Consider the following 59420-nt stretch of genomic DNA (forward strand, 5'->3'; position numbering starts at 1 on the left):
ATAGATCATGCTGCCACAATTCGGGTCCCTAGCTCTGTCAGCGAAATACTTGCTGCTGCTAAGGAACTCTCACTCAAGGAGTCGATGCCTTCCAAGAAGCCAAGCCAATCATCGGTTAAACCAACTGGTGATGTGGGCACCAAGACTATCCAGCTACAAGAGGGAGATGACTACAAAACAGCAATCATCGAAGCAGGACTGGTTACATCTGTGACTATGATTAGCCATTATCTGAGTTTTTTTTCAGGACACCTCTCATCTGGGTACATCTGTGACTATAATATCTGCTCATGCACAAACACACACTAACTCTATACACAACACACCACACTCACTCCACGCATACACGAACAAACCTACAACTACACTCAGATCAAAAGATCACAACCTTGGAGAGATTACTGGGACAATCTATTGTGGCTTCACAAGTGAGAGGCAACAAAATTTATTCAAGGATAAACCCGGGTGAGAGGCGCGAGTCAGATGATGCAGTTGGATTCCCCAAAACTGCAGAAGGGCATAGAAAAATTTCGATACGGGAAGGGCAAGACCACGTTCCAAGAAGTCATGGAATACAACGGTCTCAAGGGTACCTTCCATGGGGTAATCTTCTCCATCCCCTGCACGCCATTGGATCACACCTTGAGTCTGGAGGAGACCCAAATTTTCCAATTCCTGGACTGCTGCTTCAGACATTTTGCTCTTATGCCGACCGGTTGACATATTGGCGACGGCTTCCTCTTCAACCTTGAATTTGTTCTTCTTGGGAGCCATCTCAAAGTCACGAGTTTTGACTCGGAGGCTACAAGAGGAGCTACAGATCTCACTGAGAAGGGACAAGTGTGAATTTGAGTTTGACGGCGGCTAGGAGTTCAAGGGGTAAAACCCTCAGAAGTTTTCAGGCGGCTTTATACAGATTCTGGTGGCAATTTTGTGAATATTTGGGATGTCAATGGATTCTTTCCTTTTCAGAGAAGTTTTCATTTTGCCATGAGCTTACTTTGATTCTTAAATCTAAATGGAGATATTTAAATTCAAGACTCGGGGGCTACGAGATATACGTATCTGAGATTTATTTTTCAATTTTTTTGGAAAATAAGGAAGAAAAAGAATAAAGTGACCCGCAACCTGATTCTACGATTCAACCTAAGGCTTGGGGGCTACTCCATATGGAGCGCGAGTACATCGCGCACCATATATAATCAAAATTTCGGGGCTTGAGCACCTCACAGCCTCGAAGCAGCCAGAAGTACTTGGAGGACTACTCGACGTATCTGAAGGAAGGCCCAGAAGCAACCAGAAGGAAGTTCTGACTACATGAAGTACTCGAAGATGCCCAGCCAAGTACTTGACGCCTGTAGGACTCGGCTACGAAGAGCTCGGGGGCTTGTCAGATCCGGGATAGCGGGACTGCTTATAGGCATTGAATGTTCTAGAGTAAGGGATAGCTCATGGATGTACCTTACCTCTCTTATAAACTATCCGAATAGGCATAGAACTAGCTGCAGTACAAAGGAAACTACAAGATCGTACTGTAGTAGAACTCCAACTGTACTCGGCTAGGACTTTCCATATAACCCTGTCCCCCCAGATATATAAGGGCAGACAGGGACCCCCTCGAAACACATCAACACCTAAGGCAATACAAACCACCACACAGGACGTAGGGTATTACGCAATACGCGGCCCGAACCTGTCTAAATCTTTGTGTTCCTTGTACCATCGAGTTCCAGAGCCGTCGATCCTTACCTACAAACCCTACTGCTAAGGGTATCCCTGAGCAGGCTTGACGGTAAACACCGACACAGACCGGTCTGACCGGTCAGCCTCTGGGCCTGCCAAATTTGGCTGTCAACATATGCCCCCCTGCTTTTTGGTGAGTTTCACAAGCCAAAAAGCAAAGAACTAACCCGATATGCATGTTTTACACAGAACATACCAGCCTAAAAATAAAGCTAAGGGCGATATCCACGGCCATCTTCGTCTTCACGCACTTTGCGATATGCTGGGGTATTACCTCTTCAAGTGTCTCCCATTGATAGCTCTAGGTTGACGCTCACATTGCACCGTCTCCATCATATATGAATTCCTGGAGATAACTTTGATAATCTTGTATGGCCATTCCCAACTTGGCGACCATTTGCCAAACTTGTTGCTTTTTATCCCAAGAGGCAAAATTGTCTTCCAAACCAGATCTCCAACCTAAAAAGATTTAAATTTTACCTTCTTATTGTAAACTTTGGCCACCCGAAGCTTGTGTTTCTCAATTTCCTTTAAAGCCTTCAAACGCTTGTCGGTTATTTCATCAATGTTATCCATCATTAAGTCATGGTAATCAACAACGGAGAGTTCATTTTGTTTTGCTAATCTATAAGCGTCCAGATTCACCTCAACGGGTAAAACGGCCTCTTGACCATACACAAGCTCAAAAGGAGTAACTTTAGTAGCACCATGTCGAGATATGCGATGAGCCCATAATACTTCGGATAACACTTCATGCCACCTCCTAGGATTTTGTTCTATCTTTTTCTTGACAAATTTGATCAAAATCTTATTACTAGACTCGGTTTGTCCATTGGTCTGAGCATAGTATGGAGATGAATTGAGCAACTTAATCTTGTAAGATTCGGCAAAGGCACGCACCTCCTTTGATATGAATGAAGAACCTTTATCCGATGTCAAAGTTTGTGGAATGCCGAATCTATGAATAATATGCTCAGTAATAAACTCAATTGCCTCCTTATGTGTCATATTCTTCAAAGAAACTGCTTCGATCCACTTAGTGAAATAATCCGTAGCAACCAACACGAAGCGATGCACCTTTGAAGATGGAGGATTAATTTGTCCAATGAAGTCTAACCCCCAACCTCAGAATGGCCATTGTTTAATAATAGGATGCATCAACGCAGCAGGCACCAATTGCAAATCACCAAACCGTTGACATTCTTCACACCCTTTACAATACTTGAAACAATCGGACATCATGGTAGGCCAATAGAAATCGGCTTGTCTAAGCAACCACTTCATCTTGGGAGCCGATTGATGAGTACCACAAATGCCTTCATGAACTTCACCCATAGTGACTTTGGCCTAATCCGAGCCCAAACACTTGAGAAGCAAATCTTCGGCAGTTCGACGATAAAGCTCATCGTCAACTAAAACATATTTAAAATCCAAACGCCGAATATTTCTTTCTGCACCACGACCAGGATCTCTCAAATATGATATAAGAGGAATCCTCCAATCCTGACCTTCGGCCGCGACGATCAAATCATCCCTTCTGGCCGAATTGGAATCAACAGCAGCATCATCGGTCAGACCGGTCTCTGGACCGGTCTGGGCGGTCAGACCAGTGTCACTGACCGGTGCCTCCAGAACCAAGAACTCGGCTTTCATTTGCATCGGCTTGCGAATGTTAAAATATTTTTTAGTAACATTATAGCCAGATGCTTGCTGAGCTAGAGTATTTGCCTTTCTATTCTCTTCCCTCGGAATATGTTTTATAATCAATTCATCGAAGGAAGAAATAATATCAAGATATTTATCAAGATATGTATTTAGAGAACCATTATAGCAATGGCATACCTTAGATACTTGCTGCACCACCAGAAGAGAATCTCCAAAGACTTCAACATGCTTCACGCCCATGGATTGCAAGAATTCCAAGCCAAATAGAAGTGCTTCATATTCAACTTGGTTATTTGTGCACTCTTCTTCCAATCGGTTTGAAAACTCAAAAACGACACCATTCGGAGAAATAAGAACAACACCAATTCCTTGACCATCATCACAAACCGATCCATTAAAGTACAACTTCCACGGTGTGCAAGTAATATAGCCGACTTCTAGATCATGCTTGTCATTAATCCGATGATCAACAATAAAATCCGCTACAATTTGGCCTCTCATTGATTTCAAAGGTTCACAAGCCAAATCATATTCAACCAAAGCATAAGCCCACTTGCCGATTCGACCACTCAAAATCGACTTTTGCAACATATGTTTGATCACATCCGTTTGACACACCACTATGCAAGTACTAGATAGTAGATAATACCTCAATTTGGTACAAGCATAATAGAGAGACAAACATAACTTTTAAATGAAGGTATACCTTGTCTCCGCATCAATAAGTCTTTGTGAGAGGATCTGAAGATGCCTAGAGGGGTGGGGGTGAATAGGCTAAATCTAAAATTAAGACACTTAAAAATTAGATTAGTAACAGTGAACCCGGATACTCCGGGTTTGGGTCCGGATACTCCGGAATATCCGGGTGAAAACCCGGACTCTCCGGGTCATAGTGCAACGTGCTCAAGAACTAGGTAAAAGTGTATGATATTCAGATCGAGTAATTTTGGAGTTACCAGGTGGTGCTTCTAAGACTATTCAACCAGATAAGCTTGAGAGAAACCTTGTATTCAAGTAGATCAACCTCAAACCCTAACAAAGTTGACTTGCACACAAATATCAAGTAAAACAAGTAAAGCAACAACAAGTGACACAGGATTTGTTTCCCGAAGTTCACACCCGAAGGTGCTACGTCTCCGTTGAGGAAGAGTTCAAGAGATGGTGCTCAAGAACCCCTATGCCCCTCACCCAAGGGCGAGACCAACGCTCAAGCCCAAGGTCATTTACTATGGATTCCTCGGAGAGGAATGAAGCTTACAAACTTCCCGTGGAGTTCACAATGTAGCTTGAGCACTCACGAGCACGCCTAGCCGTCTAGGAGCTCAAAGCTCCAAGAGTAATAGACTTGAATCTGCAGGCTCGACGAAGAACTAGTGCTCAAGGGTTGGAATGGATGCTCACTAGCTCAAATCTCTTCTCTTGCAAGTCTCTCACTTGAATCCCTCAAGAAATCTCTCAAGAATCAAAGGGGAGGGAGTGAGAGTGCTTGTTCTAGGATTTGGACCTGGTCAGGTTCGAAATTGAGCAAGAGAGAGATGACTGAAGGGGTAAGAGGGGTATTTATACTCCTCACACTGGAAAATAGCCGTTGGGCAAAGGTTACCCGGATACTCCGGGCCCCCAGACACTCCGGGCTGAAGTCCGGACTATCCGGACTTAGCTCACACTCTCTCTCAAGGCTGCTTCTTTGTGGAATTTGTGTGACACGGATCTCTCGTTGGTTTTGTTTGTGTTCCTTGAGCACTAGAACCTAGTCACAACCTTTAGATCAACGTCCCCCTTGATAGTACGATGTTCCTAAACTCAATTCATAAACCAAAAATCTAATTCTTGAATTCATATCCATCACCGCTTTTCATTTTCTTTTTTGAGGGGCATACTTCATCATTCTTATTCACTTTATCCAACCGTAGGTCCGTAGCTCCTGCACACATGCTTAGACAACACATGAAACGTACATGGCTTTGTCGTCAAACACCAAAACCCACTTAGGGGCCAAGATACCTTTTAATCTCCCCCTTTTTGGAGATTGATGACAACCCCATGTACTTCATTTGATAATCAAAAATGAATGTGACTCACTAGTATATAAAGAGCTACTCCTAAAAGTATGCCATGAATTTGAATATCAAATTTGACTTCTCAAATGTCAAATAATGGCAAAACAATACAATTCCAAGTCGCTCTTTATATAATATACAGTGGGGTGAGTGTGTGTGCACTAAAATTCAAGTGTGAATGCATATGACATGTTATGCACATAAAAAGATGTGTTTGCATCCAAAAACCCGGAGACTCCGAGTTGGAGCCCGAAAACTCCGGACGTGAGTTCCAGAGTATCCGGCTTGAACCCTGGAGTATCCGGACCTGGCAGATCAAAACACAAAAGAAAAACAACCATCACTTCAATCTGAGAATCATACTATCACAAATTTCCTTAAAACATAATAAATAGACAATCTAAACCACATAGTAGCACATATTACATAAATTCTCAAGCCACAAAGTCCTTACACGAATAGATAGATAAGGATAAAGTTCTCAAGTTCACAAACCATACTAACCAAACTAAAGTACTAAGAGTGCCACACGCGATAGATAAGTCATACAAGCCCGATACAAGCGCGAAGTGCTAAATGAGTACATGATCTTTTCACTCCCCCTTTGTCAACAAGAGCCAAAAAAGGAATGAAAAACAAGTGAAATGTCACTCATCGACATCGGGAACATCATCGGAGGTCTCCTCATCCTCATCCGAGTCGCGGTGCTCCTTGTAGCCTTGGGGCTCTTCTTCTTCGGTCTCCTCGTCCTCATCAAATATCTCTTGACCGGCAGGAGGACGATGGGGAGCATGAGTGGTGCGGCTGGTCGGGTAGCGACGCTGGCGAGGTAGAGGAACAAAGGATGGCTTGGGAGCACCATCGGCGGCGTCCCACTCGGCGAAGGGGTCGTCAAACGCCGGAAGCTCATCATGAGCATCCAAGGGTAGGCACATGTGAGCCTTGATAGCTTGAATGTCCCGATGATTGTCATTTACTTCAGAAGCAATGTTCTTGCACATACAGAAGATGCTACGGAGGGCTCTCTTGATGAATGAATCATTGCGATCACGACGAGGGATGCCCGAGTAGCTAAGAGCAGTAGAAGAGGATGGTGCTGAGTCTGGCCTAGAGATCCTGGTGGCTCAAGCATGCCTAAGAGGAGGTGGAGGCACATCTCCTGAGCGAAGACGAAGGTGTAAAGGTGCATGCTTGTGATCCTTTGGAAATGTGACCTTGGTCACCTTCTCTATCATATACATGATATATGGAGCTGATGGAAGATGCTTGTTGGGACCAACCATCACTCTACGGAGCTCATTCTGCATGTAGTCCATGATGCACAACGGTCTACCACCAGGCAAAGTGTGTGCCAAGAGATTGACTACAAAGTGGCGAAGGGCTGTGTCATCTCCTTTCTTGGCATCAATGGTGCTCCTGAAGAACCTGTTCAGACCATAGTAGCAAGGCTGAAGAGTACTAGTGTTGCCTTCATTTGCAAGCGTAGGATTAAAGAATAATTGTGGCACTTGGTCGCCCCGAAGCGGCTACTCAACGTGAATTGGGTCACGTTCCTCATCTTTTGAACCAAGGCCAAGAATCCTCGAGAATGTCATATAATCAATGACATACTTCTCTCCCTCAGTAGTCCAATAGAAGGTGACTTAGTATTCATCATAATACAAAGAGGAGAGAAACTGAGCAAGGATCTCAGTGTTCCAGTCATACCTAAAACCCATGAGCTCATAGAGTCCAAACTCTTTGCAAATCTCAATGGTGGCATTGTAGTGTGGATCATTGAGTTCCTCAAAGTAATCTCAATCCACATACTTACAAGGAACAATTGGTGCCTCAGAAGCTTTGAGCACAACATAAGTGTAGAAGTCTTGGTGAAGTTGAGACCAAAAACGCCTCTCGAGACCCTCAGACTTCTGAAGTCTATAAACATCCTCTTTCCTTACCTCTCGGAGTGCCACTTCCTGCCCACTGTAGTTTCTAGCCATCTCAATAGCAAATCCCTCAACAAACTGTGGATGTGTGAGTCTAGGAAACCTCGGGTATCTCCTCTGTCCAGGAGCGAACTCTATCAGCAGATGAGGCGGAGTCTGAGGACAAATATCATAAGCAATACCTCGCCTCTGTGGGTTAACTCTGGCTGGAGGAGGATTGGGCCTGCCTTGCATCATATATGGAGCACGTCGAGGCTAGCATGATGCACGTGCTGGAGGAGCCTGACTACTGCTGCCCGCGGGTTCCTTGCCGGGGCGATGGCGAGGACACAACTCGCGCAGTGGAGGGCTAGGAGGTGACTCATCCTCCTCCCTCTGAGAACTAGGATCATGGCGCTGTTTCACCCGGCACTCTCTAGCCATGACCTGAACAAAAGAGTAGATTTGGAATGAATATGAAATCTAAGAAGGATTAAAAGTTGAAGCCTTCAAGCAACAATGTCCGGATAGTCCGGGTTTTGAGCCTGGATACTCCGGGGGGGGTCCGGAGTATTCGGGGTACAAACCTGGAGTATCCGGGCATGAAGCCCGAAACCCTAACTTTCTCAAAATGAATGATTTCTCCATGGGATTTGAACGAAACTATATCTGGGGGTTCCTAGTGATGGTAGAAGACTATGCCCTAAAGGAACCCCTAGAAGAAGCCCATCCACATTGACAGATCGGGAGAGTTGAAGTTCATATTACCTTGAGACCTTAAAGAACACGCGGGAACTTCAAATCCAAGTCCTCCCCGGAGTTTTCGGAGTGGAGGAGATCCTTCCCTCAAGATTTGACGAGACTTTGACGATGGAAAGAATGAAATAGCCCCTAGGGCGAGATTTGGCTTGAAAAAGAGAAGGGAGGCAGCGTGGGGGTAAAAAGAATGAAGGTAACGGTTAAAAGCCTGACGCCCACGGTATATATACAAAAGTATTACTATCCGGAGTCTCCGGGGTAAACATCCGGATACTCCGGGTAGCCTGGAGTCTCCGGGTGGAAACCCGGAGTCTCCGGCTCCCCCTCAAGGTTTGCAGAGAGGCTGAAAAGAAATGATTTGAGATAGATATAGGATAGTGATCTAGTGGCCCGAGATAAATTACTTACTTGAGATCAGCCATCAATCAATCAAGGAGAACAATGACCTCAAATAAGCACCAAATAAACCCAAATCTTTTCGAAATTCAAACTTTTCATGGTTTGTTTTGAAATGTCATTTTTCTTATCAAAGCCCTATACTATGATCACACAAGTATGTACACGAGTTCAAGCTAGGTTACGAGGATTCAAAATATTTAGCTCACTCCTCAAAGCACAAAACATTTGCTCATCTACAGGCTTAGTAAAGATATCGGCAAGTTGCCCGTCGGTGCTCACATGTCGTAGAGCAATATCTCCCTTAGCCTCATAATCCCGTAAGAAGTGATGTCTTATATCTATGTGCTTTGTTCGGGAGTGTTGCACCGGGTTGTTAGCTAGTTCGATTGCACTCTCGTTATCACACAAGAGAGGAATCGCACTAAAATGACAACCAAAGTCACTCAAAGTTTGCTTCATCCACACGAGTTGTGCACAACACGCACCTGCGGCGACATACTCGGCCTCCGCCGTGGACAAGGCGACCGAATTTTGCTTCTTAGAGCTCCATGCTACCAAGGACCGGCCAAGGAATTGATAAGTCCCCGTAGTACTCTTTCGATCTACTTTGCAACCGGCATAATCCGAATCGGAATAGCCAAGTCGAATGATGAGCCTTTGGGATACCACAAGCCAACATTAGGAGTGAAAACTAAATATCTTAAAATTCTTTTAACCGCCATCAAATGACATCCTTTCGGATTAGCTTGAAACCTTGCACACATCCACACACTAAGCATAATATTGGGCCTAGATACACAAAGGTAAAGAAGAGATCCAATCATAGAGCGATATACCTTTTTGATCCACGGCCTTTCCATCTTCATTGAGATCAAGATGCCCTTGAGTTGACATTGGAGTTTTGATGGGCTTGGCATCTTCCATGTTAAACTTCTTTAGCATATCTTTGGTGTACTTTGTTTGACTAATGAAAGTGTCATCCTTGAGTTGCTTGATTTGAAATCCAAGGAAAAAGGTCAACTCGCCCATCATGGACATCTCGAATCTCTTTGTCATAATTCTACTAAATTCCTCGCACCATGTTTGATTAGTAGAGCCAAATATAATGTCATCGACATATATTTGGCATACAAAGTTATCTTTATCAACTTTGCGCATGAAGAGAGTAGGATCGGCTTTGCCTATCTCAAAGCCTTTCCTTAAGAGAATATCCTTATGGATCTTGTTGACGTGGTTTGGAAACTTGGGGTCCTCAAAGCCCGGTGGTTGCTCAACATTTACCAATTCGGAAATTGGTCCATTTAGAAGCGCGCTTTTCACATCCATTTGATATAGCTTGAAATCATGGTGAGTAGCATAGGAAGTAAAATATGAATTGACTCAAGCCTAGCTACGGGAGCATAAGTCTCACCAAAATCCAAACCTTCAATTTGTGTGAATCCTTGAGCAACCAGCATTGCCTTGTTTCTTGTTACCACGCCATTTCCATCTTGCTTATTTCGAAAGACCCACTTGGTTCCAATGGCATTTTGCTTGGGTCTTTCTACTAAGGACCAGACTTCATTCCGTGTGAAGTTGTTCAACTCCTCTTGTATGGCCATCACCCAATCCGGATCATCCAAGGCTTCATCTACCTTTAGTGGCTCCAAGGAAGAGACAAATGAGTGATGTTCACAAAAAGTAGCCAAACGAGAACGAGTGGTTACCCCTTTAGTTATGCTTCCAAGGATGTTGTCCATCGGATGATCTTTTTGAATACTTTGATGTACTCTTGGATGAGGAACTTGAGTTTGTTGTTAAACTTATTGTGCCTCTTCTTCAACTTGAAGTTGATCTTGATGAGGAGATAATGGTTCTTGATCCATATCTCAGATACTCTAGTCCTCTATCCGGGTAGTCCGAACTTGAGACCCGGAGTCTCCGGCTTGACTTCCAGAGTTTCTGGAATGCGCTACGGAATGTGTTCTTGATGGACTTGTGTAGCGAAAATGGCCTCTCATGCCATATTTCAATATAATGTTTTGGCGATTGATGACACACACAACACTTGGACTAATATGATTGTTAAGATGAACATTTCCAGGCTTTTAGGTTCAAGTGATGACAAAGAGAGAATAGGCGTAGCAAGGCCCGAAGGGCCGCCCCTACGGGTCGAGGGTCTCAGGGCAGCGCCCTGAAACCTCTTCGGTCCAAGGGACAAGAATTGAAGAGACTGTGAAGAAATTCAGATCAAAACAGATACAATTTGCTATCACCGGTTAAACTGACGTTAGGCACCGGTTAAACCGACGTTGGGCAAATTGTACTCATCGGTGCAATGGACCCAGAAAGCTGAGACTAGGGTTTTGCGCCGGATGAACCGACGATGCCTGAAGACAACTCGTCGGTGCAATGACTTGAAGTGAAGACAGACTCAGAGACACAGGTTAAACCGACGATAAAGAAAAAGTGAGCGTCGGTGCAGTTGTCCAGAGACTCCATTTTTCGGGGGTTCTGAACTTTGCACTCACCGGTTAAACCGACGTTAGTTTTGAGAGCGTCGGTCGATTGATCATATAACCGTTGGAAGATTGTAACGGCTAGTTGCTGGGAAAATACACTCACCGGTTAAACCGGTGATGACAAGAACTGAGCGTTGGTTTAACCGGCGTTAAGGGATTTCGTCAGCCTTTTTCCAATGGCTAGTTTGGGGTGTGTGGGCTATATATATGCCACCCCACGGCTCATTTGAGAGTGCTGGAGACCAAGGAAGAATACAAGAGCCAAAGATCATCTCCAACCACCATAGTGCTTCATTGTATATCATATAGGCTTAAGCACACTTGTGAGAGTTCTTAGTGCTTGTTTAGGCTTAGTTCTTGAGAGAACTAGCTTGAGTGAAAGCCTTGCTGCGGAAAGCAACTTGTGATCCATCGTGTGACCCTCAGTCTTGGTGTGGAGTGGCAACGACACTTTGTGCAGGGGAAGAGGAGACCCCCTCCTTGGTGGAGAAGCTCCGTAGTGGACTTCGGCCGGGTGACCGAGAGAGACGGTGGCGGTGCACGAGACTCGGTGTCTTGTGGGCACTCGCCTTTGCTTGCCGGCATCGCCTCGGTGGCGTAGTGCAAGACGGTGATCGGAAGAGCCTCAGTGTCCCGTGGACGTAGGCGTTTGTGCCGAACCACGTTACATGACCGTGTCTACTCGGGAGTTTGCATCCCTCTTGCACTTACCTCTTTACTTACCGTATTACGTTTCCGCATTTACTCTATCTTGCGTACCTTTACTTTCCTAGTTGGTTTGATTAGGATTGGCTAGGTTGCAAGTCTTTTAGGGGTAAGTAGAGAGTAACATAGATAAACCTTAGTCATAACTAGCATGTGTAGGACGTGTTTGGTTTATCTTATGCAAGTAGTTTGAGCCCTAGGTTAAAAAAGCGATTAGCGACCCTATTCACCCCCTCCCCCTCTAGGGTCGGACACCCCGGTGATCCTTACAACTTGGAAACATCATCTCATCCTCATCTTGATCTTCTTGTTCTTGTGGCTTTATCTCTCCAATGGATAGCTTCTTGATTGCCTTACTTGATGGTTCTTCCAACCCTACAACATCATCAACTTGCTCCCCTTGAGAGCCATTAGATTCATCAAATGTCACTTCACACGCAATCTCAACGCAACCGGAGGTTTTGTTAAACATGCGATAGCCATGAGCATTTGAGGCATAACCAAGAAGAAATCCTTCATCTACTTTAGGAGCAAACTTAGAAGTTTTGTTTTTCTTGTTTAGAATGAAACGCTTACTCCCGAAACTCCCGAAGACCTAAAGTATGATACATTTGGCTTTTTACCAAGAAGAAGTTCATATGCCGTCTTGTTCAAGATCTTGTGGAGATAGAGGCGGTTGATTGCATGACATGCCATATTGATTGCCTCCGCCCAAAATTGATCCGAGATCTTGTATTCATCAAGCATTGTACTTGCGGCTTCTATGAGAGTTCTATTCTTTCTCTCAACAATTCCATTTTGTTGAGGTGTGTATGGTACCGAGAACTCATGACCAATTCCTTCTTCATCAAGATACTCTTCTATGTTGGTGTTCTTGAACTCGGTGCCATTGTCGCTTCTTACTCTCTTGATCTTGGTTTCAAACTCATTTTGAGCTCTCTTTACAAATTTCTTAAATGTTTCTTGTACTACACTTTTGTCATGCAAAAAGAATACCCAAGTGAAATGAGAATAATCATCAACAATGACAAAACCATATTTATTACCACCAATGCTTATATAAGCCACCGGCCCAAAGAGATCCATATGGAGAAATTCAAATGGCTTGATGGTAGTGACGATGCTCTTTGATGGATGAGGAACACCAACTTATTTTCCCGCTTGGCAAACACTACACACACGATCTTTCTCAAAGGAAACATTTGTTAGTCCTAGGATGTGATCCCCCTTTAGGAGTTTGTTGAGATTTCTCATCCCAACGTGAGCTAGTTGGCGATGCCATAACCAACCCAAGCTAGACTTTGCCACCAAATATGTGTCAAGTTGAGCTTTCTCTTGTGAGAAATCCACAAGATATAGCTTTCCCTTGAGCACACCCTTGAAAGCAACGGAGTCATCGCTTCTTCTAATGACGGACACACCCTCATTAGTAAAAAGACAATTGAAGCCCGAGTCACAAAGTTGTGAAATGGACAACAAATTGTACCCAAGTGTATCAACTAAAAGAACCTTTGAGAGATGTTGGGTAGGGGTTCTGTTCAACTAAAAGCCCAAGTTTGTACTCACCCTTGCTTAATTTTTACAGAGGAGGATCCAGAATTTAATCCCGAGGATGTTGAGTAGGGGTTCTGTTCTACACCCAACCATGCCTATGATTAGGGTCACCCGCAGGAAGCTTCGTATGGCGCAAGACTCTGATGACCTCGTCGTGGTTCACATTCTTCACCATGTTATGCTGTTCTGCTCCAGCACCAGCCAATAGTGCTTTCCTCTCACACCACTCCAGCGGCCTCCAGCCACCAGCCAGCCAGTAGTGTTTTTCTCTCACACCACTCCAGCAGCAGCCTCCAGCACCAGCACAACGAACAGGGTACTTGTTTGGGTTTTAGTTCTTGTCCTCGAGATCGTGGCACTTCATTGCCCATTATCGCGTAGAGTTGTACGGTGATGTACCATCTGATGTAATAAATGTGTTATCAGCCTTCTGAGACTGATATTTGTATCACATTTGAGTCACCTCTTATGAGGGGACGCTTCATCTCCGCTGCTAACGGGGCGGGTCCCCGTAGGGATCCGCCCCCACCAGGGTTTTTTTTTACCGACAGTTCGGACCGAACCGCCGCCCGCCGGTTCTGGTAAACTAGACCGGTTTGACCGGTTACCGGAAAAAATCAGCCAAATTCAAATTTCAAACCAAAAACGGTAGTTCAATCGATTTCCACCGGTTAGCCAACCGGTTAGACCGGTAAACCAGTCCGGTTTGAGTGGTAACCGGTAGGTTTGAGTGGTAACCGGCCAAATTCAATTTTTTTTCTTTTTTGGTTTAAATTCAAGGGTCAGTTGGATCCATGCCACTCCAATTTCTTGAAATTGGATCTCATGTTGAAAATCATGCCATTGAGTGGCATGATTTTCAACATGACACCCAATTTCACGGAGTTGTGGTGGCATGAATCGAATTTTCCCTAAATTCAAATGCCCACAAAGTATACTAAATGAAGGCTGACAGGTTTCACTAGCACTAGGCTGCATTTTATTTGGGTGTATCTTTATACGCATAATTTTGAAAATATGTTATTTTATATAAAATAGACTGACATTACCAATCATGACTCCCTATTTCCCATTTCGCGGTCCTTTGACCATCTATATCGGTCCACAACCTTTGAACCGGTGCAAGTGTTGTCAAACAACTCCCATACCAAAATTTTCAAACCAAAAGTTCTAAAACAGGCGTCTAGCTCAAGCGCTCTTGACTATGAGCACGGCTATTCGAATAGTTTTACACTCTACAGAGGTTGTACACTTTACCCACATGACATGTTTTGCTTTGATGCCAGCGCGTAGCTAGACAAAATATATGCTACACGACAGATTGTAGGAGCACCTCGCCTCCATAGATCTGCCTGGGTTAGCTACCCCGACACCGACGAGCTCCTCGAGCACTCGGGCGGTAGCATCCTCTCGAGCTGACTGACTTAATTCCCGGCAGCGACTTCAACTTGGCGCTCGGGTCGTTGTTCTTTGCTCCCGCGTCTAGCTCCTCCGGGTCGTAGGTGACGTCGACTAAACTTAGTGTATCTGGGCGGTGCCCGAACCAAGGCGGAGGCGTAGCAGGCAGCCCAGGTGTCAGATGCGACTGCAGCCGCTACCTGAGAGCAACTCCAGTAGAGAGAGCAAATGGGCTGTCATATAAAGATTTAGTCGGTGGACATCAAAAATCAATCTCCAACAGGGGGAGCAAATAAACTGTCATTTTGATAGGCCTTTCAAATTTCTCTCCCCACCCTCTCAATTTGGTGGCCCTCGATTTGGGCTGCCAACTGATGCTCTGCCTTCTCGCCCCTGTTGCGGCGCGCGAGCTGGATGTCCTTGGGACGCGCTTGGCGTGGATGGCGTAGTGGTTGGTGTCCTCGAAGAGCCCCACCAGGTAGGCCTACGCAGGTCCGTCCTGAAGTCCTGTGAATCAGAAACTCTGTGCTCTTCTGGTACTTGGGGATCTCGCGCAGCGCCACCGTGCCCGGGCGGAAGCAGTGCGGCTTCTTCACTTCGCCCGTTGTCGGCGCTGACTTCCGCGCGGCCTTCGTCGCCAGCTGCTTCCGCGGGGCCTTGCCGCCGGTGGACTTGTGCGCCATTTGCTTCGTGCGGGCCGTCGGAGGAGGAGGCTGGTGGCTGGAGGATTCGGGGATTAGAAATTGGAATTTGATTTGCGGTGGGAGGATTCGGTTTGGCTTGTGGTATTTGGTGCTTTTGGAAGATTGTTTGCTCAGCCCTGTTGGAGTGGAGACTCATGTTTGGGTGAGCAAAATTTAGAAGTGGGCTTCTAAATGAACATTTGCTCACCCAAATTTAGCAGCCCTACTGGAGTTGCTATAATCCATGTTGAGTGTCCGTCACCAAACAGTTAAGCAAAAAGGTTAAGAACCGAATAGAACATCCATAAACCCTAATAACTAATTGCAAGTAAGCGATCAAAAGTTCGAACGGATTCGGGGAGGGGGATTCTAGAAACCCTAATTGTGTGGTACCTGCGACGCAGGGTAGGGGGCGGCCATGAGTGCGGACTCGAGCCCCAGCGGCGGCTCCCACCGCGGCTGCAGACTAGAAACCAACCAACACGAATCTGAGAGCCATCGCCACCACCTGGACGACCTTGTACACTCCTTCCGCGGCGGTGGTCTCCAAATCGGGGTGGGGTCCAGCGACTACACCTGCCGCTCCTGCTCCGTCCCCCGCCACCGCCGCCCGCTGGATCTCCTGCAGGACTGCACACCTGCCCCCCATCGCGGCCGCTTCTGCCACGGGAAGCACGTTTGTATTTCCCTCCACGTAGACGAGGGCATGGCTGACGGCGATGTTGCCCATGCCTAGAGGGATTGGGGGAATGAGGAGGGGAGGGGAGGGGAGGGAGGGCCAAATGGAGGGCGAAGAGATCGTGTGTGTTGAGGCTGCGACCGAGAGCGAGGGTGGTGGCCGGAATTGTTGTGGCGTGAGATGAGAGGGCCTGAAATGGTTAGGCGTGAGTTATACAGAAATCCTATATATCCTTCGGGGATTTTTTTCTTCTCCACTTTATTTGAGATTCGTGTAAGCAATCTCGTCCATTGATTTTCTCAACTCTAACCTTCTGCTTCTGCTGCCTCCTTCCTTACCATGGCCGCCGCCGCCTCCTGAGCCCTGAGCTCTACTCACCACGTCTGCTCTGCCGCTGTTCGTTGCTCCGCGCGCCGCCGCGCCTGCTCCATGTGTCGCCCGCTGCTTCGCCGCCGCCGTCGCGTCGGCTCCACCACCGCCAGCTCTGGAGAAGAAGGTGGGATGTTGAAGTTCAACATTTTTTAAAATATTAATTTAACATTTTCAAATATTGACTCAATATTTTTCCCCAGTCAAAAGTTGAATGGATATCAACTTGGTTTTAGTGGGCTTTATAGATAAGTTGCTTAATCATCTTCCACAAGATATATAGAAGGCCACGTGAGTTCACTTTTTTTTAACATGTAGTGACTACAACAAACTAATAGAAAAATATTAGCGAAAGGGCATATAGCTTAGTGATTACATGAGTTTCAGTAGCACCTTTGGTCCTACGTTGTGAGTGTCTAAGTTGATCTGTATAGTTTTTTTAAAAAAAATAATAAAAAGAACATTAGACCCTTCCATCGAAGGAAAGAAAGACATTTCGTTGCAGAAAAGAGAAGAGAGACCTTAAACAGTAACCACGATTTAACAACAAGTAGGAGATTTCCCAACCCCCCCCCCCCCCCCCCCGGCGCACTCTCCTAGATCAGGGTGGCAACGGGGTGGGGCGGGGCCGGGGGACCCCGCCCCGATCCCCGATCGGCATTCCCCGCCCCAGCTCCGAAATGCTTAACGGGGTGAAATTGATCCCCGTCCCCATTCCCCGTGATTCCCCGATCCCCGCTGGGGCCCCGTGGGGCGCAGAGGATTGGATTACAGACTACCTGAGCAGAGGATCGGATATGGAGCGGGGGAACAGGGGCCTCGGCCATGGCCTCACCGGTGTCCGAGCTGGAGTCAGGCGCACCGGATATGGAGCTGGAGAGGGCTGGAGGGACGACGGACCGACGGAGTCGGGCTCGAGCTCGTGCGGCACCAGTGTCGTCGCCTCGTCGGAGGGGATGCGGATGGCGGACGGGCGGGGCGGCACCTCGGAGGAGATGGCGGACAGGCGGAGATGGCGACGGGTGGAGCGTCACTGTGGCCTCCGAGGACAGGCAGCCCATGGCCGGGCAACCAGGCGTCCAGGTGAGCACGCATGGGCGGCGGGTGTCGGCGGTAGATGAGGAAAGGAGAGGGGTTGAGGAGGCCGATTGAGGAGGAGACCGAGAGAGTATGAGGGCTCGGCAAATGGGCCTTGATGGGCAGAGATGTTGTGTCGTTTTTTTTATTTCGGGTGCCCACGGATTCCCTGCGGGTCCAAAACTATCCCCGCCCCCGCCCCGCTCCATTTCGGGGGCCCGCCCCATTCTCCCAGCGGGGGGAAAATGCGCCCCGTCCCCTGTAACATCCCGAAAATTCACCCAAATAAATTACTCGCTAAAAATGTTTTTCAAAATCTTTTCATCACCGAGCTCGAGTCTTTTCCGGCGATTCGTCGCCCTGACACCAAACCCAATCTCCGTCCCGACACCGAAATCAATCACGTTTAAACTTTCCCTATTCTCCTCATTTCTCGTGCACGTCGCTTCTCGTCGGCGCCACGCTTGGCTCGCGACCAACACCGCGAACCTCGCCGGCCCTCCTTTTCTTTTTCTTCTTTTCCTCTTTTTCCCTTTTCTCCTTTTATTTTTTCTCTTTTTCTTTTTCCTTCTCCTTTCTTTCTTCTTCCCTCCTGCTCCCTCCCACACGCGCTGCTCCCTGCCCACGTGCGGCACGCGCAGCTCCCTGTGCGCCCACGCACTCCACGCGCACCCGGGATGCTCGCCGCGCCGCTCGCCCCTGCCCGACCCGTCCCGTCGCCCTGTGCCGCCTCGCCGCTCGCGCCGCCGCTCCATGATGCCGAGCGCCATTAATGGCCGCCTGAGATGCTCGCCGGCCGGCCACCGCTGCCCCCTCCCCTCCACCGCCTCTCCTCGCCTATAAATAGGCCCTCCGCGCAGCCCTCCTCCTCCAAAATCTCCACCGCCCCCGCGCGCCCCCTCCTCAGCCTCGCAGCGCCGCCGCCATAGTGTAGCGAAAATGGCCTCTCATGCCATATTTCAATATAATGTTTTGGTGATTGATATAGACAACACAACACTTGGACTAATATGATTGTTAAAGATGATCATTCTCAGGCTTTTAGGTTCAAATGATGACAAAGAGAAGATAGGCGTAGCTAGGCCCGAAGGGCCGCCCCTACGGTGGTTCCCCAAACGAAGACAATTTGCTATCGCGGGTCTCAGGGCAGCGCCCTGAAACCTCTTCGGTCCCAAGGACAAGAATTGAAGAGACCGTGAAGAAATCCAAGTCGAAAAGATCAAGACGAAGACAATTTGCTATCACCGGTTAAACCGATGATGAGCAAATTGCACTCATCGGTGCAATGCTGCGTGCTAGGGTTTGGCACCGGATTAACCAACGCTGAGAAAATTACATACGTCGGTGCATTGACTTGGAGCACACCAGGAAGTTTAGTATCACCGGTTAAACCGACGTTAGGAAAATTGAATACGTCGGTGCAATGGACCCAGAAGCTGAGGCAAGTTCTATACACCGGATGAACCGACGATAGGGTCTTGGTGAACGTCGGTGCAGTTGTCTAGAGAGTTTGTTTTTCAGAGATCACAGGACAACTACACTCACCGGTTAAACCGATGTAGCATCGGTTGATTGCCCGTACACGTAATGGCTAGTTTTTTAGGCGGGCAGTTTAGTATCACCGGTTGAACCGACGATGGCTTTTGGAGGTGCGTCGGATTAACCGGCGTTAAGTGTTTTTCTGGCAGCTTTTCTCCAACGGCTATATTTGCATGGGCTGCCTATATATACCCCCAGGGCCGGGTCATTTGGTCGTGCTGGAGACTAAGGAAGCATACTATACTTGAAGAACCTCTCCAACCACCATAGAGCTTCATTGTACATCATATAGGCTTAAGCACACTTGTGAGAGTGCTTAGTGCTTGTTTAGGCTTAGTTCTTGAGAGAGCAAGCTTGAGAGAAGTCTTGCTGTGGCAAGCAATCATTGTACTCGTCTTGTGACCCTCCGACTTGGTGTGGAGAGGCAATGACACTTTGTGCGGGGAAGGAGACCCCTCTTGGTGAGAAGCTCCAATAGTGAAGACGGTGCCGTTGGTGACGCTTCGAGAGAGACGGTGGCGGTGGCCTTGTCTTGGTGACTTGGGGTCACTTAGCCTTTGCTTGTCGGGAGCCTTGGTGGCGAACGCAAGACGGTGATCAAGCGAAGAGACTTGGCATCACACTTGTTCGTGTTGGACAAGTGGACATAGGGAGGGACTTGGTGTCCTAACCGAACCACATTAAATCATGTGTCTTGGTGTCTTCACGGGAGTTTGCATATTCTCTCCCTTACCTCTTTACTTACCGTATTACATTTCCGCATTTTACTCTATCTTGCGTGCCTTTAGTTTCCTAGTTAGTTTGATTAGGATTGGCTATAGGTTGCAAGTCTTTTAGGGGAAGTAGAGAGTAGCATAGATAAAACTTAGTCATAACTAGCATGTGTAGGTCGTATTAGGTTTATCTCATGCAAATAGATTGAGCCCTAGGATAGAAAGCGATTAGCGACCCTATTCACCCCCTCCCCTTCTAGGGTCGGACACCCCGGAGGTCCTTACACAAAGCCGCCGCCGCCGCCCACCTCCACCGGCCGTCGTGGGCGCGCCTCCTCGAGCCACCTCTGCCCAAGGTGAGGAGGGGAACCTTAATCCCTCATTCCCCTCGTCGTTTTGCCCCACTCCCCCACCGACATGGCGCCCTAGGCCGCCGGCGCCAGCGCCCCATCCCTCCCCCTCCTCTGTTCTGTGTCGAGAGGTAGAAGAAAGGGGGCGATTTTGCCCTGAGCCCCCTCCCTTGTTTTCTTTTCTGTTAAGAACCCCTCCACTCTCTAGTACTTTTCCAAAGCAGCCCCCACCTTCTTTCTTTTCAATAGTAAACCCCTCCAGCATGCAAGGATAATTGCAAATAAGTCCTTGCCACTTCTAGAGTAGCCTGAACATTTTCCAAAATTCTATTGAAGTCCTTTCACTCCCAGAAATAATTACAAATATGCCCCGGATCCCTGTTTAGCCCCTAAACCCCTCTTTAACCTATCATTACTTGCGCCAAAAATCCTCCAATTATCTCCAAACTTTACCACGATCTTTCTAGTAGTATTTCGGTCAACTCCATTTAAAAATCCTTCCAAAAATATTTTCCCATCTTTATTTCTTCATTTCGTCCGATTCGAGCTCAACGATAAAGCATGTGTTTCTTTTCTTGATTGTGTGCTTGTTTGTGTGCGCCGTAGATCACGGAGTGACCGAGGAAGAACCCATCGACGAGCAGTACCGCGAGCAAGTGTGCGAAGACCAGTACCGCGACCCCGAACCCGAAGGATAGTACCTCAATCAGGACTTCCCGGAAGGCTTTGTGAACGGCAAGTTCAATCTCATCCTTTGATGCATATTTTGTCCCAGTTTTATAAACAGAACCTATTGGACTGTTTTCAAAACTGCATATTGTTTTGCTGCTAAAACCCGGTTGGATAGCCACTCTTTGATTGCTTTGACCATTCCTTGATAACCTAGGTTTGTCTCTAAATATGATTTACTCTGTTTGGATGATAAACCCTGCTAGAACGCTTAGGACTCGGTTACTCATTACTCTTCGAATATTATTATGAAATGTTTTAAAACAAAGAAAAGTGTGAGTATCAAAATGGGAAAAATGGGTTTTTTGGAAAATAAAAGAAAGACATGCTTAGATGAGATGGGTGGTGATTCCTGTGTGGGACGCCAAATGGTGTGCTCGTACCTGTGTGGTTGAGTAAGGTTGGGAGATATCCATCTTGTCACAATTAAGGACCGAGTTGATGTGTCATCTTGCCTAACTCAACTATTGTGCAAACTACTCGACCGTTGTGTGTGGCAACGGCTTAGCATAAACCCTACTACCTAGTCTGATAGCCATCAGGAGAGCTGAGAGCAACGGGTGATCAAGGAGAAGGGATAAGACCGCGGTGACTTATGCCCTGGTTAAACCTCGGTGATAGGTCAATGACCTCTTGGTGGATTCCGTGTTGGCTAGTCAGGTCTAGCTAAGGTGGGTAATGGTTTTGTTGGGATCTGCACCGACACTAAGGTGATCGTGCTGTGGTATCCCACTTGTGGGTAAGTTGCACACCTCTGCAGAGTTAAAACCTATTCGAATAGTCGTGCCCACGGTACTGGGCGAGTTACGGTTTGGTCACATAGCTAGTACTTTTTCTGGGAGTGGATGGGTTGGCGTGAGTTGTTTTGGAAAAGTATCCGGCAACTGTGCCGTGTGCTACGGCGGATGAGGAGTCCGGTAGCAATTTAAAACTTGGATCCCTTGTGTAGGATCAACCCCCACTCAATTACTAAAGATTTGTTTTAAGAAAAACCCTATTTCAAAATAAACCCATGCATAAAAATTAGCTTTCCGCAAATTAAACCTTAGCCTTATCTTTAATTTATCATGTGCATATATTTTGTTTATATCCCCTCTGTGGGTGTGGTTGGACTTGCTGAGTACGTTTGTACTCACCCTTGCTTAATTTTTACAGAGGAGGATCCAGAATTTATTCCCGAGGACGTTGAGTAGGGGTTCCGTTCGGCACCCAACTTTACCTGTAGTTAGGGTCACCCGTAGGAAGCTTCGTATGGCGCAAGACTCTGATGACCTCGTCGTGGTTCACATTCTTCACCCTATTTTGCTCCAGCACCAGCCAACAGTGTTTTCCTCTCACGCCACTCCAGCAACAGTCTCCAGCCACCAGCCAGCCAGCAGTGTTTTTCTCTCACACCACTCCAGCAGCAGCCTCCAGCACCAGCACAACGAACAGGGTACTTGTTTGGGTTTTAGTTCTTGTCCTCGCGATAGTGGCACTTCATTGCCCATTATCGCGTAGAGTTGTACGATGATGTACCATCTGATGTAATAAATGTGTTATCAGCCTCCTGGGACGGATATTTGTATCACATTTGAGTCACCTCTTATGAGGGGACGCTTCATCCCCGATGCTAATGGAGCGGGTCCCCGCGGGTATCCGCCCCCACCAGGGTTTTTTTTACCGACCGTTCGGACCGAACCGCCGCCCGCCGGTTCCGATAAACCGGACCGGTTTGACCAGTTACCGGAAAAAATCGGCCAAATTCAAATTTCAAACAAAAAACGGCAGTTCAACCGGTTTCCACCGGTTAGACCGGTAAATCGGTTCGGTTTGAGTGCTAACCGGCCAAATTCAAATTTTTTTGTTTAAATTCAAATGCCCGCAAAGTATACTAAATGAATGTTTGTATAACATATTTTAGTCTAAATGAACCCTCCAACCCTCTTTTGTACTATTTTAATATGTTTTACATTGCATTTGTATACTTTTGTATGCACGTTTTTTTGTTTAACTTCAAATGCTAGCAAAGTATACTAAATAAATGAATATTTGAAAAAATTTGACACCATTAGATTCTTCGCAACTTGAAGTATTTTTAGGAATTTTTTGAGAATTTTTCATTTTTTTAATTCAAATTTGAATTTTGAATTTGGACCGGTTTGAAACCGGCCAGAACCGGAACTGGTCCGTACCGGTTTGATCGGTAACCGCGGTTTCCGGACCGGTTCCAGTCGGGATTTAAAAACCTAGCCCCCACGGGCCCCGTTGCCATCCTGACTCCTAGAGCGTTCGATTTTTGCAATACAAATTAAATACAGTTGATCCATTTTTTTTTATTGACATAGACCCGTCATAATATTATTTTAAAAAGTTACTCAAAAAATATTATTTTAAAAATTATTCAAATCAAAAACATTTTCTCCTTCCGAAAATCATTTTATTTGTTTATGAAATTTTGAAATATTTGATTAGAAGAAGCGAAATTTATCATGTTTTTACTTATTAGAACTTTATAAGAAGGATTAGCATGTATATCTTTAAAGGTTTCTATGTTTTTCAAAATTTTGACATCTTTTTTTTTTTGAGAAAACCAGGTTGTATTTCATTAATATAGGTAAACCAGTATATTGCCAATCTTACAAAGACACACACATTTCCTTGGGCTGGAAACAAAAAATGTACTTGGGCCCTACCCGCCAGCCTCTCTTGTTCGCGTCTTTTTTGTTTTTACATTTTTAAAAAATGTTTTTTATAGAAATATATTTTCGATTGAACATTTTACAAATTTGTACCCCTACCGCCCGGCCAGTTGGCGGTAGGGGGCCTGCCGCCCGGCAGGGGGCGGCAGGCCCTCTCTCCTCGCAAAATTACATCAGTGAGCCATTTGATGTGGTTTTAAATATTTTAGATACAATTAGAAACCATTAGTAAAGTATATGAATATAAAAAAGTATAAAGTATCAATTCATACACATACGCAAATAGAACAAAATAGGTGATGCATGAGAACGAAATAAGTATAACATGACGACACCATAACAAAAATACGGAAACAACTAGAAGGACCTCCTAACCACCCCGGCCACCCCGACCATGTCGACCTCTTTTACGCTGAGCGTGGACGTGGTCTGTAGAGTAAGTGTCGCCCTGTAGGCCCTACGTCTCTAGAGCGTAGGTGGCCGGGCGACAGGTCCCCGCCAAGGACCTCCATGCAAATATATATATTTTTTATTTATATTTAAGTCCCTACCGCCCGGCCAGTTGGCGGCAGGCCCCCCTGCCGCCAACTGGCCGGGCGGTAGGGGTACAAATTTGTAAAATGTTCAATCGAAAATATATTTCTGTAAAAAACATTTTTTAAAAATATAAAAAAAAAAGACGCCTCTTGTTCCCACGTCCGGCAAGGACCCACTATTCGGAACGAGTTGCGTGTTGCGGCCTGGCTGTTCTTTCCCCAACTCGAACCAGAAACGAAACAACTCGATGGAAGGCGGTGCGCTTAGCGGCGGCGAAGGCAAGGAGGCGGCGGCCATGCCCATGGTGGTCTTGCCGGAGGTGCTCCGGCCAAAGCCCAATTTCGCGGACCGCGTATTTAAGTTCTGCATGGTAACCCATCACTCACCCTCATCCTCCTTGCCAATTAACGCTAGGGTTTGGTGCCGTGTCGTCCGCCGGCGTCGATTTGACCCGCTCCCCCTCCGGATCTTGGTTTCACCCGGAGGCTCGATAAGGGTTAGACGCTGCTCGCTGGATGGGAGAAGATGAGAGCAATTCCGTCGCCGGTCATTCTGGCAGGTTGAGAGAGACGGAGAGGGTGGCTCGATCGATCACAGATCTGGCCGTTCTCGTCTCCTCCCCTTTCCCTTCGGTCCTTCCCTCCTTACAGCTTTACCTTGGGCACAAAATCGATCTTCTCTTTTCATGTTACCTTCCTAGCCCCCCTAGCACCTAGGGAGTTTTGTGGTACTATAGGCAAGGGAAATGGTTTTTTCAGCATTAGCATCAATTCAATAGATTCAAATTCAATATATTCAAATGTGATTGGATTAAAAATGTACCATTCGACCTCACAGAATTTGCTCAAAATCATCAGTTCTTTTTTATCTCCATAAGGGATCTTGTTTGTTCAGGATCCATATTCAAATGCAACCAAAGTAACTTGCACCATTCCAATGTGCACCTTATGGTTTTTTCACACAATTAATGTTTGTCATTTTTATGCTATGCTTACAAACTTCCTTGTTGCAGATTGCTATGCTCTATTGTTCCACACATCCCATTGGGTAGTAACTTTATTTTTATTCTTGTCTTCTGCAGAAAAGCGCCATTGCCCTTGGGAGCTGTTATTTTGTTTTGTTGTCTTATATTGCAATATCAAATCCGAGCTTGGAGAAGCTACACTTGCTGCCATTTTTCGGGGTCGCTGTTACCGTCCCATTGTATGCAGCAGCTTTAATGAAAGAGCATGGCCACTAGAAGTAAGTCATTTCTTGGAAAAGTTCTCTTTTATAAGAGTCAATCATCTCACGTTCAGATAACTCAATAAATTATATGTAACTGCTATGTATGACTGTAAAAGTGAACTCTAGCGTTTTGCCCAAATGCACATGTTGGTTCAAAGAGTTTGCAAGTCACGTTCCATTCTCAGAAAATTCCTGACAACATTATTCTATTTGGCCATTCATCTGAGTTCTTTTGGAGATATGAAATCTGTTTTCCCCTTTTGTGTGGGCAGCCAAAAGAAATTTTGCAGAAGAAATCAATTGCATGTTAAGTTATTAGATGATGAAATATCATCTACCAAATGTTTTTTAGTTGGTACCAATTTACCAAAAGAGAAAAAGTCCTGATAAAATGTTAGTTACAATTTAGAAAAGTAGAACACTGGAATATGTTTTACTCAATTCAGTTTATTGCTTGATTTAGTCAACTGTTACTCATGAACTATTTGATGTATATATGAAGGTGTGCTCACTGCTCAACCATTTTCTCTGTTTTATTTGAGCAGAAACCTTACCAATTGGATTGCTTTTTACTTGGTGTTTTGATTTCCGAATGGTACACTTTAAGTTTGCTTCTGAAAGTGTGAGCTAGTACTTTTAAGTGTACAATTTTGACTGCTAAAAAGAACACAATGATTAAACTTGTCTGCCTAGTATTTTCTGTAAATAAATTGAGATGTCCTGCTACTGTGTTTCATACTTGTCTTCTTATCTTTTGTTGCATTTTAGAAGTTTTGAACCTAGGGCCTTGTCAGTTTCTGGTCTAGTCTCACCTGGGGCTGGGTGTTGTTGGGATGCTGTAGCTGTCAGCCTGTCTTGGTGTCGCCAAGCTGTTTGCTGTTTTGTATGGAGACACCATGGATTCTGCTGATTAAAATTCTGTTGTGATGCTCAAGTGATTGTTGCTGTAAAGGTGGTATAGCACTGTACTGATTGGAAGAAGTGCTAATCTTGGTGGGAGTTTTTTAATTTTTCTTGTACGCTTTTTTTATCCTGACCTATGAAGACCATTGGAATATGCGTCATTTCCTAGTCTTGGATGACTTTATTTTCTGCAGAGAATACCTTCTGTAAAGAGTTATAGGGTAATGTGTGAAAATTAATATCATTTAAAAGTAGCTGATATGGTTACCAGAAGTTTTTGTTGGAATCTAAATATGTTTGCGGGCTCATAGCACCTGCTGTGTGCGGGTTTTATCACCTTTGCCTCTATATATCCTTGAAGTTCAAGAGAGTTGCAGCAAGGAAAATATATAATTAAGTTTTTGGTCGAGTTCTGCCTCGTGTTGATTTTTATCTTTCGGTGATTAGATCTGTGTCTAACTGCATGTTGCCATATCAGACTGGCGAGCTGGGTTTTTTTCTAATTTTTGTGTGAATTTTAGTTCCTTTTGTACGATATATCATTAGTATCTGTTCCATGTTTTTTTTTCATGGAAGCTACAAAGATTTCATTCTGTTTTTCTAATAGATATTTATGTCTGTACACAAGACCTAGGCATCTGTTGCACAATCTCTTCTTCACTGGTTCTTTAGCTTCTTGCATGCCTGATGAGAGTTGAACAGAATTCTCTGTCATCTGCAGGTCCAGGGGAAGTCTGCCTCATGGAGCTAATCCGCTGCTCACCTTTGCTGAGTTACCATGAATTTCAGTTGTCTTGTGTCTTTATATATGGGGGTTCCCTTGTGTATATCCCACCGTTTAACCTATGTAAGCACTATTTAATCGTAGGTTTGATGGACCTTGATGGACTATGTAAGTTAAATCAGCACTAGTACTTTCAAATTGTGGGCTACCAGCATGTTGAACTTTTCAGAAAATTCTGGATTGTTGGTATTACCGTTTTGCACAAATGGGCCTTGAGGTTGTGGTGAAAGATAAAAATGGCGGGCATGGAGGGGCGCTTCAGCCGCCGCTGCTTCTGATTCTGATTCCAATCATGAATGCGCCGACGAGCCTGAGTTCATCATGGACGTCAGCGCTCGACCACCGCCCCCTCCCCCCTCCACGTCATGTGCCGCTGCTCAGCAGCAGCAGCTAGTTCGTGCCTTCCCGATCCCGACCTGAGACTGAGTCGCTGCCTCACTGCTAGAGTTTGATTACGTCGAATTGTCGATGCGCCCAAGAAGTGTACAAATCGATTAGCAGTCTCAGCAGGCGCATCGAACCGTGTTCGGAGGTCGATTTCTACCGAGCAGTCGACTCCCACAACGTGTAATGTTCGGTTTTCATAGGCTATTGTTCGATTTCATACTACACTGGTGGTGGCCTGATAACACTTGTTAACGTCGTTCCGTTGAGTACTCTGTTATCCCGTTCCAACTATATTTTTCAGGCATAACTAGGGAGTCAAAAACATTTTTGATTGTAACCATAACTCCAATGGTCGATATGTTGGTGGACCTCCTGTCTTCTGCTCTTCTCCCGAAGCATGATGCTTCAGCAACATAACATGATACTGATGGAATTGCTAACCGAACAATGGCACAGCGCACTCACCGGCAGCGCTCCATGACGATGATAACAGTGCCATGACTTTCCCAAAAAAAAACTTAGTGATGCATGGATGCCAAGGCTTTCTGCACGGCCAAGAGATCGAGCTAGTTTCTTAAGGCCTCGTTTGGTAATTGGAACAAATCCAAGGGAGAACTCACCCACGCTGGGGTTTGAAACCCTTTGATAATTTATTCATTTGGAATTTTGGATGAAGATGGTTGGTTGACGTGGGTTTGGGCGTTTGGTTTGCAGAGCTAGCTGGATAAGTTTTGGCCGTGCAAACCAATGAGCAGAATTGAAAGACATTGGTTTTTGTTCAAATTCAGGAGCATTGAAGAAGCACACATGGAACACATCTGGCCAACAATAAAATTACCAGGAATGGCAACTCAAAGTTCTTAGCATGCACAATATATCAACACTTAAGTTACAACACATCTGGCCAACAATAGAATTAAGTTTTGGCCGTGCAAACCAAAGAGCTGAACTGAAAGACATTAGTTTTTGTTCAAATTCAGGAGCATTGAAGAAAGAAAACGACACACATGGAACACATCTGGCCAACAATAGAATTACCAGGAATGGCAACTCAAAGTTCTTAGCATGCACAATACACATGTCAACACTTCCAAGCAAGCACTTCAAATATGTGATGAACTCATTAACTAAACAGCCTATGAAACAGGAAAAGCTACAAATGGTGCTGCATAAACATGTAGCATTAAAGCACCAAGGGCAGTTAACAGAGCATGTAAACGAAGTTGAATAATTAAAGGAACAGAACAGATAAAACTGAGAAGAATCGTCAGTCATCTAGTATAGTAGTAAATGACCTAAAAACTACAGTGGAAGAACAGAAAGGTCCTCATCACCCCAACATGTGTCTTTTATGCCTTCTCCACACAGAATTAGCCTTTCCGACGCAAAGAAGAATAAACTAGTTACTTCAATGCAAAATGACAGATGCTTTTTATGAAAACACACATTGGCATACCATTGGCAAAGAATTATCACACTAAATGTCTAGGTTATTATTCTAAGACAAACATAGTACTGCTTCTATGGTCCCTATGTCAAAAGGAAAATGATGAAAGGCAAAGTCAAATGATGATGAACTGAACTGAGACAAAGACATGAATTTGTGGCAGGGATCAGGTCATCACGAATTCATGATCAGTAGCTCATATATGCCACATTGAATCGGAACACAACCGTGAATCTGGAGGATAATTTAGCACCAAAGATGTATTTGGGTAAAAAACAACTTACAGATATTGCAGATGCTCCAATTTCCCAAGCTCAGGCACCAGATGACCAGATAAGTTTAAATTACCAAGATCTCTGTTAGAAGAGGAAGAGAAGCAACGATAAGAAAAGGTACTGCTTTGAATTTTGAAAGACATATGCACAATATGTTGGAATATAAGTGAATTGCCCACCTCTCCCCATCAGCTTAAGCTTTTGGGTCGAACTGGTCGGTGCATGCAACTCAATACAATACAAGCACACCAACCAGCTTTCTCCCAGCAGTTTACTTTACCCAGCCATGAAATTGGGCCAACACAAGCACCTCCAAAGCATAAGTGAAACAAGATTTGAATAGCAAGCATTGTATGACTTATATTAGAATATGCAGCATACCATTGTATTAGCATTGGGACTACTATCTAACCATCTGTTGAAAGATATTTGGTGTCCAAATCTGTCAAGTTTTTGACAAATCAGAAACTGATATCTATGCACAGAAAAACTGACAGATTTAACAACCTAGAAATCTGTCGACTTCCAACACATCTGAATTTAACAGGTGCACATAAAAAATCTGGCAACAAAGTTTTGGATCCAAATGTGTGCTACCTTAACATAAAGTGAGCCAAAAAGATCACACGATAAATGATATAAGGGAGCCTGTGTGAGTGCAGTTCTTGCGGCCGCCGGCGCAGGGATGGCAACAGATCGAAGGGGCACTTCAAACCAGGGAGGTAAAACTCAATTGCATCCGTTTTCCTTGCTGCCAGACATAGTGCTCGATGCCTATTCCAATACCATAAATCATAAAAATAAATTTTATCAGAGACCAAGAAACGAATTTCACATGAACAGGATGGCATAAAGGCCAATATATGGATTTCACATGTAAAGGAACATAGACAATATAAATTGCAGTAAACTCATAACGGACATTGGACGAGAAGTACATACAGCGCAAATGAAGAAAATTTACATAAGCAAATAAACTATAAATTGATGAAGATTAAATCTGAATGACCGAAAGCACTTCCACTAGAAATAAACCCCACTTACAGTATATAGTTAGTGTAAAAGGAGTACAGCAATAGCTACATATTTATTACTAGTCTCACTTAATGGAATCAAATAAATCATTTGACAGTAAAAAGACACATCACCACAAAAAAACTTATCGTGTTCCTACACATATTACAAACAATAATAGATCAAATCACACAAAAGAAAAACATATTCTACCTTCGCAATCTTGATATATTATCCTAAAGCGGATCAGGTGTTTGATATTTTCATGGTCCAAATACAAATAGAAAAAATTAAAAATATAGTAATCAATAATAGACCATAGTGATAAATAAAGCTTCACTTGGCAGTCCTAATGCTCCGATAAATTAAGACATAACAACACCTAATAACACCAAATACTCACATGCAACCTATATACAAGATAAATTAGACATACACAAAATTAAGAATGTAACTCATTAATTTTATGTAGCTAAAACATAAATAAACTATAAATAAAAGAAATTCAAATCAAATTTCTAGAGCTCAACTCAGATCAGCAAAAATCAAATCAAATTGGCTTACACTTAAATTTAAACTATTGTTACATATCAAATTTGATGTAACTACAACATAAATGAACTATAAATAAAAGAAATTCCCTAGCAATCTGATATTCATTACTTTCCATGATCCGATTTCATCAACACAAATAGCCGAAAGCCTATAAAATAAGCACAAGAACCTACCAATGCAAATATCAACTCATACATAGTGAAAAAGCAAATAGCTGGAAAATTAAATAGACAACATATAAACTGACAAAAATGAATATAATGTACTCAACCTAAAGCTACCATGACCGTGGTCAGCCCTGCACATAAAAAAATAAATAAAAAGAACCATATAACATAAAACAACAAAAAACAGAGAAGTAAACTACAATGATAGTCATGAAATTATATCTCTAGACCATGACCAGAATTACCATAGCATTTTGCAAATCTCTAGATCTAGAACTAGACCAAGACTGATGATCCGCAAATCAGCAGGCATGATAAATGTTATCAAGCAGGACATCTCGTAGGAAATGGCAACCTTTGAAACTGACACACCATCACACAGACAAAATAAATTAAGAGATGAAGTGAAATACTATGATGACGATTCCTCTGTGACTGCAGCCATGGTATACTTGCAATCATGTTTGTTCTTCGCGGCTCAGACTTCAAGCTGATAGATTTTTTTTTGAAAGCTATACGGCAGGGGAGACCCCCACTGTGGTAAGACATATTATCAAAAGAGAAAAATGTACAAGGACGACAGTCCAAAAGGCACCTCAGCACCCAAAAGAGAGAAAAGACAACAGAAAAACATCTAAGAAACTAGGGGAAAGGGCTATAACTGTACATTGTTGACCCAATTGAGAAAATCCTGTCTTTTGCTATCCTTGATTCTGTGAGCTTGAAGTCGTGCCTCCTCTATAAAGTTTGATGTCCATTCTCTAACTGTAGGTCTTCTTCCTTCAAAAATGAGATTGTTCCTTTGTTTCCAGATGTGCCAAGTGGCTATTATGGAAACCAACATGAAGAACCAGTTATGGAATTCCTGTTGGGTTCTCTTCATCATTTGAAAGAAATTGAGGTCTCTTCTCCACTCAAGACCAATGGTTTGCCAGCAGGATCTACTGAAGGAATGAAAAGAATAGATGAAATGCAGTCTCCTCCATATTGCCGTTGCATATCACACAGTTGTAATTGTTGTCTACTGTGTTGAAGTTTCTTCTTCTGGGTAGGTTTCTAGTGTTCAGTCTATCCATGAGTAAAAGCCATGAGAATGTTCTGAGCTTGTTACAACATCTTGATTTCCAAATCCATAAGAAGCGTGAAGGAGGTCTGATGTTTTTGTATGGGAGGTTGTAAAATTGCTTAGATGAGTATTTGTTGGAACCCCAGATATATTGCCAACAATCCTTTTCATTTTCCTGAACTTGTATCCCTTGGATAATTTCCTGGAGTTCTTGAAACTCTTGAAAAGCCTCAACTGAGAGAGGGATATGAAATTGTTCTTGCATATCATTGTTTTGGAGAAACTTGGCTACTGAAATATTTTTGTTTCTTGCAAAGCTGTAAAGTCTTGGAAATGACTGTTTTAACAATCTGTTGTTCCATGTATCTTCCCAGAAAAGGATACTTTGTTTATCTCCCATGGTGCAAGACTGGAAGTAGCAATTCCTCTAAAAAGATCACATAACTTTAGTAAATCTTTCCACCAAAATGACCCCTTATCAGCTGTCGCATGGGGAACCTCCCCATTATTGTAATAAGTCTCCCAAATCAGATTTACCCAAGGTATATCCTTCTTATTATAGAATTTATCAAGGTGTTTCAGCAGACAAGCTGGTAGAATTAGCTTTTAACCACTGTTTGAACATATCTAAAGAGAAAGCTATTGTTACAAATCTTAATTGAGACCAGATAACATGATTATATGAAAGACCATATCAGGACAATGTGGAATTTGTTTGAGTACTACTGAAAGAATCAGTAAATATATGTATTGCAATCCATGAGAGATCACACTAACTGAACATATAGTGACACATGCAGCCATCAAACAAAGAGACAGGGAATCAGCAAAGAAAAGGAGGAGACACGCACTGTCAGACTCACTGCAGAACCCTGTCCAGCTGCTGCTCCTACTCGAGCACTATCTCTAGCTTAGACACCTGCGCACAAATACACACAACGTTCATCAGATAAGAAAAGAGAAAAGCACACCAGAGACCCATGACTAGGAGAGGGAAGGGAACATACCATGACAGCACGAATCTCGAAGAATATTGTATGAACCAAAATTTGACAGATTTTTTCTAGAAAATCTGATGACAGATAAATAGCAAAACCCTAATAATTTTGACTCACAGAAATGTATATTTCAATTTTTCATTGCATTATCTATAGGACAGCATAAAAAGGTACACATCGAATCCAAACATCAAGGCAGATGCCTCCATAGGCCACTGCAACAACAATGTAGCTGACAGAGAAAAGAATTGCAACACAACAAGGCAGAATAAAATAGCTGACAGGATTGTATCAAGAACTAATCCAAGCCAAGGTAGAAGGCACAGAAATACGAACGGGAGCATCAGGTAGAACAGGGCACCCAACTATGACTATCCACGATTCCCTAAAGCATTCGGAGTTAATACGAAGGGATGCATCAGGAGTTCATACCGATCAGAGCCATAGCAGATCTAGCACAGCACATGAGTACGGGATTTAACCTAGTAAGAAGGGGAGCAGGACGAGGACGAGGAGATATGCACCTGGAAGAGTCGCCTCGCCGCCGTCTGAATCTAGACCAGCGGTTGCAGTCCTGCTGCCGTCGCCGTCTGGTGAACCCTAGCAGGAAAAGAACGGGATCAGGACTCAGGAGAAGGTGATGGGGATGAAGTGGGGGGGAAGATGGAGAGAGGGGAGCAGGAGGAAGCGCACCTGACCGCGGTCGTCGAACTCGCTGCTGGTCGCCCGAGGAAGAGGCGGCGGCGACCCGGTTCAATGAGAACATCTCCGTTGTTACCACCACTAGAACATCTTGTATAGAGATATAAGCAAACAATTAACAGTACGTGACTGTGATATATAAAACCTCATATGATATAAATACAGCCCATTCCTGCTTTATACTAATTCTTTCCAATTCATAAAGTTTCGGGTTACAATATCATCCCTCCAATCTAACGGTAACTTTGTTACAGTCATTATAGTTACAATCAAATGTATACTTTGAAAATCAGCCCAGATCAGAACTCAATAATGTGCAAATAAATGAAAGCCACCAATATCGGCTTTTAGTTTCCAGTGGCTTCAACTGGCCTTCATGTAAGTTCTTAAAGCATGAACTGTAATATGCAAATAATGATGAACTGTTATGGAGAATCATAAGATCCCAACACATGAATTGGCAGCTGAGAAGGCAAATAAGTGCCTGACTTCATGTCATGTGTTTGATCTGATTGTAGATCTTCAACAGGCTGCGGCAAGTCTGTGCAGTGGCCTAGGTGGTATGGATCAAGCTCCATAAGAACTCACATCACCCCCTACCAAGAGCCACGGTAAACCTGAAACAACAAAGGTTATTATCATGAAACCTAACTTGAAGTACTGCATCATTCACTAAATTGAGCTATTGCATCATTTGGCACCAATTGATGTGTGCTTTGCTACTTCTGAAAGCAGTCAAGAACACAGCATTTAGCAATGTTTCCGGGCTCCATTCAGCATGACGAGGCCTTAATTTTACCGAGGGAATTAAAACAGTGCAGTGCATGTGTTTTTCAGTTCAGTGAGATCATTTGTCATAGCTCTTGAGACGCATTGCACTGTCAAAGTGTTGTAGACCAGTCAAAGTTAGCATGTTACTTCTGCAGTCACACGTTTTATTTTTGGTGAGAGCGCATTAAGCTCACTTTATCTGTGAATTAAGTCACTATATAATGCTGAGCACTAAGCTGCTTGTTACGTGCCGACATTGCATTTTAAAAGCAAAAGTGGATCATTTTGTTTGGTCATTGCACAGGAGACTAGAGTGATGCCATGTTAATTACTGACCATAGTCTATTCATGGTTCAAGATAACTCTGGCATGGTCTGCCATTAAAATGAGATTTAGAACAATTTCAGAGTGGTGCTCTCACCTGAAAACTGAATATGCTATTCTGGTGATCTAATAAAGCTGGCAGTCCAAAAATCAAAGCAAGAATCACAAGCCCTGGGGGTGCTCTATTGTATTCTTTAAATCTTCTTCAGAACATCTAGCAAGAATCAAGAGTAGCTATGATTGGGATGATGCCAATCTTAATTCGTTCATTATATGCAAGGCTAAATGGATTTCCTATATGTTACCGCCATGACTCGGTACATCAAAAAAATAACAAAGCAGTGGAAACAAAAGACATATATTGTAAGTCAATTATCTCTATGGAGAATATGGCTTTAACTATAATGACCAATAACAATTCTTGGGCTCACACTACGCAAAGTGGCAGCATCAAAATAATACCATTTTTCAAATTAGGCAAAGGTAGACTTACAGAGATGCTGGAATATAATTATAGGAACTTGAGCCTGACCATATAGAACTGACCAACTGCTAGAATCAATTAACTTACCAAACATATATTGGGTCATGACCATGCAAAACCTAACAATGACATCGCCAAGATGGGGCTACTGTGGGTGCATCTGCATCACTATCTGATAACCAACTAAGAACTACCAATTAATGCATGCTAATGCCAAACATCGAACTTCACTTGACCAAGGGGAGAGCATGAACATCAGATAATTTTTTATGGACGTGCAGCTTCTACTTAAATGCTTAAAACCATCACTGGCCATGACACCCTCAGCTTCACCGGATCAGCAAGAACTGATTAGGTATATGACATTAACTAACTAACGTGCGAATTGATGGCTGCTCAGCAAGGACCTATTTTAATAATAGATATGATGAAGCTAATAATCACCGGCACAAGCACCAAAATTATCAATAGCATATTGAGACTCCTAATTAAAGGAAACCTTAACAGCATATAAACACAGAATCAAGCAGAAATAGCTTATTTATAGTAAGATCCCTTTTCAGTTAGAAGGCTCATCGTCTCATTGTAGGAAATCTCACCAACATTTCTACTACCTTCAGGAGTTAGGGAAACGTAACCTTCTTAATGGACAGTTTCACTACAACCGAACACAAACAGAGGCAGCTAGATGATAAATCTGGTAATTGAAGAGCATATGGTTCTATAGGAGAACATTAAGACACCATCTTGAATAAAAGAAAGCAATACTGATTGTCATTCACATGGCCACATGGAACAAATTATGCATAAGAAATCTGGAACATATCATCGCTATACAGCAGATCCAAATTACCAATTAAAAATAGAAGAAAAATGAAGGGAAAATCAGGGGGGAGAGGGAGTGAACTGAAGCAATTTCTGGCCTCAAATGTGCTGTAGGGAACAGCCAGAGTAGCATCGCCGGAGAGGTGGAATGTATATCCATTGACGAAATTGAGGAGGGTGTGCATCAGCGAAGCAGGGAAATCCCATCGGGCCTTGTTGGCGTTGAGGCGGCTGCTAGCAGCAGGGAAGCGCCGCCATCGCCGCGCGTCACGGGAAAGGCGGAGGAGGCCGCACAACGGCAAAACCTGGGTGGTCGTAAGCTTTCCGCTCGCTCATCCAGTGCTACCGACCCATTGTTGGCCGTCCTCCCATGCCCAATCGCAACATCACACCTCCATACAGAATCTAGGGTTGGGTAAATCAGGAAATCAGGAGCTATGAAAAGAGGGATTGAAAAACAAGGAAATGGGGGGTAATAAAACATGAAGAAAGAAACTGTTTCTTTACCTCAGATCCGTTTTTCCCTCCGGGATTGAGTCTGCAAGAGCCCAGGGGCGTCGCCATGCCCTTGCTGCTGCGTGCGTTCTGTTCTCGCTCGTGGGAGGGAGGAGGCAGGGGAGCCAGCGGGGAAAAGAATCGCGGGCTGATTTCAAAAAATCTGGAGGGTCTTTTGCCAAATTGTTCTAGGACACCTGGCACGCACAGAGGCGCTGCGCGGGCGTGAATCGCTCCTGTGCGAGCAGTCGGCAGCTGTCTAAACCCGGATTAGAGTGCTACCGTATTATCCAACTTTAGTTACATCAAAAATTCTAACAAAAATATGAATAAATAGAGCACGTACCGTCATATAAAATTTGAGGTTGAACAAAATTTGTGCAAGAAGAAAAAAAATAAAACTTGCACTAAAGTAGTTGCGGATTAAACTGTTCATCTCATATCCATAACCAGCTATTATTCATAGGCTGATTTCTTTTTTTTTTGTTTCTGATTGTACAAGTTTCAGTTGCATCTCAAATTTCTCGAGATGGTAGTTGTTTGCATGATCTATCCATTCATATTATTGTTAGATTTTTTTGATGCACAAATTTTAGTGTAATTATAGTTAGTAACACGATAACATCCAAATGGATGGTAACACCAGAGATTTCTTCCGGTTTAACTTGTCTGACTTGCTCAAGCAAAGTCAGGAAAATTCACTAAACTATGTATGTGCCAACAGTAGCAGAGTTACTGTACTGATTTGAAAACCGAAGACGCGAGGCCCAAAGCCGCTCGCGTCGTCCCCGGCGCGGGCGACGGAGCAGACCTCCAACCCTAGCCGCCGCCGCCCCAAATCCTGCTCCCACCCGCTGCACCGCCGCCCGAGTGGGCCGCCGGATGTCGCGCGGCTCGTGGTGAAGGCGGCGGGGGGGGGGGGGGCTCTTCTCCCCTCTCCCTGGTGGTGCGGGGCGGGCGCGGCCGCCATGCCTCCCCGGAGATGCCTCACCGGCGCGGGGTCCTTTCGCGGCGGCGGAGGCTAGTGCCCCCGGATCCGGTGTCGCCCTGGTCGGATCTGGGGCCTGCGCGGCTGGGGCGCGCTGTAGTGTGTGGGGTGGGGGCGGCGGCCGGTGCTGCGTGGAGGCGGCGGTGGCTGCGGTCGGCACGGACGGCGGTGGTCGTGGATGGGGCTGGTGCAAGACGGCGGCAACAGCGGCGGCCGGTGCGGGGCGCGGCTTGCTCGGGGCTGGCAGCGGCCGGTCCAGGCCGTGGCTGGCTCGGGGCTGGTGCATGCGGCTTGTTCTGGCTGGCAGCGGCCGGTCCTAGCGGGCTGTGGCCGGCAGGGCCAGACTGAGGCTTGGCCGGGGCTGGCGTATGGCTGCGGCTATGGCGGAGCTCCTTTGCCTCTCTCCGTGATGGTACTGCTGGGTCGGCGTCATCTTGGTGGTGGAGCCGGGTGGTCTGTGCTGGGCGTTTCTAGCACGGAAGCATGCTTATGGCGTCGTGGTGGCGCTTTGGGCTGCGTCGGGTCTCCTTCCGGCAGTGACGTTGCGGAGGCAGCGGGGAGGTGGACTGTGCAGCAGGTTTGTGGTGAACCGGGCGAAAGCCTTCATCGACAGCTCCTGTTGGTGACAATGGTGGCGGCGCCTTAGTGCATCGCTTTCCCCGCTGGGGGCATCATTGTGGTGAGCTCCTCTACCATGTTGCTTGTGGATCTCAGGTGAAAACTCTGTCCAGTTCTGGACGAGTGACGACGGCGCCACCGGCGTCGCGCCCTTCGTGGAGGCGTCGCTTTTGAGACCCACAGCGATAGTGGATTTGCGCTTAGTCTGTGTTGGCAGGAAGGTGCAGAGGGACCATGGGTGCTGAGATCTTGAGCCGCTGCATGGTGCTGTGGTGATTCCGGTGTCGGCTGGACGGAGGTGTCGCTCTCATAGCGGTTTCAGATATCTGAGTCCTTGGCAGAGGAGTGCGAGGCGGTGGGAGAGGCGAGGCCCCCACACAGAGTGGTCAGGATCAGTGTTTTTCATCGTCGCTGCGACGGGAGTGTTCTGCTGAAGATCGACTGGGACTAGGGGATCGATGATCGTGTGTGTGTCTTGAGGGCGATTTGCTCATGGTGGAGGAGTTTCGAGTTGCCGCTATGGTTTGCAGCGGGCCGCGTTGGTGCGGCACAGCGTTGGCGACGACGGCGCAGCTAACAGTGGCTTCTTTTGGCTTCTCTCCCAGTTTGTGGTGGTGTAGCATTTTGTTGTGTGTGTTGTTTGCGTGCGTTATTTGTGTGGTGGCGGTGGTGGTGTTTCGTTTCGGCGCGTGATGTAAACTTGCTACCTTCTTAAATGACATGGCAGTGCTCCTGCCCTTTATTTCAAAAAAAATTGTACTAATTTGACTGTTCATATTTCACTGTAGCATCTCGCTGTATATCCCATCCATTCGTCTACAAACGAACGAGCGGGAACTACTTTGCTGACTTTGCTTCAGCACTTCAGAGAATCCACAGCGGCGGACCACGGCAGTGGGAGACACGAGGTCCATCGGGCAATGAGAGGAGATGCGAGACCCGGCTGGTGTGGGGTGGGAGTGGGGGGAGGAGCAGATTGAGCAGGGAGAACAATTCGCACCCTGAGGTGATTAGGCGCAAGCGTGTCATGTCTGTGTGCTATGCTAACTGGATAAAAATAGCAAATCTAAAAGTAAAACTTCTTGTCTGTGGTAGATATGTAGAGTTATTGTAAGAGTGGTTTTCGAGCGAGTGTCATTAGGGATGGCAACGAGTACAAAATATCCGCGCGCACACGGATACTAAATCTGATGGGCCCGGATACTGAGTCTGAGTTTGTGCTAGCGGGCACTGGTGCGGGTATGATTCTAAATCCAACATATATCTTCTAATGGGTTTGAAAATTTTATACCTGAATTTGCAAACCCATAGATCCACAAATAATGACTCTTATGATGTATCATGTATGACACTAGTTTATTATTTTCTCAGACTTATTTGTTTCCTCAAATAAATAGTGTTAACATGTTGTATGTTGGTCTATAATTTATTAGTGCCAAGATATAGAGGTGCATTCATGATATATTAATATTTACATGCTATTAAAATGTGCTTGTGTGTTTGATTTTCTAAAACTTGTGGGCACAGATACCAGATATATAACCTTCGTGGCTGGTTTCTCTTAGTGGTTTTCCTTGTTTTCTTCTTTGTTTATTTTGGATAACTTTTTGAAAAAGTATAGAAAATCACAACAATTATAAAATGAAAATTCACTTTTTTAATAACTAATTCATATCTAAATTTTCTATGGTTCAATTATGGTAAACATTTTTTATGATGAACTAATAACTATATGTCATAATAAAAATTTCATGTTAATTGGATCATGTATATTTGAGGAGTTGAAGAGTCTGATACAACTTGGAATTGAACTCTTGAATCTATAACTCAGGCTTACATGATTCAATGAGTAAAAAACTTTTACTGCAACTTAATCATATAATGATTAAACCATCATAAAATTTTTAACATAATTAGAACACAAAAAATGTGGATATGAATTAATTATAGTAAAAATATATATATCTAAAAGTAAAAAAATTACTAAATTGTTTCATATTATATATTCATAGCATATATCTACTCATGAGGAGTCCAATAAATTTAATTTTCCATTTTATATTTTTTTATAATTTTTTATAATTTCCGCAAGATTTTTCCAAAATATATAACAGAAAAGGAGGAAAATTACTAATAAAACCAGTTAAGAAGGTCATTTGTCCGGTACGGTGAGTTTTTGAAGTCAAAATACTCTATTTTCAAATGCAAGATCGAAACGTAACCGCCCACGGTCCGGAAAGATAAATAAGGCTTTTTCCATTTATACATTTTTTAGCCGAGGGGGGGCGGGCGGCCCCCTGCCGCCCCCTGCCGAGCGGTAGGGATCTATATGTAATTAAAATTTGAGTTCTATTGCATGGAGGCCCTTACCGTCCGGCAGGGGGGGCGGCAGGCAGGCCGACCGCCCGGCAGGGGGCGGCAGGCTCCCCCCAATATAAAAGCTGATGCCCCCCACACCTGCATTTTCAGCAAACAATATCCATAGAGGGAAAAAGGAGAGACGTGGTGTGAAGGAGGGAGTTGCAACAGTGAAGTCCTGTCGGATTCCGCACTTGTGATCTACAGGTAAGTTACGTATGAATCCATTAATATTGTAAAGCAATTTAATTTAATTAATGCTATAGTATTAAAATTTCATTTCAGTATTAAAATTTCAGTTTATTACAGACTTGTTTCTAAATTAATTATAAATTAAAATAGAATTAAGTTTTGGATAGTGAAATATAGTATTAAACTTGTTTCTAAATATTGCAGCATAAGGCAATGGCTGCCTCCAATTTTGGAGGATTTTCATGGATGGAAGAAAAATCTAGTATAATACTTGAGATCATGACACATCTTGTAATCAGTAAGAATTTAGATGTATTAGCGGATGGTACGATAGATATGGTGTTGTCAAAAATAGTTGAGTTTAAAGATTTCACATTATTTCGAGGTATTACAACGCAAAATGTAAAGAAACACCTGCTAGAACGTCGAAAGATATACATGAGGGTATGTGAACTAGCGAATCATCCTAATGTTATTGGATTCTTACAAAATACTTGTAAGATATGGATGCGGTCAGAGGTGTATGAGATGCACATTAAGGTAACTCTTATTCAGTTCTAATCCCGTCCGTCATTTGTAATCCATATTTACGAAATAGTAAAATTATTGTGTAATTATATGCTAGGATTATCCCGAGGACACGAAGTTGATTAACAAATCGATACCAAATTTCCGTAAATTGGTATTTATCTTCGGTGGACTTATGCCGCAAACTAGACGAAGGAGGTGGAGAAGATCTTCGGGTGATAGTTCTTGGCGTCCGCAAGAACAGATGACCGGGGGTTCGTCAAGTCATGCTGCACCACCTCAAGCACCAACTTGTGTTAACTGGGATAACAATATGGATGACTTCATGCCCCCCCAACCATGGCCTCCAACACATGATATTCCTCCCCCTGTACACGAACCTAGAACCAGAAAAAAGAGAAAGGGAAAGGCAAGAGGTTCGTCAAGTCATGCAGCATCACCTCAAGCACCAACTTATGTTAACTGGGATGACAATATGGATGACTTCATGCCCCCAAAACAATGGCCTCCAACACATGATGTTTGTCCCCCCTGTACATGAATCTAGAACCAGAAAAGAGAGAAAGGGAAAGTCGAGAGGTTCGTCAAGTCACGCTACACCACCTGCAGCACCACCATCTGTCAACTGGGATGACAACCTAGATGATTTCATGACATGATCTATAACATATGATGTTCATCGGTTTTAGATTGTGATATAAATTGTGACGGGACGGCAGACCTCCTGTACCTTTAATTGCAATACTTATATGTTTGATATGTTTGATTACAATGATTATATTTATTTGTGAATCTTGAATCTCGTGTGGCTCTATGATGTTTGATTACAATGATTATATTTATTTGTGAATCTTGAATCTCGTGTGGCTCTATGATACAGTACCACATAAGATACAATGAACGAAATATAAATAGAACGTTAAACAAAATACCACATAATATATTACATTGAAGGTTTCATTCGTTACAACCAAATTCAAGAGAAATACGCACTGCCAACTAATTAAACAAGACATCTAGACATAGTATATACATAATATACTTAGTTTCGTACACACAAATACATTGCAAGCTGTTGCGTGCACAACTAGATGCGGCGAATTTTTGTAGGTGGAGCCGATCCATCCGTCGGATTCCCAGAAAGTCCAGCTTCGGCAGCAGCAGTGGGTACTGAAAGCTGTGGGCACTTCTTGTAAGTGTGACCGTCTGCTCCACACAAGTTGCAACGTTTTTTCTTCTTTCAAACCTCGGACTCGTCCATTCCGTTCTGGATACGACGCGGCTGCCATCGGCCTATGCCCCTCTTCATAGCTGGATCTGGGATGAGCATTGGATGGAAATTTTGTTGAGTGAATTGTCCTATAATACCGATGCCGTATATCTCATGACACCAAGTCTTTGCAGTGACTTCCTTTGTGAAATAGTGAGAAACATATGACGCAGCATCTAACCCAGATACAGAACAAGCCGCGATGACATGGGAGCATGGTAAGTGATGCACCTTTGGCTTCTGGCATCTGCAGAACACCCTCCCGTCAATGGTTATCAAAACTTCTTGAACTACCATTTGTCTGCGGACACCCTGTCCGGTCCTGTCCCGGCATGATACCTCAAATCTTTGCTCTTTTCCATCTTTTTTTCCATGTACTCATTGACCCTTCCGCAAAAACGCACTCCTGGATCATGAAGTAAGCAAGCGGCTGATGCGTACCGCTCCCTAAAATACCTTACACATCCATACATGATGAACTCAACAATGCCAACAAGAGGAAATCCACGAACACGACGCATTACCATATTGTAACACTCGGCATGGTTGGTCGTCTCGATCCCGTAACGCCTCCTATCTGTGTCATACAGAAAGTGACCACTTCTCTTTAGGTGCACCATCAATCCACTGTGTAAATGGTTTAGCAGCTCGAACTAATGAATTTGTAGAACGTCTCCTGCTGGATGATGAGGTCTGGTTCTTAAGCAATTCGGCGCTCATGTCATCAATTATACCCCACAAAGCATCGAACTTCCTCTGCTGATTCTGAGTGCACAATCGTTTGAACAAATTCATCAAATCCTTATTCTTGAACCGCTCATAAAAATTAGCTGTCATATACCTCACACACCACCTACTGACAACATCTGGTCATATAGGAGGTGAAAATGGACTACCTTCTTGGAGCTGCCTTATAGCTGCAAGGAGACCTGCATGCCTATCACTGATAAGGCAAACATTAGGCCTTCCAGCAACAACGTGTTTCTTCAGACGTTCAAGAAACCAGTACCAGCTTTCTGTGTTCTCATTCTCAACAAAGGCAAAGGCGATGGAAACTATCTGCTTGTTGTAATCAATTCCGATCGCCGTCAATATTGTTCCCTTATATTTCCCTGTCAGAAAAGTGTCGTCAATACACAGAACAGGAAGGGAGTAAATGAAGGCCCTCACACATGCACCAATGCAGAAGAAAGCTCGCAGTAAAATGCTTGGCCCCCCTGACAAGTTCGGTACACTGTATGTATCAAAAGTACTTCCATAATTTCTGTGCGCAATTGCTTCAAGCATACGAGGTAGGTTGTCATATGAAGCCTCATAAGTGCCAAACCACATCTCAAACACTTTTTGTTTAGCCCGCCAAGCCTTTGCATAGCTGATCACATACTGGAAATTCTGTTCAATGTCCCTAATTATCAATGCAGGCTCGTAATCCATTTTGTCAAGAATCACCCCATATATATTCTTGGCCACGAAAGTAGATGTGATATTACAGTGATGTCCCACAACACCTGTCAATCTACAAGTATGTGGTGTAACAATTGAACTTCCCCTTATAGGCATGCACTCGCCATGTACAGTCTCTATCTGCACACCTCACCTCGTATTTTTTGCTGCTAGACTTCAACACTCTGAATTTCTTCCTTAGAGATATAACCCAGACCTTCACAGCATCCTTCACATCTTCAATGGTACGATACTTTGCCCCTTATATGACCTCATTCACTCTGTATTCAAACTCCGGACATCTAATATCTTATACCACTGGATTCTCAAAACCCTCTTCACGCCATTCACCTAGAACTGGGAAGCGCTCATCGTCCTCATCGTCCGATGAGTCCCCACATTGCTCTATTATTTGTGCATCCTGGTCTTCTTTCTCTATGTCCTCTACATTTCTAGGTATCCGCTCGCCTTCAACTGCTAAACCTTGTGGTTCTGGTTCTGGTTCTGGAGGTTGTACGTTCTCTTCTTCTTTATCCTCTTCCAACTCTTCATTGCAGTCATATGTTGTGTGTGTGTTGATCCTTCACCTAAATCACCGACCTTCTGGTGAATCTGAATTACCATTGCAAGAGGCCACCCTCTTTGAAGAGCTGTGTGCATGTAATGTTTCCATTCTTCCGTATTACTTATTAGCGCCAACTCCCAAAAATCCCCATTTGTTTCTCAGGAAGTCACGGTATGAACCGTAAGAAATGGGTTTTTGATTCACATTGAACTTCCCGTGAAGCCATTTGCGTATGGAATCAAAACTCCTCTCTAGGGGTTTATATAGACTGCACTGCCTTCGTTCCAATGCTGATAGATTTACTCCATAGGAATCACGAGTAATTCTATAGAAATCACCGTAATAAACTTGAAACACCACCTTGCTCGACATATCTGGCCATTCAAAGACTTAATTTTAATTAAACATGTTTCTAAAACCATGGTACGGCTTCAATTATAACCACTAATCCGAACCCTAAGCGGTTACAATTATAAAAAACACTAATCACAGAATTAAAAATATAAAAAATTTAGAATGATAAAGTTGAGAAATATTGGTTACCTGCGGTTCGGATCTAAAATCCGGCAGGGCTTCGCTGTTGCAACTCCCTCCCTCACCCCACGTCTCTCATTTTTCCCTCTATGGATGTTGTTTGCTGCAAATGTAGGTGGGGGGACCTCAGCTTTTATATTGGGGGGAGTCTACCGCCCCCTGCCGGGCGGTCGGTCTGTCTGCCGCCCCTCCACCAGGCGGTAGGGGACTCCATGCGATAGAACTCAAATTTTAATTACATATAAGTTCCTATCGCCCGGCAGTGGAGCGGCAGGGTATAAAACAGTAAATTGTGAAACCAAAAATATATTTCTATAAAAAATATTTTTAAAAAATAGAAAAAATAGAAAAAAGACAAACAAACAAGGGATTTTTGCAGTTGCAGACCGACTCGGACAAACTAGTTTCATACTCGATCGCCCGGCCTGGCTATAAAACTAGAGGCCTCCGTAATTAAAAAAAAAACTACAGGCTACAGCATCCGGGATCGCGGCTAGGGCTCATCGCAGGGCGGCGATGACGACAGCTGCCGGCGACTCATCCGACTCTGATGACCACGAGCTCCCCGAAAAAGAACCCGAGTTCATCATCCACATCGTGGACGATCACCGTCCGCCGGCCCCACCCCGCCAGATGCACAGGCCGCCGGCGGCTGTCGCCCACCTCCCGCCGGCGGCTGTCGCCCACCTCCCGCCGGCGGCTTATCAGCTCGACGGCGGCGGCAACGATGGCCCCAAGGAGTGCACGTGTTCCTTCTTCATCAAGGTACGCGCGGATGCTACGGTTGAATTATGAACTAGTCCATTGGCATGCCATCATGAAACAGTTATAGATTCATCTCGATCTTCTTGCATGCAGCTTGTCCACTTCCTTGTGGTGATGATCATGGCGGTGCTTTCGGCGACCCATGCTGCGCGCCTGCCGGAGGAGTACAGGACAGGCGGCGATCGTGTTCTATTACTTGCGGCCCCGATCGTCATTGGGGTTCTCGCCTGCTCGTGGATTCTGCTCACTTTCTTCGATAGAGAGTTGAGTCCTTGTTTAGATGTATAAAGTTTTGGATGTAAAATATCGTAGCACTTTCGTTTATATTTGATAATTATTATCTGATTATAAGTTAACTAAATTCAAAAGATTCGTCTCGCAAATTATAAACAAACTGTATAATTAGTTATTTTATTTAGCTACATTTAATACTTCATGCATGTATTTAAAGATTCGATGTGACAAGAAATCTTGTAAAATTTTGGAATTTTAAAAACAACTAAACAAGGGGTGAATGCCGGTCGTGTTCCTTGCGGATAATTATTCAGAGCCCGTATTTGTTTACTGATACCGTTACATGTTAGTATTGTTTTGCAAACGTTGGCCCTTATCGGAAAAAAAAAAAGAACTGCGACTACTTTCTTATACAGCACTGTCTGTAATAGTGATGTACAGTAAGTTGCATGGCAAATCTAGAGGTACAACTTTCATCTCCATCGTAATTGAATGAATCAAAATTTGTTAATGTGCACCGGCCAAAATAGAATATAAAGGACTAAAGTGGTTCACTAGTGCCAATCCAAGGTAAGCAATCTAATAAAAAAAAGTTAAAAAAAAAGAGATCTGGTGGGATCAGCAGGGCAGGATGAAAGTTTGGAGCAGACAAGCCACAGGCTACAGCTTCAGGGTCAGCACAGAGCATATATTCCTTCACCAAACAGGATATCAATACAGCATATGCCCAAGGATCAGTGACAGTTAAGCAAAAAGCATAAACAATTGCACCACAGGTCACAACCAGGGTTTACTTTTTCGGCGAAATTTCGGTAAAAATTTCGTTTCCGCTAGTAACCGGGAAGTGAAATTTCGGTATTTTTCGTTTTGAATTTGTAAAATTCAAAAAAATATATAAAAAATTGGGGAAAAATATGATTAAAAACTAGGTGTTTTTCTGAGCTTACTGGTGTCATGCATGATCAAAAACATGGAGATTTAGTCAGTCAAATAAATTTTTTTCCGCAGGTAGTAGAGCAGCTCGGTGCGGCGTCGTGACAACTCGAAAAACTTTGAACACGAAAGTTGTTCGTCATTTAAAACTTTACAACATTAGTTTTAGGCAAAAGTTCATTTAAGCCACGGTTTACAATTTATAACCAATTCACATGAATTGATAACCAATTCAAATCATGTTTGTCCTAGATTTAAAACAACTTTCAATTAGATCAACCAATATCCCTGAAATTTTATAGACATATCCGCAATAACAAGAATAATAAAAGTCTAGATGAGGCCTAAGAGAGAAAATGGAAGTTGTCACATGAAATGACAAGACTTTTAATTGGTAGTTTTTGAAATAATTAAATAACTTTCAAACCATTGCTCAAATGAAAAAGTTCCTGAAACAAAAGTTGTAGATCTCGAAAAACTGAACAAAGTTGGTATTCAAAAGTTTTTCATTTGACCTCGGGAACAGTAGGAAAATCACAACTGACATCATTTTCCGGTCGAAAATCACCGAATTTCGGTCGAAATCACCGAAATTTCGGTCAGAATTCATCGGAATTTCGTTTTTGAATTTGAATTCTCTTTCCGTTCGGAATTAGCGAAATTTGGCGAAATTTCAGCCGAAATTTCGTTTCCGGCAATTGGCGGGATTCGGTAAAAAAACGAAAAGGTAAACCCTGGTCACAACACCGTCACCATGTCGCTCTTACCTTCCGCAAATACCTGAACCCTCGACAGTCGACAGTACACATTAGTGTATCGTGGCACGATTAAAGCACTGGTCACACATCGAAAAAGGTCGCACCATGATCTCCACCGAAGATTGCTAAACCTACCACTTGTGAACAGACAAGTCAGAAGAAGTCAGCACTTGTACAGATAAGTCCAGCAAGAGTGTATCGGTAGATAAGAACTTAGCAAAATTGCCCCCAAGTCACCTGCAAGACAACAAAATGGCGCAGAGGACATTAGAAATATATACACCACATGGCACTAGAATTGTAAACAGCACTCGAAAATTTCGAAATACTTACTTGTAGCTGCCGCTCCTGTGCCACAGGAACAACAACATGGCAACTGCTGCGGAACCAAAAATACCCACTGGAACAACATAAGCGAGGTTGCCACGTAAAAAGTAGCAGAAAACTGAAACAAAAATAACTCCGATAGTGGTAAATGCAAGGAAAGCCGAGTGACGGCTTATGGTCTCCTGTTGGGTGGCACTCGTAAAAGGAACTGCAGCGACTCCAACCATCAAGGTAAAGAGTACTAAGCCAATTCCCCCGAGCACAAAAAAGGTTTCCCAATGAGATGCAGATCTGAAATGAGGGGCTTAGGATGCTGCAACTGCAACACAAGCACCAAGCAATGGAGACAGACGTGACGCCCAACTATTTACCTACAAAACAATAATTATTATACTTCAATATTTCTAATTTATTGTTCAAAAATCTCATAGACAGGAAACATGTTGAAACAAGTGCAAATTCCACAACTTACTGAGGATCCAAAAGGTATGGACCGATAGAAGCGAAGCACCCTTTCCATGCCCCAGCAGCTCCTGCTGCTGCTACCCTGTCCAGGTTAAGCGCGTTTACCTGAAAACATGAAGAAGTTAAAACTCTAAACAATTACTGCGAATATTCCAGAAAAAAAAACCTAACTATCTGTTGGGAAGCCTAATTTTGAAAAAAAAAACGTGAATTTTTTGTTGTTTTTGTTGACACATGAGGCCTAACCAAAGTTGTTTTCGTTCACAAAATATTGTTATTTATTCTAAAATGCTAAACAAGATGAAAACTATGAATTATCAGGTTGATGAATTGACGAATTATGTCAATAAACTACAGAAGTAGAGCTGATTGTTGGCACATGCTTGGTCTCTAATGTTTTAGTCAAGCGTTCTTTATAATCATTAACACTGCATTTATTTCGTGACCTGCTATTGGGACCAAGGAAAATTCAGTTTCAGGAGGGAGAGAAAACAATCACACTGAGGGAGAGAAAACAATCACACTCCAAGAAATCCTACCTAACCCAGTTTCTATAGAGGCTATGACAGCTCAGCAATTGTGGAAGAGCTGTAAGGCAAATGACATATGGGCATTTGCAATTGTGGACAAAGTGACTGAAAACCCCAAGCCAGAGGTCCCTGAACCTATACAGCGGCTTCTGCAGCAGTACAAGGATATCTTCAATGATCCAAAAGGGTTACCCCCCACCAGAGCATATGACCATGCTATCCCATTACAACCAGATGCAGTGCCCATCAATTGCAGGCCTTACAAATACTCTCCTCAACATAAAACGGAAATTGAAAAACAAGTGAAGGAGCTTCTAGAGGCTGGCTTGATCACCCATAGTAACAGCCCTTTTGCATCCCCAGTTTTGCTAGTGCAAAAAAAAAAAGATGGCAATTGGAGATTCTGTGTAGATTACAGAAGATTGAAGATTGAATGCCCTGACTATCAAAAAAGGTTTCAATGCCAATGATTGAAGAAATCTTAGATGAATTGGCAGGGTCTAAGTATTTCACAAAACTGGATAGGGAATCTGGATACGATCAAGTGAGGATGTTGGTGGAAGATGAGTATAAAACAGCTTTCAAGAATCAAGACACATCACGGACATTATCAGTTCAAAGTGATGCCATTTGGTCTAACAAATGCACCTCCACATTCCAGTGCATTATGAATGAAATCCTGAAGCCCTTTCGTAGGAAGTTTGTCTTGGACTCCGTTTGGATGTCGATATTGGAGGGCATGGAATTGAATTGGGTTCAATACCAAATCAACCATGGTATTGAAATCAGATACAATTCTAATTCTATTGTTTGGATGTCATTGTATTAGAGTACAAGCATGGAAAATAACTCAATTCATTTTTATGTTTGGATGTACAAGCATGGAATTGGTATTTGTTCCCATCTTCCACCTGGCCGAAGAACACTACTCCGGCAACAGTCGCTGCCGTCACGGCACACAGGAGAGTGGTGGCGCCCCTCTTGGATTCACGCGCCCCTCCTAGATCCACACGACCAGAGGGGAGCAGAAGAGGTGCTCACCGGCGGAGGGCTCTCCCACGGACGGAGGTAATGGAGGAGTTACATGGCTCGCCGGCGTAGGGGCACGGGCTCACTGCAGAAGGAGGTCAGGGGAGGGGCGGCGCGGCTCCTCGCTCACCCTGCGGCCTTCTTCTCCTCCCGCTCGGGCGCGTCGGCGGAGGGAGCCGCCGGGGAGGAAGATGGAGGAGGGCGCCCCGGCCATGGCGGCGTGGCCCGCCGGCAGAGGGAAGCGATGGCGGCGCGACTTGCCGGCGGAGGAAGGGGGAGAGCGGCGCAGCTCACCGGCGGAGGGAGGGGGAGGGCAATGCAGCTCGATGGCCCGCCAGCGTAAGGGGGGCGGTGGCGCGACTCGCTTGTAGAGGAGAGAATGTTGGTCGTCGGTGGGAGAGAGGGTGAGAGACGCGAGGAGGTCGGGGAAAGACAATGCCCTCCAATACGGAGGAGCCCGGCTCGGTATCGAGACTGGGGGCACACGCGTGGGATGAATGCCGGTTGACATTAAGATTGATTTCCAATTCCGAATTCTAAGTCATCCAAACAGTTGGCATTCGCAGCTGCCAATTCCAATTCCGAATTCCGAGCCCTAATATCTACATCCAAACGCTACCTTGGTGTTTTTGGATGACATCTTGATCTATAGCCCAACTTTGAAGGATCATGAGCAACATGTGCAGCAGGCCTTTGAGGTGCTAAGAGAACATCATTTTTTTTCTGAAAGTCAGCAAATGCTCTTTTGCTCAACATAGTTTGGAATATCTTGGCTATATCATTTCTCAGGATGGGGTGGTCACAGACCCAAACAAGACGAAGGCCATGCTGGATGCTGCAATGGCCAAGGCCTAGTACTATCACTGAAGTGAGAGGATTCTTAGGTCTCACAGGATATTACAGAAAATTTGTGAGACATTATGTGTGCTTGCCAAACCTCTGACCCAGCTGTTACCAAAAAAAACATTTTGAGTGGAATGATAAAGCTGAAAAGGCATTTTTGGCTTTGAAATCAGCTATGATATCAAACCATAGCTGATTTCAAACCCCAGTACTAGCATTGCCAAATTTTCAGGAACTATTCACTATTGAAACAGATGCTTGTGGTGCTGGCATTGGGGCTGTGTTGATACAAAAAGAACAGCCAGTGGCCTTTTTGAGCAAGGCACTTGGTGACAAACACAAACAACTATCTATTTATGAGAAGGAGTTTTTGGCTCTGCTGATGACTGTGGAGAAGTGGAGGCAATACTTGCAAGAACAGGAGTTTGTCATAAGAACAGATCGGCGCCGTTCGGATGGCTGGCTGGATGGCTGCACCAATTGGGTGGGCCAGAACTCTCTGCTTTACAGACCAAGATCATTTCAGCCTTTCACTCATCACCAATTGGGGGGCATTCTGGTGTGTATGCCACATATCAGAGAGTCAAACAGCATTTCACTTGGAAAGGGCTGAAGCAGGCAAGCAGCAGGTGGAATCTCTTGTGCAGCAGTGTGAGGTATGCCAAAAAAGCAAAACATGTCCACACTCACCCTGCTGGTAAGTTGCAACCCCTTCCTATTCTTGCTGGAGCATGGCAGGATTTATCCATGGACTTTATAGATGGCCTACCAAAGTCCGACGGATATAGTGTGATAATGGTTGTGGTAGACAGGTTGACCATTTTGCACATTTTTTGCCTGTCAGACATCCTTACACTGCCCGGGTAGTGGCTAGACTGTTCCTGGATACGGTGGTGAAACTACATGGTTTTCCTCGTACCATAGTTTCTGATAGGTGCAAAATATTTTTGAGCCACTTCTGGAGAGAATTGTTCAAGCTTTATGGTGTTGAATTGGCTTTTAGTACAGCTTATCACCCACAAACCGATGGGCAAACTGAGAGAATCAACCAATGTTTGGAGATGTACCTTCGTTGTGCAGTGCATGAATCCCCAAAACAATGGAAGTTGTGGCTGCCTTTGGCTGAGCTGTGGTACAATTCCTCATTCCACACAGCTTTGGGTTGTTCACCATTTAAAGCTCTCTATGCTTATGAGCCAAATTTGAGTTTATCCCCACTGCATACTCAGTCTGTGTCACAGGATGTTCAAACATTGATCCAGGACAGAGCAGCATTTGTTGAATGCCCAAACAAGGATGAAGTTTCAGGCTGACAGAAAGAGATCTGAACTGCAGTTCCAACCAGGGGAGCAGGTCCTTTGAAGCTACAATCATATGTGCAAACTTCAGTTGCTAACAGATCCTACCCGAAGCTAGCTTTCAAGTATTATGGTCCATATACTGTTTTGAAGAGAGTGGAGTTGCCTAAGGTGAGAGATCTCTCTGCTGTTGACACTGTCCCTGAATCTGTCATGGAGAACGTGCTTGGTGAATAAATGAAATGTGGCCATACCACAAGTTAAGGTGAAATGGATGCATCTGCCAGAGGAAGCAGCGACCTGGGAAGACTATAACATTCTGATGGCGTGGTTTCCAGGTGCTCTTGCTTGCGGTCAAGCAAGTTCTTTGGCTGGGGGAGATGTCACGGCTACGAAATGAAGACGTCATGTGTGGGAGAAAGCGTAAAGTAGAGAGTGTGTGTAATCTGTGCTGACAGGTGGGCCTGTGCCTGTGGCGTGTGCGATCAGCTTAAAGGCCAGTGCTCTGTAACGTGAGAGGCATGTAATTTCTGAACTCAAACTCAATCGAAAGGAAAGGAGAGATTCATCTCTGCTCCATTCTTGTGCTAATTCTCACGCCGGCGAATATCGTCGGCCATGGGCGTTACAATATGCACCCATTTCCAAAAAAATAGCTTAAAACTACTAGTGCGCAGTTCTCTACTGCTCTCTAATTTGAACTGAAGCATTCTATAATTGGGTCAGAATCAAATGATGCCTTCCTATGCGCCAATATTAGCGCTCACCTTATTTCAGGCCTGCTGTTTTTCTTATCCAAACAAGGGGCATAAAGTTTTCTTACATTATATAGGTATTCTTATGCACTAGGAATGCAATTAAGTACATAAAAATTTGCAATGCCTAAACCCCAACTACAATTTACCTGCGGCTGTGGGTTTGCTGCGGGAGGCGGGAAACCGGCGGGCGCCACATCCGGTTCGACTGGCACAGCGGGTGGGATCGCGGGGGCCGGCGCATGCAGCAAAGCAGGTGGGAACGCGGCAGCCGGGGCATACATGGCGGCCATGAACGCCGCTCCCTGCACCCCTGCGGCAGCTCCCGCCGCCGCCGCCGCCTGCACTTGCCTCAAGTCGGCCTCCGTAAGTACTCGCCGGTGCGCTGGAGGTAGATGGCGAACCAGCGTGCGGACCGCATTGTCCGCTCCTTCCGCCGCGGCGTACGCGGCGTTGGAGATGGACAGCACGCCGCCCACCATGAGCGGAGCTGGAGCCGCGCCTCCTCCCCCTGCTCCATCTCCAGCTGCAGGATCAGCAGCAGCCGCCGCCGCCTCCTCCACCCGGTAAGCCTCCATCAATGCGCTGCGCGCTCCCAGAGCCGCGGCCTCCGCAAAAGCGAAAACAACGGCACTCTCCTCGTCGCCATTGTTGACGAAGACACGCCGGGACCCGAGGACATTGCCCATCTTCGGCGGTTCGGCGGGGATCGGCTAGATTCGATCTAGGGTTTACGATGTCTAGGGAGACCGGGAGGGAGAGTTCGAATTGCGGAATTTTGAGGGGGCGCTGTTTGTTTGGGGGCGCGCGATGCGAGTACGGAAGAGAAGAGAACGGGGGCGAGCTCGCGAGCGCGACCAGGCAGCAAGGGCCCGACTCCTCGTGGCTCCTTTTGTTTCTCTCCGTTTCTATTTCCATTCTATTTTTTTATTTCCGCAATTAGTAATTTCCAAGCAAAAAATTATTTCCCACTTTTTCCGCGGAAGGAAAGCGTAGGGGGCAAGAGAGAAAACATCGATCAATGAAAAGTTGAAATGGGATTTGATAGAACATTTCCGATGTTTGAATCTTGCTCAAAAAAAAAAAACTTGCTCTTGCTCATTTCCCACCAATTGAAACGCAAAAGTGGGTTATGGATGAGATACAGGTGAGGAACATGGAAATTTACATTTTTGCCCTTTATAATAGCGTTATTTTGAAAGGACATTTTGGCCATTTAAGCTCATTTTCTTTCTCTATTCCATACCTATCTCATTTTAACCAACTCCATTTCCTTTTCCCTTTCCTAAACTCAACCCAAACGCCGCAGTGTGCATAGGCCTGCTAGCGGGGCGAGCTCAGATGCGGATTTTGGGGCGGGTTTTTGAATGGGGATCCGTTTGTAGGGTAGTAACGGGTTTATAGACTAACGGGTTGGGGCGGGGTGGGCTTCATTTGCGGGTTGGGGCGGGGTGGGTGCGGTCCTGCTCCCGCAAGAAGGCGACACCACCGCCGTCGCCGTCGCCGCTACCGGCCACCGTCGCCGCCGCACCTCTCCTCCTCCGACGTCCACAGATCGAGGTACTCCTCTTCCACCTTGCATCTCCATCTCCTCCGCATCACCCCTTCCTCTTCCTCAACGGCTCACTGGCTCCCTTCCTCCTCTTCTTGCAAGATGCCAAGATCTGTGGGGGAGGTGCTGTAGGCACGACGGGATCGCCGGATCTGTGGCCGCCGGCTTCGCCTTCTTCCAGGCTGCCACTGGATCTGGGGAACTGAGAGGCCGGCCACCGTCTTCTTTCTCGGCCGCTCGGCGTGCTCTGTCTCTCCCTATTTCGCTGCTGCTGCTGCTGCTCTTAGCCGGGCCGGCCAGAGAGAGACGACCAGCGGATCGCCTGGGGAAGAAAGAGGAGGTGAAGGTGGTGATAGAGATCGGAAGGGATAAGGAGTGTTTCCCATGGGGAACTGCTTAGGGGGCAGCTCCTACTCCTACGTCAACAAGGTCTCCTCCACTGCAAGGCCGGGTGAGTCCAGTCCACTGCTTCTTGCCTTGCTCTCTCTCTGCATCCTCCTTCGACATGCAGATAGGAGATGCATGCTTGTTGCTTGCTCTCTAGTATTAAGATCCAACTTAAAAGTGGGGGCAAGAGGTCAGAATTATTTCATTCATAAATACTGTAAGAACGGAGGTAGTGCTTGCCATGGAGTAATCATAAGTCAACCACATTTGCTTGCTGCTAGCTGTGAGACTAATTGAATGACCTGGCAATTAGTTGTATAACTGGAAGCATGTTAGTCCAAAAAGAATAGCATACAGCTCTGCAAACATTAGATGGTGCAGTTTGGTACCCATCTAAAATCAAGCAGTGTGCCAGTACTAATTACTATTACTACTTATGCTCACAATATTCTGGAAGCTAAAGACTCAACCAGCAGCTCTAAGCCTGCAAGCTCTGGGTCAGGTAGTGTCTTCTCAACCTGGCAAATTGTATTATCTTTCTTCGAGAACAGCTTATCAAATGCTCCCACAATATAAATCCATCTACAGTCCATTTGATTTATTTAACTTTTTCTGAATAGAACACTGAACATATGCTTCAAAAATAGAGATAAGAAAACACCGAAGATATTATGCCTGCATGTAATTTTGAACAATGCATTTTCTATTACTGCTGAAGCAGCAGAGATAGGTTGTTCTATTACTGCATGTAGTTGCATTTTGCTGGGAACCGCATAAGAAACCTAATACTTGCATTTTTGCTGGGAAGTTGTTCGTCCGGCCAATGTAGCTTATCTTTTCTATACAAGCAGTATCTCTGAACCTATATTTGAACAACATTCCTTTTATTTTGTTACAGTTCTGTTTTAAATCAATACAACCAAGGGTACGCCAAGCTGCCGCCGACCGCGCCGACGGCCAAGCCGCCGCCGACCCGGATTCATCTGCACCAACAGATCACAGAGTCACAGAGAAACATCTCGAGGTAATCCCAACTTTAAGTATTTCTCCCCATCTTATATATGAATTTTACATGTTTCGATCTAAGCTACTGCATGCACCTATGAATCTAGTAGAACTATGATTGGCAGATAGAGTATACTCTCAGCTGTTGCAAGTTTAAGCTTTTACTTTTCAGTGAAATCAGTTAGCTTTTGGTTGGGCCTTGGCAACACGTGCTTACTGGTTTGGTTTCAATTCATGAGCTGTGCATACTTCCTGTTGCACATGGACCATGCCTTTCTCATGTTCTAGTAAAGAAAGATTATTTTGTGAAAGTGTCCAGACTTGAAAGTGTACTGTTAATTTGTGTTTAGCTCCTGTTGCATTTTGGGAACTGTACATTGCAAATCCCTTTTCTGAATTGGAGGTGTGAAGCTTGTAGGATTTACTGATAGATAAAACTTGGCATCATGATTTCTAGATGTTGTTATTTGTCACCTCCTAGCTTTGCTTGTTTTCTATTAGTACTAGTTTGTGAAATCAATGATTGGCATAACCATTAATTATTTTTCAGACTGGCAGCTATTTTTGCTGTTCAAATAGCTGCTGATATTGCTGCATTTCATGTATATTGCTGTGTATAGCTGCTGATATTGCTGCACTTGGCACTGCTGATATTGCTGCTAGTACTAGACTGCTATAGTACTGAAAGGTTTCCTTTAGAGTTTAAGAGCTCTACAACAAGATAACCCATGCATGTTTAACTTCTAAAAATATGCCTTTTCAAAATAGATGTCTTCTCTTCAGTTAGAGGCCTCTGGCACAAGTGAGAGCACTGATAATAGTTCGTCACAAACACCAAATAGAAGGGCACCAATCTGGGAGTATTATGAGCCGGAATTGGTCAGGATAGATGGTGCACTAAAAGCAATTTGCAAGTACTGTGGAACAAAGTTGATTGCAAACAGGAAATCTGGTACAAACAGCCTTAGAACTCACATTGCAGAGTACTGCCCCAAAGTCCCTAGTGATGATAGGAACAGATTTGTCGCTACAATGAAGAAAAAGCCAGATGGTCCATTCACCTTTAATAAGCAGAGAAGTCGCGACCTGATGATTGCATGGATTGTTAGAGCTGATGTAGCATTCAACAAGTTTGATGATGAAGGTTTTGAGCCTTGGATGGAGTCACTGCAACCCACTTTTAGCGGCATAGGGAGACAAACGATTCGTAATGATTGTGTTGCTAAGTTTGAGAGAGCAAAGATAGAATTACGAAGTGAACTTCAGAGTCTTAGCTCTCGCATATGCTTCACTTCGGATCTTTGGACATCAAACCAAAAGTTGGGATATCTTTATGTTACAGCCCACTATATTGGCCCTGATTTTGTTTTGAAGAAAAAGATAATTGCATTTAAGGATGTGAAGTATCCACATACAGGTGTTGCTATTGAGGAAGCCATTACAACTATTCTGACAGACTATGGAATCAAAGAGAAGATGTTCACAATAACACTGGACAATGCAGCAAACAACAAGACAGCTTGCGATCTTCTACAAGAAAGCGGAAAGCAAGACATGTTATTTGGTGGTGAGCATCTTCTTGTTAGATGTTGTGCTCATATACTCAACATTCTTGTGCAAGACGGTATGAATGTTGCTAGTGCTGTGATAGAATTGATAAGAGACCTGATTAGGAACATTAACTCATCACCAGCGCGTATCCAGAATTTCAATGAGATAGCTCAAAGAGAAGGTCTTGCTGCAAAGGCTGGTTTAGTCCTTGATGTTCCAAATCGTTGGAACTCAACATATGCCATGATTATGGAGGCAGCAAAGTACAAGACCGTCTTGAAGCGATATGCCACAGCAAACCAGCAACCATTTCCAACCGAATCTGAGTTTAGTATAGTTGAGTCCATTGGTGAATTCCTTGGAGTTTATGAAGAAACTACCAGGGCGTTCTCAGCTGATAGATATCCAACATCCCACATGTTCCTGGATAATGTGCTTTGCATCCATCAAACTCTGAGAAGTCCAGAATGGCACAAGGATCAGTTTATCACTGATTTGGCAAATGCAATGGATAAGAAATTTGATAAGTATTGGAATGGAAATTACAATATGCTCCTTCCTATTTGCATCATACTTGATCCAAGAAAGAAACTTGACCTCCTTGACTTCTTCTATGAGAAAGTGTGCAGCAACTTTATTGACATTGAAATTAGCACAAATATGGTTAAAGAGTGGCTTCACAAGTATTTTAGGAAGTATGAAGAGGTTATAAGAAGAAATGAAACAAATGTGGTGTCACAAACTGCACAGTCCACAAACATGGTGAACCGTTCTCCAGTGCTAGTGCTTGGAAAAAGAAGACTGGAACAAGAATTTGCTGAATACAGGAATCGGAGGAGAGGGACTAGGATTGAAAAATCAGAACTTGATGCATATCTAGAAGAGCCACCAGTGAGACCAGATGAAAGATTTGAAATTTTGACTTGGTGGAAAACAAACTCCAACAAGTATCCTGTGCTGTCAGCAATGGCACGTGATTTTTTAGCAATTCCACTCAGCACTGTTTCGTCTGAATCTGCATTCAGCTTGAGCGGTCAGATTCTTAGTGACAATCGAAGCTCAATGAAATCAGAAACTCTTCAAGCTTTGGTCTGTTGCAAAGATTGGTTGTACACATATCCCACCAATGAAGTGAGTTAGGGAATTCTGAGAAGCTTATCCTTTGCACGGTCAGACTTCTTATCCCTGCTCTTAGTTCTTTTCAGTTAACCGAAATGTAGCAGAAAATGTTTCTTCCATGTAATTTCAGTGTACAATGTTCCATCATATAATTTCAGTACGCATTCTATTAAGGTTTAGAACACTTATAGTAAAATCGTAATAGTCAACAGAAAAAAACAACTGAGTAACCTGCATTCTTCTGTAGTTCTCTGAAATTTGCCCCAAGCATAAGCTTCTATAAGCATTTAACTGATTGCCCGACAAATGACTTCTATAGTTCTGAAACTATGTCCCATGCATATGTAGAGTTCCTCTAAAACTGGTTCAGCCAGGGCATCCTTCTCTAAAACTGCAGTTGGTTTCTCCATCTCTGTTGTCATATATCTGTCCACCGAGTATGCATGTCAAATTGTTCTATACCCTCTCTATGTATGTTGCATAGTATGTTATTCAGCTTCAAATCAATTGCAAATTACCTGTGGGCATGCCATGTTTGATTTGGGGCAAATTCAGAAGTTCAGACATTTAATAGTGTAACCCCTTAAACTGGATCGGAAATTTCTTTCCTTTTCCTTGGGTCAAAACTCGTGTTACCTGTTAATTTCCTTTGTCAGTAACTTACCACACCTTGTTATGTTCAGGTGTTCTACATTGCATCTAACTGTGTGCATCTTCCTCTTCAGTGTCCTGCAGGACCTTGTTCACACCTGATACAGGATTCATGAGCGCCACACCTGCAGCAAGCAGTAGCCTACAAGCAGCTCTCTCATACTGCGTTAAGCAAGTCCGCAGCTATGACTACCACCACCTCCACCTGCCCCCAGCCATGCGCAAGGCTGCATTGACCTTTCGGGCCTTC

The 59420-nt window shown here is 44.4% G+C and overlaps 3 protein-coding genes and 2 long non-coding RNA genes across 22 annotated transcripts; 3 read left to right on the forward strand and 2 right to left on the reverse strand.

The window, feature by feature from the left end:
• Positions 1-24211: 24211 nt before the first annotated feature.
• LOC120659426 lies at positions 24212-27168 on the forward strand. Its single transcript, XR_005669001.1, has 3 exons — positions 24212-24418; positions 25130-25290; positions 26900-27168. It is a non-coding gene; the product is annotated as an uncharacterized LOC120659426 (long non-coding RNA).
• Positions 27169-28349: 1181 nt separating this feature from the next.
• Positions 28350-36639, reverse strand: LOC120659427. Of its 18 annotated transcripts, none has more exons than XR_005669017.1 (8): positions 36485-36639; positions 33565-36382; positions 33396-33471; positions 29669-32792; positions 29453-29513; positions 29251-29345; positions 29081-29152; positions 28350-28724 (listed from the first exon to the last, which is right to left on the reverse strand). It is a non-coding gene; the product is annotated as an uncharacterized LOC120659427 (long non-coding RNA). The 18 variants fall into 18 exon arrangements; XR_005669016.1 differs by having other exon boundaries at positions 29251-29381; XR_005669009.1 differs by having other exon boundaries at positions 29251-32792; positions 33565-34190; positions 34766-36382.
• An 8828-nt stretch (positions 36640-45467) lies between these two features.
• Positions 45468-46032, forward strand: LOC120658789. The gene is made up of 2 exons (XM_039936974.1): positions 45468-45733; positions 45827-46032. The coding sequence occupies exons 1-2, from the start codon at positions 45485-45487 to the stop codon at positions 46019-46021; spliced, it is 444 nt and encodes a 147-aa protein (XP_039792908.1). The 5' UTR covers positions 45468-45484; the 3' UTR covers positions 46022-46032.
• A 1631-nt stretch (positions 46033-47663) lies between these two features.
• LOC120659429 (homeobox protein Hox-A13-like) lies at positions 47664-53746 on the reverse strand. Its single transcript, XM_039937571.1, has 4 exons — positions 53055-53746; positions 48458-48555; positions 47992-48356; positions 47664-47895 (listed from the first exon to the last, which is right to left on the reverse strand). Exons 1-3 carry the CDS (start codon positions 53592-53594, stop codon positions 48353-48355), a joined length of 642 nt encoding a protein of 213 aa, XP_039793505.1. The 5' UTR covers positions 53595-53746; the 3' UTR covers positions 47664-47895; positions 47992-48352.
• A 1067-nt stretch (positions 53747-54813) lies between these two features.
• On the forward strand, positions 54814-58584 carry LOC120659430 (zinc finger BED domain-containing protein RICESLEEPER 2-like). Its single transcript, XM_039937572.1, has 4 exons — positions 54814-54908; positions 55283-55346; positions 55743-55868; positions 56618-58584. Exon 4 carries the CDS (start codon positions 56618-56620, stop codon positions 58538-58540), a length of 1923 nt encoding a protein of 640 aa, XP_039793506.1. The 5' UTR covers positions 54814-54908; positions 55283-55346; positions 55743-55868; the 3' UTR covers positions 58541-58584.
• The last annotated feature ends 836 nt before the right edge of the window (positions 58585-59420 follow it).

This window comes from Panicum virgatum, chromosome 2N (genome assembly GCF_016808335.1).
Source record: "Panicum virgatum strain AP13 chromosome 2N, P.virgatum_v5, whole genome shotgun sequence".
In the NCBI taxonomy this organism is placed as follows: domain Eukaryota; kingdom Viridiplantae; phylum Streptophyta; class Magnoliopsida; order Poales; family Poaceae; genus Panicum; species Panicum virgatum.

Bases quoted from the DNA above. Each gene is read 5' to 3' on its own strand.
- LOC120658789 (XM_039936974.1), top strand. From the start codon at position 45,485: ATGACGACAGCTGCCGGCGACTCATCCGACTCTGATGACCACGAGCTC. The intron at 45,734-45,826 runs GTACGCGCGGAT...TCTTGCATGCAG, and splicing joins CGTGTTCCTTCTTCATCAAG to CTTGTCCACTTCCTTGTGGT.
- LOC120659429 (XM_039937571.1), bottom strand. From the start codon at position 53,594: ATGGGCAATGTCCTCGGGTCCCGGCGTGTCTTCGTCAACAATGGCGAC. The intron at 48,556-53,054 runs GTAAATTGTAGT...TCATGTTTTCAG, and splicing joins CAGCAAACCCACAGCCGCAG to GTAAACGCGCTTAACCTGGA.
- LOC120659430 (XM_039937572.1), top strand. From the start codon at position 56,618: ATGTCTTCTCTTCAGTTAGAGGCCTCTGGCACAAGTGAGAGCACTGAT.